The sequence below is a fragment of the Primulina tabacum genome, chromosome 9 (genome assembly GCF_025594145.1).
Source record: "Primulina tabacum isolate GXHZ01 chromosome 9, ASM2559414v2, whole genome shotgun sequence".
In the NCBI taxonomy this organism is placed as follows: Eukaryota; Viridiplantae; Streptophyta; class Magnoliopsida; order Lamiales; family Gesneriaceae; genus Primulina; species Primulina tabacum.
This window is the reverse complement of record NC_134558.1, coordinates 14,642,580-14,714,668: the sequence shown is the minus strand read 5'-3', so window position 1 is coordinate 14,714,668 and position 72,089 is coordinate 14,642,580. Positions and strand designations below refer to the sequence as shown.

Here is a 72,089-nt window from a genome sequence, read left to right as displayed (position 1 = left end):
CCAGCCAAACAGCAATCTTCTATCAAATTTGAAACACCAATCGTCGATAAGGATAAAGAACATACCTTTCGACTCATGCATCAGCTGCTGCATTGGATTTCCCGGATAGTACTTGATTTCACAATCAAAGTCTTTCAATAAATCAAGCCATCTTCGTTGCCTCATATTTAACTCTGACTGTGAAAAGAGATATTTCAAGCTTTTATGATCAGAATAAATCTCAAACTTCTCACCGTAGAGGTAATGTCGCCATATCTTCAATGCAAAGACGATGGCTGCCAATTCAAGATCATGAATTGGGTAGCGAGTCTCATGCGGCTTCAACTGTCTCGAGGCATAAGCGATAACATGGCCTCGCTGCATCAGAACACATCCCAACCCTCTGTGAGAAGTGTCACAATATACAACAAAATAACCAGTACCTGATGGAATCGTCAATATCGGTGCACTGGTCAGCCTTTTCTTTAATTCAAAGAAACTGGTCTCACATTCTTCAGACCAAATAAATGGAGAATTCTTCTGAGTCAACTGAGTAATAGGTTTAGCAATAGTCGAGAAATCTTTAATACATCAACGATAATAACCGACTAAACCAATAAAACTACGTATCTCTGGCACAGAGGTCGGTCTCGGCCAACTGATCACAGCCTCAACCTTACAAGGATCAACAGAAATCACATCTCCAGATATAATGTCCCCAGAAATACCATCTGTCTCAACCAAAACTCACATTTCGACAGTTTGGCATACAGTTTCTCAACCCTCAGAGTTCTCAACACAATTCTAAAATTCTCGGCATGATCAATCATATTCTTCGAATAAATCAAAATGTCATCAATAAAAATAATCACGAAATCATCGAGATATCTTTGAAATATGCGGTTCAGCGGACCCATAAACACAGCTGGAGCATTAGTCAAACCAAACGGCATGACAATAAACTAATAATGTCCATACCTGGTTCTGAATGCTGTCTTCGAGATATCAGAATCTCTGACTCTCAGCTGATGATATCCAGATCTTAAATCGATCTTGGAATAAACAGAAGAACCCTGCAACTGATCAAATAAATCATCAATACAAGGCAAAGGGTATTTGTTCTTTACCGTAGCCTTGTTCAGTTGCCGGTAGTCAATACAGAGTCTCATAGAACCGTCTTTCTTCCTCACAAACAATACCGGAGCACCCCAAGGCGAAAAACTCGGTCTGATGTAACCCTTGGCCAATAAATCTTCCAACTGCTCTTTCAACTCGTTCAACTCAATCGGTGCCATTCTGTACGGAGCTCTAGAAACCGAAACTGTACCTGGCATCAATTCAATGCTAAAGTATATCTCTCTAATCGGAGGCAAACCCGGAATCTCATATGGGAAGACATTAGCAAACTCGCAAACCACTGGCAATTCAGCCAATGCCGGACTCGATTTCAGTAAATCAACTGAATAGACAAAGAATCCCTCTGCTCCTTTCTGTAACAATCGAGTCATAGACAATACGGATATCAAAGGAATTCTAGATCTAGATCACTTACCGTAGAATTTCCATTCATCAGCCATATCTGGTATGAATCTCATAATCTTGTGGAAACAATCAACTGTAGCTCTGTACTTGGTCAGCATATCAATACCGATAATACAGCCAAAATCAGACAACCCAAGTACGATGCAATCTAGCTCAATCTCATGCCCGTCATACTGTAGTAAACAATGTTTCACAGAATTCACTGATATCAAACCTGTCCCCAAAGGAGAAGAGACAGACACTACAGATGATAATGACTCAACAGGCAATGCATGACTCAATGCAAATCTTTCAGAAATAAATGTATGAGAAGCACCCGTATCTATCAATACATAAGTAGGGTAACCACATAAAGAGCAGTTACCTGCAACAACATCGTCTGGTGCTTCCTGAGCCTGCTCCTCTGTCAAAGCAAATACTCTGGCTTGCTGTCTAGGAGGCTGGCTCACAGTCTGGCTACCTCCTAGCCTCTGCTATGACGGAGTAGTCGGTGGTGGCTGAAAGGAATGAACAGCTGATGATCGTCCACCTGTCTGAGCCACTGATCCAGATGACTCCGCTCCCTGAGATCTCTGGGAACCTCTCTGTGGACACACCCTAGCAAAGTGTCCCTGCTGTCTGCAGATGTTGCAACTACCAGTCATTCCCTGCCATTGCTCAGTCGGATGTCTTCCTCCGCAAGTTCTGCAATACACCCCAGTATAGCTCTGGCTCTGTCAGGCACCACCGGAGCTAGAAGAACTGCTCCCTGACTTCTTGAATTGCTTTCCTCTAGCTTTAAGGAAGTCCTTCTTTCCACCACTGCTGCTGCCACCCTCAAATCTGGGAGGTGGTTACTGTGGTCTCGGTGCTGGAGGAACAAAAGAAGCTCCTTTCTGTCTCATCATACCGGCTTCTGCTCCTTTGGCTCTGTTCAGGGCGTCAGTAAAGTTATTCGGTCGCCCTGTGTTCACCAATGTAAAAATCTCGGGGTTCAAGCCATTGATGAATTGATCAGGAGTAGCTTCCTCGCTTTCAGAAACATGTGGAGCAAATCGCAACAAAGTAGAGAACTTCGTCACATACTCTTTAATGTTCAATTGACCCTGTCTCAGATTGGCAAACTCTGCCCCCTTGTCTTTCCTGTACGACACTGGGAAAAATCTCTGATAAAACTCAGCTTTAAAGACATTCCAGGTAATAGTCGTACCTCGATGCTCCAATGCTCTCTTTGTCGTAATCAACAAGTTCTTTGCAACATCATGCAACTGGTGTCCAATCAATCGAACTCGTTGCTCATCTGTGTAATCCAGAAAATCAAACAGCATCTCTATGCCATCTAACCAGCTCTCACAATGACTGAAACCTTTTCAACAATGTTTCCATCGAAGTTGTTGTCACATCCATCGGATTTGCAGATGTACTACCCTGTTCAGGTACTCTTCGAGGAGGCATATCTGATTACCAAAAGGGTTAGAACCCAAATACCATAAGCCTGTTTCAGTCCTCCTCTGATCATCTTACTGCTGATCAAGAATCGGTTCTGATTCATTCTAAATAATACACGTTACCAAATCAAATCAGATAAACAGGTAAACATGCATTTCAAAGCAGCAAATCATGCTAGCAATCAAAAGCAAGGAAATAAAACTCATTCTACCCCGCTCACCAGCTCTTATCACAGGCTAAGGTAACCTACTGCTCTGATATCACCTGCTGTGGGGACCCGAACCTAATCCATCTTCTTAATCATTATTAGGATCATTTAATTAATTTGGGTCTAAATTTTTTTTTTAATACAAATGCGGAAACGTAAAGTAATCACTCTGATATAAATATCAACATAAGGTACAGATCATGTACAATATATGTTTATCGCAACAAGAGTTCAGCCACTACATCAAGTACTGAAAATCACCCTACTCTAAGTTCGGATCTCCACGCTAATCTTGAATCTCTCATTCTCTTCGTGACCCTGATCCTGTCCCACCTGTTTTCATGCACACATACAAACAAGACAACAGCCGGATAACTCCGGTGAGAAATACATCTAAGTATAAATAATGTAAACATGCAATCATATAAAATATATATAAAAGCATGAAACAGATATCAATAACATGTATCAATCTGAAAGATATGAATTGATATAAAACTGTAACTCAAACTCTAGACTCATCATTTCAGACTCGACTCATTTCTAATCTAGGGATCCCGATCTGAATAAGAACGCAATGTTCTCCTATCTACTTTACTTCAGCTAGATGGTGGTACGTTCTTAGTCCCAGACTTTGGCTGTCTATATCGAAGATCTGCAATAGGAGTTGGTCTTCTCCTCAGTATATCGATATATATCCAAAAGTCCAGTGACTTGGCTGTTCTGCCATGGCGATTCTGCCAAAGACTAGGCAGATCTGCCCAACTCTAACTCATGCTTTTCTATAGATCAATAAACTAAGCATATCAATATCAACAATTGCAATTATCAATGCAATAATCATTCAGTATGTGATTTTGGGAAACTCAAGTCAAATATAACTCGAGTTGTGCAATCCCGAATCAACATTGATTTATACCTTTCTTTCAGTCGATCTGCTGAAGTCACAATCTCTAATTCAAAGCTTGTCAATAATCAATCTGGCAATGACAATATCGAGGGTATCGTATCAATATAAAACTCAGATCAATACTGGATATAATCAGAACTCAATCAAATTTTCTTTCAACAGCACAACTGTACAATCCCAATATACCCAAAAATACAATTCAACAGACTTCAATTCCCACAACTCATAATCGATACAATACAAATCTGATATCAATCTCAATCAATTCAACTCTGAAAATCATAACAATTTCATACGGAATATGTTCTTCGATCCGGTTTCGATTATACGATGTCTAACATATCAGAACCATCATATATGAATCATATCTGATTCCTTCAATATCATAATATCATAAAAGGTTCAGAAATCAATGAAAATTACGTCCAGTTGAAGCTTGCGTCGATAGAAACTCAGTACTGAAGCCGGATTGAAAATCTAGCAGACGGATCGAAATATAAAGGCGTAAGGATTTTCATAGGATTTTCTCGAGCTTCCTCTTTCTTCGTTTCTGCCAAATTATGAAGGATATATGTATATAAATATCCTAATGCATGTCTAAGCTACGTGTCTTCTTTTCACATCATTCAGACGGCGCTCGGGCGGTCGAGAATTACCGCTTGGGCGCGGAATGTTCTGCCCAAATATTTCCGGATTGCGCAATGGCGCTCGGGCGGTCACAAACTACCGCCCGGGCGCCGCACCTTCTGCCCGAACACTTAACTTGTTATGCACTGGCGCTCGGGCAGTCAAAAACTACCGCTCGGGCGCAAGACTCTCTGTCCAAAATCCATTCTTGTGATGCATTGGCGCTCGGGCGGCCTTTTTCTACCGCTCGAGCGCCAATAGTTCTGTACAAAATATGCACCCTTCATATACTTTGGCCAATCTGTTCTCGGAATAGTCCGTCTATAATCATATCAATTCATAATCAATAATCTCATATTAACAGAATCAAAATCTCGGGCATTACAAATAGTTTCCTGTATGGTTATTTTTCATATGTTTTGATAGATACTAATGCATTCCCTACGATTATCTTTGAATGAATTGCATATCGATATTGATATGCTGACCAAGTACAGAGCGACCGTTGATTGTTTCTAGAAGATTGTGAGATTCTGACCTGACTGGGCTGAAGAATGGAAATTTTACGGTAAGGGTTCTAGATCGAGAATTCCTTTGATATCCGTATTGTCCATGACTCGATTATTATTATAGAAAGGAGAGGAGAGATTCCTTATCTATTCAGTTATCAGGTATAGTTTATATTTTTAAAATACTGGATAGATGGTACTGATTGAATGGAAAGAGCTGAAGTAACAGTCTGAATATTTACTGGCCAAGAGTTACATTAGATCAAATGTTTTCCTTGGGATATTCCAGTTATGTTAGAAGTTAATGAATCGCGTATTCAGAAGTATTTTTATGTTTTGTGATTATTCTATCGATGACATTTTGATATATTCGAAGAATATAACTGATTATACCGAACGCTTGAGATTTGTGTTGAGTACTTCGAGAATAGAGAAATTGCATGAAACACTGTCACAATGTGAGTTTTGACTGAGACAGATTGTATGTTTGGGGCACAATATATCCGAAAATGGTATAGCGGTGGATCTGAACAACGTTGAAACCGTGATCAGTTAACCAAGACCGACACTAGCGTCAAAAATTCGCAGTTTTATGAGTTTAACATATCCGTATTGATGATTGATGTTTCGAATCTGACCGAAGATTACTGTTGTTCTGAATCAGTGTTTGAAACAGATAGTAGACCGTGGATAATTTATATTGTGCAGGCCGAATGAGAACTAATTTTGAAAAATAAAGCGGTTCAGAAAGTTGATCAGAATGTTCAAAACTTGATATCGATATTCAGAGCTAAGCATCGATCAGAATATCAGGTTTGTGACAGTGTGTTATACGTGAATAATCGTATTGTTGTGCCAGATGTTTCGGATTTGAAATGACAGATGTTGTCAAAAGCACACAGCAGTCGATTCAGTATTCATCCTGGTGGCAGAAAAAATACAATGATCTGAAAAGACAGTTTTTGAGAAATACAGAGGAAATCAGATATTACAGAAGTTGTATCGAAATGTCTGATTTGCCAGCAGGTAAAAACAGAAAGACAGAAACCAGAGGGATTATTACAGAGCCTGTTTATTCCTGAATGGAAATGGGATCACATTTCCATGAATTTTGTAACAAAGCTACCGAGATCCTCCTGAAGTTGTAATGCGATTTGGGTCATGATTGACAGATTGACCGAATCCGCATGTTTTATCCGTACAAGATGACATACAGATATGAGAGATGGCAGAGATCTATGTCAGAAAGATGGTCAGATTACGTGGAGTGCCGAAGTCTATTTTTGCAGACCGTGATCCTCGTTTTACTTCGCACTTCTGGCAGAGTTTGCAGTAGGCTCTAGGTACGAAGTTATATCTGAGTACCTCATATCATCCACAGACTGACGGACAGTCAGAGTGGACTATCCAGATTTTGGAGGATATGCTCAGAACTATAGTGCTTGATTTTAGCACTAGTTGGCAAGATTCATTGCCACGTTGTGAGTTGTCATACAGCTATAGCTATCAGACGAGTATTGAGATGGCTTCGTTGAAGCGTTGTACAGTAAGAAATGCAGATCCCCTCTATATTGGGACGATATCTCTGAGGTTCCTGAAATTGGACCTGATATGATCAGAGATATGATAAAAAAAATGAAGCTGATTCAGAAGAAGATGAAGGCAGCTCAAGACAGACGGGCCAAATATGCCAATGTTCGATGTAGACCATTGTTATTTGAGACAGAAGACCGAGTCGTCATGGCATCGAAGAAGATACAAGGGAAACTGAATCAGATATGAGACAGAGGTTTCCAGAGTTATTTCATTGATGTGAGTCTTCTTATCTATCTTCTATTTTTCATTCCTTATTGTATCTGATTTATTATCTGAGTTGATTGCCTGTGATTTCGTGATTTCGGGGACGAAATCAAATCTTAGGGGGGGAGAATGTAATGATCGAGAATTTTTGTTATTATAATCGGAAATGATTTGTTGATAATTGAGGTGATTATAGATTGAACGGATCAGACCGGAAAAGCCGAAAAGAAGAATTGATGTATGTGAGAGGATGAGCCCTCGCGCATATGCGCGACCTCGCCGGGCGCATATGCGCGAGATAGGCAGAGCACCTCGCGCATATGCGCGACCTGGACCGGCGTATATGCGCGAGGGTGGCAAAGAGTTGTGAAGAACCTCGCGCATATGCGCTGAGTGAGGGCACACATATGCGCTAGCTACAGTCATGACACGCGTCGAGACTTAATGTCTCGCGCATATGCGACGAAGGAGGTCGCGCATATGCGCGAGACGTGCTGCACAAAGGAGTGAGCCACGTTTCTTGACATGCATGATATATATATATATATACTTGAAGTCATTTTCTTCATAATAGAGATAAGAAAAGGCCAAGAGCTTCTCCAGGGGAATTAGAAAACTTTGATACTAGAATTGGATTTGAAGAAAATTCGTCCGTCTGATTTTCGATCCGAGCTCAGTACTGTGTTTCTATCGATGAGAGCTTCAATTGGGCGTAATTTTTATTACGTTCTGATATGATTTGAAATTATGATGTTGCCAGAATTAGATATGATTGATATATGGTGTTCCTGACATAGTAGACATCGCATAATCAAAACCTGATTGAAGAACTGATACCGTATAGAATTGTTATGAATTTTCGGAGTTGATTTGATTGGGATTAGGCCGATTTGATATCAGAATTGTATTGTTATCGATTATGAGATGTTGGGATTGATATCTGATTGATACTGTATTGCGGGTATATTGATATTATTCAGATTTGGATCAGATGAGTTGCTGATTTGTATATACTGATATTGTATTGCCGGTATTTCGAGATTGTACATTTATGCCGTTGAAACAAAATTTGATTGAGTTCTGATTATATCAAGTATTGATTTCAGAATGTATATTGATATTGTGCCTATTCGATATTGTCATTACAAGATTGAGTATGGACAGAGTTGAATTCGAGACTTCGACTTCGTCAGACCGAGAAGAGAAAGATATAAATTAATGTTAATCAGGGATTGTACAACTCGAGTTTGATTTACCTTGAGTTTCCCAAAATCACATACTGAATTGTCATTACCTCGATATGTTGCAGTGTTCGAGATTGATACGCTTATTCTATTGATTTATCGTTAAGCATTTGTTATGTGAGAAGTCACGGGCTGATGTGCCTAGTCTTTGGCTGATGTGCCAGATAGTTTGGCAGGATATACCAAGTCTTTGACAGGATATGCCAAGACACCAGACGTTTGGTTATATTGATTTTGCTTAGAAGAAGAACGACTTCTATCGCCGAAATTCGATATAGACGGGATCGCCCATGGTCGTTACAGCCTTGACAAAGAAAAATGCCAAGTTTGTATGGGGACCCGAGTGTCAAGACACTTTTGACAAGTTGAAGCAAGCCCTAAATTCAGCGCTAATGTTATCTATGTCATCGGGGCAAGGAGAATATGTTCTTTACACCGACGCTTCTAAACTTGGTTTGGGCGCAGTTCTGATGCAAAGTGACCGAGTTATAGCCTATGCGTCGAGAGAGTTGAAAATTCATGAGAAAAACTAATCCAAAGTTAAGCGTGCTTGACTTTGGGAAATTTTGGGATGGGTGACCTCCTGGGAAATTTTCTAGGTGCGTGTGAGTGAGGACATAAGCACGCTGGAAAGACTCGTTTTTGTACAGTGAGGACAGTCATCGAATCTGGGGCGTTACAAATGCGGTCATGGTTACCGCTATAGATGAGAACCCCTGAATAAAATTGCGATAATAGCCAGCTAGTCCCATGAAACTGCGAATCTCGGTAACACTCTTTTGTACTGGCACTCTTTCACTGCCTCCACTTTACTCGGATCAACTTCAACGCCATCACTAGAAATGATGTGGCCTAAGAAAGCCACTCTATCAAGCAAAAACTCGCACTTGCTGAATTTTGCATATAGCTTCCTATCTTGCAGTACTTGCAGTGCTGTCCTCAAATGAAGACTATAATAAACTGATCCAGGTACGGTTGAAATATGCGATTCATGAGATCCATAAAGATCGATGGCTCATTGGTCAACCCAAATGGCATGACCATAAACTCATAGTGCCCATATTTAGTACGAAACGCCGTCTTGTGAACATATGACTCCTTTACTTTCAATTGATGGTATCCAGAACAAAGATCAATCTTTGAGAATATAGATGCTCCTTGTAACTGATCAAATAAATCTTCAATTCTTGGCAGTGGATACTTATTCTTGATGGTGACCCTATTAAGCTCTCGATAATCAATGCAAAGACGCATACTACCATATTTCTTCTTCACAAACAATATCGGTGCTCCCCATGGAGAATAACTAGGGCGAATAAAACCCTTGTCTAGCAACTCTTGGATTTTATCTTTTAATTATTTCATTTCAGCAGGTGCTAGACGATAAGGTTCTTTAGATATAGGAACAGTGCCCGGCATTAGATCAATAGAGAATTATACTTCACGATTGGGTGGAATACCAGAAACGTCCTCGGGAAAGACGCTAGGAAAATCTCTGACAATATCAACATCCTCCAATTTCTGACTGATACGAGCATGTGCGGTAGTGACACATGCTAGAAAAGCCTTGAATCCATGCTTAACAAGTTTCCTCGCACATAGAAAAGAGATAATGTGCGGCATTTTCTTGTTTCTTGCCGCCTCAACGACAAAAGATTTACCACTAGACGGTTGAATAGATACTGATCGCTGACGGAAATCAATTGAAGCTCCATTTACTGATAACCAATCCATACCAAGTATAATATCAAATTCGGGCATAGGAAGCACAATAAGATCTGCCCGCACCACATCTTTGCATAAACGAAGCTCCAGATTCTTGAAAATTTTAGAAGTGAGCATTTGATCACCGGAAAAAATAGAAACTTTGAAATCAAAACCCATATCTTGAGGAGTAATATTCAGTCTTTTGATGTAGGTTTCAGATATGAATGAATGTGTAGCCCTTGAATCTAGCAATGTCTAGGTAGCTACCCCCTGAATGTTAATCTTTATTGCGGCGAAAATGTCTTTTAAATCTTTTCGTGTTGAAGCTTAAAGAATTTATATTATTAATTTCCCAAAGTTACGTGAAGATTGCATGTTGGACTTAAGCATTTCTGGAAAATTGCATTTTTTCCCTAAGATTTTTCAAAATTTGCATTCTAGTCCCCAAAATTTTTGATAATTGCAATTTGGCCCTTATATTTTCAAGTATTTCATTTCATGGTCCTTAAGAATTCGGTAATTACATTAAATTCGCTTATCTTTTGGTTAATTGCAATTAGGTCCCTTGACATTCGAGAATTTCATTTAAGTCCTCAAAATTTTCGAAGTTTTCAATTAAGTCCCTCAATTTCGAAAATTTCCCATTCGACCCCTTAAAACTCAAAATTCTTATAAATCTCTAAATTATGATTTTTCTTTAATTTTGGCCATAAACTTTTTATTTGGAATTATTTTCATCCTTCACATAAAATAAGGCACAAAATAAGGCACAAAATCCAGTACCCATTTCTATGGTTTCTAAAATCATATCTTAAGTTCAACTAAGTAGAGCATGCAACCTAATTTCCACTAGGTTAAATATTTTTCCCAATTCAATTCTAATAATAAATTTAACATTTCATGCAATAATAAGCAATATAAAAATTTTAAATGACTAGGTTACCCGTGATAAGCGTAGTGTCTGCCTCCTCCTCATCTTCTTCATCATTCATAACATAAGCTCGTCCCACAGTAGGCGCTTTCCTCTTCGAGCAATCAATAGCTTTGTGCCCAACCTCCTTGCAGTAGAAACACTTGAATGTCCCCCATTCACATTTTCCAAGATGTAGGCGATTGCACTCCTTGCATGGTTGCGTCTCAGAAGGCTTTGGTGCTCCAGGATTCTGTGGCCTTTGCTGTCCTTGCTTCTTGTTTTGACCTTGGGGCTTTTGAGGCCCTTGAGGTCTAGGAGGTCCCGTATATTGTTTTTTATTTGGCTGATTGTTATTGTGGTGTTGTTTCCTCTTGCGCTGCAATTCAAACTCAATGTCCCTCAAAGCTTGCTCAGACCTGAATGCACAAGTGGTAGCAATAGCATAATCCAATGGATGCATCATCATAACAATATTTTATAAGGTAGGTCGTAGGCCATCCATTAAGTGTCTAAGATTCTGTGCAGGATCCCTCGCAATAATGGGTACAAAGTGACAGCCCCTATCAAATTTCTTCACAAACTCCGCAACAATCAAGTCTCCTTGACGGAGGCTCATAAACTCCCTCTTCAGTCGCCTTCTAACATCAGCACTAAAATATTTCTCATAGCAAATCTCCTTGAATTGAGGCCAAGTAATAATAGCAAGTTTAAAACCCTGCTCATCTCCTTCACACCATAAGGAAGCATCATTCTTAAACAGGTAAGTGGTACACCTCACGCGGTCAGCATCCCCCATATTCAGGTAGCAAAATTGTACCTCGAGTGAACAAATCCAGCTCTTAGCAGCAAAAGGATCGGTAGTGCCAGAATATTACTTTGGCCCTAGCCTCCGGAACTGATCGTAGATATCCTGTGGTGGCCTAGGTTCCTGTTGTAACTGCTGCTGCTGTAACTGCTGTAACCGCTGCTGCTATAACAGCTGCTGCTGTATTTGCTGCACGAAGAGACGAGCCATTCCCTCTAAAGAACGAGTAGCAGCATCCCTTGGAGGTGGTGGTGAGGGTGCATTTCCTTGATTGTTCACGCTGTTCTCGGCTTGATTCTCATTAACACGGGCACGTCTAGGAGGCATTTTATCTGAACGTTTTCCAAATTCTAACATAACCAACATGCATTTAAAATTCTAAGTTTATATTCATTTGACATATCCTTATTCATTTAGCAATTTAAGCATAGAAAAAATATATACTCAAAAAGCTAGTAAACATGTAATGTAAACATATTACTCATGTCGTCATGGAGGTAACATCATACTGAATCATATAAAGAATGTAAAAACTTAAAAATTTGAGGCTTGACGACTGATCTTTCCGGCGCTGATGGTGGCACAACCCTTTACAGGACCTTTGCTCTGATAACAACTGAAACGTCTGCCTTCCTTAATGTTAAAAAGTACTAGAAATTTTTTTTTTACATGCAACGGCCAAAACCTCAATACTCAATGTAAATATTTTTATAAAATATTCTGCACCATTTTAATTAAATAGCCAACTAGTATTTGAAAACCCAAAGGAAATTGTCAAAACAATAAATCGTCACTTGTTTTAACAAACCTAATAAGCAATAAACGTGAAAAATATCATCCTCTCAAAAACCACTCAAAAGAATAAATAAATAGTCTTAAAAATCTTTTAATGTAAATCGTAATCATAAATCATAATTGCGGAAAACTAGAAGCGCTGGTCCTCAGGTAGTGTACACCTTCAGCCCAGCCAGGTCAATCATCAAGACCTCCCTCAAATTCACCTGCATCCATCACACCTAGTGAGTCTAAAGACTCAACACACCATAATCTTGATAACAAGTAATACGTATAAAATCACATGCAACAGTGAAAGATATTTTTACGTAAAAATAACATTTTCATGACATGCATAACATAAACTTCAACCTTTTCCCTTTACCTCATTCATAACATGTATCCTTTTATCATGATCATAAACATTTTCCATCTTATTGAATTTAGATCGTTAATTGTGACTTTTCTCATCCTCAAATAGTCGATGGATCCATCTAAATGTAACCACAGTACTGGGCGGCAGGGACATCAGCGACGATTTCTCGTCCACTGAGCCTTGGCCTAGCCTCATCGAATGGAAATACGATCGTCGAGCTCTCTCTGTGGCCTTTTCCCATAAATGAGCTCCATCTGGGGCCTTTTCGCTCATGATATTCCCATTCTTACCTCAAATCCTCATATCCTCAATAGTCACAACTACTTCACTTCCTTCAACGTTTTACATTTTCATCACTTTACAAAAATCATGCATAACATATCATTTTTTTGTTTTTAAAACCAAGCATGCAACATATCTTTTAAATGTCATCCTTAAATCATCAAAATCCATAGACATTTAAAAATCATAATTTAACATGTTAAAATTCAAAAACATTTGAAATAATCAAATTAGCATATAAAATAGTATTCAGAGCACTGCCATGACGTTTACAAATTTTTAGGTGTAAAAAGACAGTTTTACCCCTAGACGTAAAATCCTTCGAATTTGACTTTTCTTGATTTCGTTGCCTCTAACATGTCCAAAATAATTATTTAAGCTTACATGAATTTTTTCATGAATTTATTTAGCTTAAAAAATAGACTTTTTAATTTAACTTTAATTAATCGTTTTGAAAGCGTTTTAATCCCGAAAATCCCAAACTTTAATATAAAATTCCTAAATTCAAAACTTAGACTTTTTATATTATTTTAGTCCTTATGAACCATGACTCGTCCCCCGTGAGCCGTGTTTCGATTTATTTTAACTTTTTAAAACCCTAGGACCTATGAACTAGTCACCCTCTAGCCTACTCCATATTTGCTCGAGCCATGCTCAAGCCATCATGAGCCAGCATCAAGCCAACCCTTGTCTAGACCCTACTGGACCACCAGGACCCTTAGGACTCAATTCACAACCTGAAACCGAAGCATGCCAACCCCAAAGAGCTGCAGTCGAGAACTCCCGAAATGCTTGGACTTTATGTTCACGTGCCCAGTTCTCTACCAGCGAGCCCAGCCCTTGAACCAACCCCTCACACACCTTCCTAGGACACATAAGACTCACCCTAGCCCAGCCCCTGAACCACAGATCGCAAGCCCCTGGAAGTCTGCACATACCTGCGCATATGATGCGCGATTCTCAGGTGGGAGTCCTAGCAAGCTAGGACTCCTTCCCTAGCCCTTAATTTGAGTTCTAGCATGGCTAGGACTCTTCCCTCGACTCAACCAAGTCCCAGGATAGCCCTGACCCCAAGCCAAGACCAAGCCAGCCACTAACCATGAAACCCGAACACCCAAAACCCATGACAGAAAAAACTCGATTCCCGCTTGTTTCTTTGTGATTGCCATGAGTTTGGTGTGTTCCTAGAGCCCTTAAAATTGTGTAAAAATATCCCTTGATCATAAGCTAACATCATGGCAGCCCTTGACACGTGAAGAACAAGATTTGGAACTTGATACCATTAGTTTATTACATGCATATGCAAAATCCGAAAACCATAATAAGAACACCATGTTTTCATACAACGTAATTAAAAACGATAGTACGATGTGATAGACGAGAAAATGAGATGTATGGAGTGCCTTTGCGTTTTAAATGCACGAATATTTGATGGCGATTGAGGAACGACGACGAGGGAAAAACCTAGGCTGAATCCTTGAAGCTCCCTTCGAAATTTTCTTCAAAATAAAATGTGTGTGATGTCGTGTGTTTTGGGAGAGAATTTCAGCTTGTAGGCGTGAGTTTTTGTGATGGTTTAGGGTAGGGTTTAACACTTTAAATTTAATAAAAATCAACTAACGAGGCTTAGGCCTAATAAGCACACAACTTAGGCCCATTAGTCTTTAATTTTATAATAAAATATATTTTGTTTAGGGTAGTTTGTGAATTTATTAGCCGGGTTGCCATTACGTTTGCATTTTTTTGTTGAAAAACCAACACCGATAAAATTACGTCCCGCGTATAAAATCACTTCAAAACTCTTTATTTTCAAAAATATGAAAAACCATCAACCATAATTTAAATAATTTAATAATAAAAACATTTTACGTTTTTCAGCCCTCGGTCTCCGTTCCTCGATCGCAACTTGAATAATCCTTAAAGACACAGTTTTATGCATAATGTAAACAAAAATCCTTTTTAACATATAATAATGTATGTCACATAGTCAATTAAGCAATTAAAATCAATTAATTAGCCATTTTTCATTTTTTCTAGATTTGCATGCAGTTGGATTATGTCGTCTTAATTTTGGACCTTACAGTTCCCCTGCTAAAAAATAAGTCGACAGAACCTGAAAAGAAGAATAGCTCCAAACTCCCCAAGGATATGCAGTACAGGTTTGACGTGTCAAAAACCGATGAAGTTTTTGATTTCCTCGTTAAAGAAAAATTCATCACTTTTCCACCTGATCACAGGGTGCCACCCAAGGAAGGGTTGAAAGGTCGATATTATTGTAAGTACCACAACTCTTACAATCATGCTTCTAAATCTTGTTGGGCTTTCAAAAAAATTTTGCATGACTGAATTAATAAGGAAGTCCTGAAATTCCATGGCAGTGGATGATGATCATTTTCCTCCAGTAGCTTCTGTTAATGTGAACGTGACAGATTTGAGGGATCTTCTCAATGAGAAATAAGCCAATCCTTTGCCGTGAGAAACCGAATAATTAAGAAATCCTGGGTCCCGAAGGGTCAACTGTATGAAGCCAATGGAAGGTATAGTGCTAATCGACTAAGAACATTTCAGCAGTGTTTAAACAGAAGTGTTGGTGAATCCGCGACCTCTAGGCCAAGGGGCCATCATTTCCTTGAGAGACCAGTTCTTGGGAATCAATGGTTTAGAGGGGAGTGATCTCGCAATCAACACCAAATATACTCGGATAAGAGATTTGCATATGAAGTCGAGTAATGAAGGATGGAAATCAAGAAAAGTCAGCTGACCAAGATAGAGAGCGACGTGTGGATTAAGCCTCAAAATGAAAAATTATGAGAGCAGGAGAGCAAAGCTCAGGTACGTCCTTCCAGCTAGATGCGAGTTTAGTGAGTCTTGGAGGGTGGTCCAACACAAAAGTTCCCTAGGTCACTAACTATGACTCAGAAGAGACGACTGTTGAGAGAAAGAGCTATTGCAATAACAGAAGAGTCCGCAAAGTTGCGAAATGAACCCACAATGGATATTTCAGTCACCAGGGATCAGGTGGGGAGTAAGTTCAAGTTTGGAAGATCGACTACTGAGGAAAAGTTAGTGGACGAAGATGATGATTTGTTAAGTGAGGAGGATGATCAAAAAAGAAAAACAATCAATTTTTGTGTTGGAGAGTTTCACATCACTATGGATTGTGTCACAAGAGTGGTTATACTACCAGATAAGTTTAAAATGATGGAAGATGATAATGGGTAGTTGATACCCAAAAAATCAGTGCAAAAGGAAGATCACACAAATAAACTCATTGAAGGGAGTTCAAAAGTGATTATTAAGGAGGATCACCCAGATAAGCCTAAATAAGTGATACTTGAGAAGCCTACACCGGCCATGACCAAGCACATAAAGCCGTTGTACATCAAGGCTCATGTGAATGGGAAGCCAGTGTCTAGGGTTTTGGTTGACAATGGGCCATCTGTGAATGTTCTTCCAGTAAGAATGTTAAAAAGTCTGGGCAAAGTTGAAGATGACTTGATTCCTAGAGAAGTTTCGGTTGCTGCATTTACAGGGGAAATTACCAAGACTGAAACATCTACTGTTAAAAAATACTACTAAATTTTATTTTATTTTATTTTTTTTGTAAACTTAATTTCGAAATTTAAAATCTTGCATGCATGCACAACTGCTGAAAAATACATATTTGACAAAGTAATCGTGGTAAATCAACAGATAAAACATTGCAGTTTAAAGTTTTCCAACTTGGCCCTCAACCGTGCATTAACATAATGAAACGAGTAAAATACTAAAAATCAACATCATATCACAATAACGTATAAAACCGATCATGTCTACACAAAGCTCATAAAAACGTGGGGTGCAGAAAAGTGTGGTCCTCGGGTCGTGAGCGCACATGCAACCCTGCCTATTCAGAGTTCATTGCTACTACTTAAATTATAATTCACCCAAGTGTAGGTTGCCTGCAAGTAATATATTTCGTGAGTACGAGATCGATCCACAGAGAGGTTATTTTTAGTTTTAATTTATTAATTTATAAATTACCAAATTCAACAATGAAGTTTACAAATTATAAATTTTGTCAAGGCTCAAGGATTTATTCTTAGTTTATGTAATATTGTTTAATTAAAAGTAAAACAAAGGAAACCACCATAAATAATGGTTCCAAGAAAAATTAAATAATTAAACACTCATATAATATAATATAGTTCGCACTATAGAAATATAGGATTTAATAAGTTAGTTGCAATAAAGTAAAATTTAGTTGCGGGAAAGTAAAATTTAAATGCAAAAAAGTAAAAGTTAGTTGCGATAAAGTAAAAGTTAGTTGCAGTAAAGTAAAAGTTAGATGCGAAAAATAAAAGTTAGTTGCGATAAAGTAAATGTTAGATTGTTAGATGTTAGTATTAAATCATAATATTGCATTTAGAACAATTGGCAGAGCCACGCTATCGTCTAAATGAAATATATGATATAATTATATAAATATATATATACATATATATATAATATAACAATAATAATAATTGATGAAATATTTATTGTATCAAAATTAAACAACAAATCAAGATAAACACTTCAATGGTATCAAGCATTTGATGTAAATTGATAACAACAAATAATTCATTTTTATACCTACAATAAAAAGAAATTAGCTAAATGAAATGAAATAAAGAAAGAATATACAAAATATAAACAATCTTACTTCACCAAGAATTCATCCTCTTCACCTTGACATAATAGATTAGCTTGCCATGAGCTTACTTTTGATCAACACTAAAATCATTACTCATAGTTAAGAAAATGAAAGAAAAAATATTGGAACTTAGAACTTTGACACACTCACACTATATTTTACAATGAGATAAAATGATTCACAAGCTAGCACAATGCCTCTATTTATAGGCCAAATGAGAGAAAGGGTCAAAAATTTTAATAATGCCATGTAATTGTAATAGTAGTTTTTGTCTCCTCAAACTTCAATTCCATGGCCATTCTTTCAATGCTATGTTCCACGACTTTTGTGAGGCCCATTTACTCTAACGACAATTAATGATCAAACAATAATGGTTTGATTTAAAACTGCAGCGGAAAAAGGTTTAAAATACTTTAAAACGGACCTCAGGGCCTAGAAAAATTTCGGCATGACCTCCCCGTAAGTAGGACATCTCGAAAACTCAAACAGCATTTTATATCAAAATATACTCCAACTAGAGTCATTAAAACAAAACCAAAGTCAACAACCTATAGCCGCACTGGCCAGGACTAAACATAATTTAAAACTTACCAAATACTTGCCATATCATTAAAATCACAGAGTCGCCTCAGAACATAACCAGAACAACCAAATATCAATACAGATACACGGGGCATCTCCCCGGCAAATAAACTACAATACAAGACTGAACAAACTCAAGACATACATATAGACCAACTGGGAGACTCCACTGAACAGAACCAAGCAATACAACCTCAATCCCAAGCTCCACTGGCGGAACCTCGGCCTGATGCTGTAAAACGACTCGGGAGATCTACCATGGTGCCCAATAGCAACCACAACAGCCCCCCAGTAAACAACTGAGGTTAGGATTCTGGTATAAAACAGTTCAACAATAACAACAATAAGCATAAATCATGCATAATCATATAATAAAATGTAATATGCAATGCATGAAAGGCTCAACGAATAACTGGGATAACAGGAGCCAACAAACGGTACGATAACAACTGGAATAATGCTCGAGCAACAACACAGGGGAGCTACATCCTCATGCAGCTAAACCGCCCTGCCAAGTATGCGAGGTATGCCAAGTTGTGCTGAATAACACCCCTGACTCGGCCTCCATACAGCTGATACGATATAACAGGATGTCACAACAAAACGAACTAGATGACACAATCCCAGCGCTCACCTCAAAAGGCTGCACTAACCACGGGATTGTTCAATCACATCTACGGTCTCATGTGTATAGGCCTATCAGCCACACAATGATCCCGAGATAAACAACAGTGCCAAATAACAACGGATATCAACAATGGGCTAACAAGAACGATAGGGCTCAACATGAATGTCTTAACAGTATGCCCGATGCTAAATGACAATAATATGTCACAATAATAAAAATAGATCACAACGAAAACATTTAACAATTTCCAATAGCCAACAAGTCATACAACCGATCAAAGTAACACAGAATGGCAATTAAACATAATTTATGTTTTACCGTCGTATGTTACCGAGCTGTAACATACCTATACCAACTTGAAACTCCAATATCAACTTCTCTTCAAGACTCTCGGCCTAAACAAAACCACAATAAGCCGATCATGAAAACTACATTCCACACCAATGTCCAATTTGGCACAAAAGAGCATAAAATTCATATCTCGCTTAATATTAACTCAAATCAATATCCGCCAATTGGAAATGAAAGACAACTCAATTATCTAAGTTTCTCCAGTTGAAACCATCTTCATAGTCTCAGTAGATTATTCTAATAATTTCCAAGAACACACTGCTACTTACGAATTCGCGGACAGAATCTCACACACTGAGCAGTTCCAGAAAAACAAGCATAACTTGCTCAATTCTTAATTGAATTTAACGAATCTTATATCATTACGAAGACAACACATAGCTCTACAACTTTCTTTTTAACCAAAAACCCAGAATCGGAGTGCAAACATGCCATAAACCCGAATTACTGTAGGTGTTGTACACAGCTCCTACACAAAATTCCATTTTGACACATTTTGGTAGAAAAATCATATCAAATCCGTTTCTTATCCAAATTCGATGATTATAGCGGCTATAGAAAGCTAACAAACAGAGCTACAAGTTCTATTTAGGTCATATCTACAAATTCAAACTACAAAAATCGCAGCAACCCAAAAACTCTCACCCAAAACTGAAAGAATTCGCGCAGAAACATAGCACTAGAACAGCAGCTTAGATCTACCCTAATCCTTGCTCAAACTTCGCGATTTCTGATTTGAATCAAAGCCTAGGATGTTAGGAAGACACCCCTTTATACCGATCGAGATTTGGACGCCAGACGGAGGAGTTATCGCGATTTTCCCGCAGCCGCTACACAAGTGACGGGAATGGAGTTGGGGAAAGCTTCTTTCTTCTATCTTTCCATCTCTTATTTGGTAAGTTGTGTTTATGTATATGTATTTTTATATATTGTGTATTTGGTTACTAAAATAATAACTCAAGCCCATTTATCCCGGTCTGTAATTATTTTGCTCTCGTGTGTTATTTAAACTCTATATGTATTTTATATCGTTAAATTCTCCGATATTCTAAAATATATATTTTTAACACACTTTTTGAATTTATTTGGCATAATTAATTATTTTAATTTACAACTCAATAATTATTCTAATTAAGCCAAAATTACCGGATAATTAATTACAGGGCCCTTCTCCACCCCTTAAAACAAATTTCGTCCTCGAAATTTCTGTTTATACACATACATCTTACACACGATACAAAACCTACAATACATTACTAAGAATCAAACAGATATGAATAAGATGCTCTCAAATTCTCTTCTATTTCCCATGTTGATTCTTCTACCCCATGCCTCGACCACTGAACACGTACAAGTGGTATAACTTTATTGCGTAAAACTTTGTCTTTACGATCCAAAATACAAACAGGATACTCAGTATACGATAGAGATGGATCAAGTTCAACCTCATCAGGCTGAATCACATGAGATGGATCGGGCTCATACTTTCGCAACATAGAAACATGGAAAACATCGTGGATGCTAGACAAAGACTGAGGCAAATCCAAACGATAAGCGCAAGTCCCAATACGCTCAACAATCTCGTAGGGACCAATGAAACGAGGTGACAACTTACCTCTCATACCAAAACGAACAACACCTCTAAACGGAGAGATTCTCAGAAACACAAAATCTCCAACTTGAAATTCTAGAGGTCGACGACGTCTGTTAGCATAACTAGCTTGACGATCTTGGGCAGCTTTCATTCTCTAACAAATCAACTGGACTTTATCATGCATTTCCTGAACAATGTCAGGTCCAGTCAACTGCTTCTCACCAAATTCATCCCAACAAAGAGGTGATCGACATCGTCTGCCATACAAAGCTTCAAAAGGAGCCATACCAATAGTCACCTGGAAACTGTTGTTATACGAAAATTCTACTAGTGGTAAAGCTTCCTTCCAACTGTCTTTAAAATCCATGACTACAGCTCAAAGCAGATCCTCGAGTGTCTGAATCGTACGCTCTGTCTGACCATCTGTCTGAGGATGGTACGCAGTACTCATCGCAAGTCGTGTACCCATTTATTTTTGGAAACTAGTCCAAAATTTTGATTTGAAACGAGGGTCACGATCTGAGACTATTGCTACTGGAACTCCATGAAGTCTCACAACATTTTCAATATACAGACGAGCCATTTTCTTGTACGAATATGTCCTCTCATACGGAATAAAGTGTGCTGATTTATATAACCTATCGACAATCACCCGAATGGCATCGAAATGACGAGAAGTATGTGGCAAATGCGTGACAAAATCCATAGCCACGTGCTCCCAGTTCCACTGAGGAACCTCAAGGCTATGCAGTAATCCTCCAGGTCTCATTCGTTCCGGTTTGACTTGCTGACAGATCATACAACGAGACACAAACTCAACCACATCCTTTTTCATATTCTTCCACCGAAAATGAGGCTGTAGAATATGATACATTTTCTTGCTTCCTGGGTGGATACTATATCGAGTACAATGAGCTTCTTTAAGGATGGCTGTACGCAATTCAGGAATATCGGGGACAACCAATCTACCATTCAACCGAAGAAAATCATCTAAGTGAATTGAGAAACCAGATTGGTGTCATTGAGATACTAACTCATAAGATTTCAGAACTCGAACATCAGTCTTCTGAGCTGACTTTACAATCTGAATCAACTCTAGCTCAACAGAAATCTGAGATACACAAACAGCATTACCTTGGATTTGAAAATCCAACCCAGAAGTGCAAATATCCTCTCGTAACTTAGAAACATGAATCGAGGATAAATTAATATCAACAACCTTACGAATCAAAGCATCAGCAATGACATTCACTTTTCCCGGTTGATACTGGATCTCACAATCAAAATCTTTCAAAAGATCCATCCAATGTCTCTGTCTCATATTCAGATCTGACTGAGAGAATAAATACTTCAAGCTTTTGTGATCAGAATAGATTACAAATTGCTCCCCAAACAAATAATGTCTCCAAATCTTGAGAGCAAAAATGATAGCAGCCAATTCCAAGTCATGAACAGGATACTTAGACTCATGCGGTTTCAACTGACGAGAACCACAGGCCACAACTCTGCCATGCTGCATCAGAACACAACCTAATCCTCTATTTGATTCGTCGGTACAAACAACGAATCCTGCAGAACCACTTGGAATGGTAAGAACTGGTGCAGAAGTCAATCTCTTCTTCAACTCGACAAAAATTGACTGACATTCATCAGACCAAATGAATCTCTGATTTTTCTTAGTCAGTTGAGTGATAGGTCTAGCAATCTTTGAGAAATTTTCAACAAATCTCCGGTAATAACCAGCTAAACCCATAAAACTACGAATCTCTGGCACATTGGTCGGCCGTGCCCAATTCAGAACTGCTCCCACTTTACTTGCATCGACAGAAATACCATGTTGAGATATGAAATGGCCCAGAAATACAACTTTATCCAACCAAAACTCACACTTGGATAGCTTGGCGTACAACTGTTTCTTTTGAAGAATTCGAAGAACTAATCTCAAGTGTTTGGCATGCTCTTCCTCGGACTTGGAATAAACCAGAATATCATCAATGAATACAATCACAAAAAGATCGAGATATTTACAAAATACTCGATTTATCAAGTCCATAAACACAGCAGGAGCATTGGTCAAACAAAAAGGCATAACCAAAAATTCAAAGTGTCTGTATCTCGTGCGAAAAGCTGTTTTCGGCACATCTTCTTGTCTAACTCTCACTTGATGTGTAAGGCCTGAGATTTATTAGTCTTCATTGATGCGATATTCAAAGATATGAGAATGCATGACATGTAATGAGAAGCAATAAATGAGATGGGGGAAGGAGAGACATGAAAAATTAGAATTTTGAATGAAGGGCAGACCGCACCCACTGTCCAAGAAAGATTGCACCCGCGGTTGATGGACAGAGAGTTGAAAATTATTTACAGAAATGACACCGCACCCGCGGTTCAAACGTAACCGCACCCGCACCATGAAAGATACCGCACCCGCGGTGCATGGACAGAAAATTGGTCATTTTTACAGTAGGTTCACCGCACCCGCGGTCTTATATGTAGCGCACCCGCGGTCGTCGATTTTGGAAAATGAATAGACTGCCGAAGCTTGAGCGCACCTGCGGTCTAGAGGGAGCGCACCCGCGATGATGTATACGAGAAAGCCACCTTTGTTTCTTATGATGACACATGGCATATATATATAGAATTGTGCTGAGTCTTCATTTTTTAACACTTCCACCAGCTGAGAAACGAAGGAGAAAAGGGTTCCAAGCTTTCTTCAATCTTTACTATTTGATTGTGTAAGATTTACTTATCCAAAAGTTAATCCAAGCTTAAATTCTTGTTCCTCACTTCAAAGGCTACAAGAGGATGTAAGTTTCATTCATTTCCTGCATGATTTGAGATATTGATGTTGGGGAAACTTGGATATGCTTGTAGATATATGTTTTTATGATTATAAGCAACGATTATTCGCAACAGGATCGAAGAAATGGTACCGTATGTAATTGTTATTAATTCCAGCATATGTATGATTTAACATGTTCAGATTATAGAGTTAATGTGTATTATGAAGAGAAAGGTGAATTGTTGATATTGATTACATTGTGTTGATTTATGAGTTGATCGGTATATCGACAATCCGCCGTGATGCCGTCGAATTGTATTCAGAGTGAAGATTGAGTCCTATATGTATTGATAGAATACACTTTGATCATGCCATTTCAGATTCTATTGGCAACTTTGATAGCGAGACTTCGACTATGACAGATTGTGCGACGAAAGGTATAATTTATGTTTTGTTTGGGGAAGACACAACTCAAATGAGATTCAATTTGAGTTTTATCAACCAAATCACATACTAGAATTGTTGTCTATCTTTTGATATGATTTTGATTTGTTTATAGAATTATATTTAAATCTCTTGATATGATGATGCCTTGTTTATAGAGTTATATTCAAGCATTTGAGATAGGAGAGTCATTGGCAGATTTGCCAAACTAGACGTTCGGTGGTATCGGCGCTTCGGATCAGATTTAATCCGATTGTAGACATTCGATACAGACAGTGCCAAAGTCTAGGAATAAGACGTACAGTTACCCCGATTGGGAGGGTAGGTGACAGACAGTGACATCTTATTTACACCGGGATCCCTAGAGTAGAGTCGAGTCGAGTCAGGACATGATTTGATTTGAATTGCATGCTCATATAGATTTGTTTCATAGACTATGGAACCCATTGTTATTGCTTTCATGCATGATTTATGATTATGTATTAGCATGCATACATGTTTTATACTGGGATTTGTTTTCACCGGAGTTTCCGGCTGTTGTTATGTCTGTATGTGTGCATAACAACAGGTGGGGCAGGATCTGGGTCACGACAGAGATGAGTTCGAGATAGCGTGGTGACTTCGGGCGCAGAAGATTACTAGTTGTTTCTTACTAGACTTGTACTACATGTGGTTGTAGTTTGTATTAAACACTGGTTTGTATGAATGTATTAGAACAAGACATGTAATTATGTTTATTGAAAAAAAATGAAGAACTATCTTGTGCTTGTTTGTATACATTTGAATTAATGTTAAAAAGCAAAAATTTTGACCCACATTTTTGAATAAAGATCCGATTAATCCCGAAAAGAATTGAGTTAGAGCCCGGGTTCCCACAACAGGTGGTATCAGAGCGAGGTTCCTTTAGATTGAGATAAGATATGATGAGCGGGGTAGATAGATCTTCTTCCTTGCTTTTGATGTGCTAGCATGATTTAATGATTTCCCTATTATATGTTATATTGTATCTGAGTTGATTTACATCACATAATTTTCGAGACTGAATCAGAACCGATTCTGGATCAATGGCATATGATCAGAGGAGGACTGAGACAGATTGTATAGACTGTGTACTAATCTGTTTGATAATTAGATTATGCCGCCTAGAAGGATACCACAACCAGCTGTAGGGCAAGTGCTAGAACAGGGTAGTACGTCAGGTACTCAGATGGATGTTATAGCTACACCTATGGAAACCTTATTGAAGAGATTTCAATCATTCCATCCTCCGACTTTAAAGGGCACGGAAAATGCAGTGGATTGTGAGAGCTGGTTAGACGATACAGAGATGTTGTTTGAATCTCTGGCTTATACAGACGAACGGAGAGTGAAGTTGATTGGGCATCAATTACATGAAGTGGCAAAAAGTTGGTGGCTTACAACGAAACGAGCCCTGGAGCATAGAGGTATCGATATTACTTGGAAAGTATTTAAAGATGAATTTTATCAACGTTTCTTTCCAGTCTCCTATCGAAAAGACAAAGGAGCCGAATTTGCCAACTTGAGACAGGGGCAGTGGAACATAGAAGAGTATGTTGCCAAGTTTTCTTCCTTGCTTCGATTTGCGCCACACGTGGCAGGAAATGATGAAGCGGTCGCCGATCAATTCATCAATGGTTTAAATCCTGACATTTTCACCTTGGTGAACACGGGACGACCCAATACCTTTTCTGAGGCAATGAACAGAGCGAAGGGAGCAGAGGCTGGCTTGATTAGGCAGCGAGGGGCTTCCTATAGTTCTCACAGTCAGAGACTGCCACAGCCCACCGCCCAGTTTCCACCACCTCCTCCTCGATTTGATAGTGGAAGCAGTAGTAGTGGCAAGAAAGATTTTCTGAAAGCAAAGGGCAGACAGTTTAAGAAGTCAGGGAGCAGTTCGTCGAGCTCCAGTGGGTCAAGACAGAGAGGTCCTGGCCAGAGTGCAGAGTATACTTGTGTTTATTGCAGTTCTTGTGGTGGTAGGCATGCCACTGAGCAGTGTCAGGGAGTGATGGGCAGATGTAACATATGCAGGCAGCAGGGACACTGCTAGAGTTTGTCCCCAGAGAGGTGCCCAGAGATTTCAGAGTGCAGGGTCATCTACATCAGTGACTCAGCCTGAGAGGCAAGCTTCGTCTGTCCATTCATTCCAGCCCACGCCTACACAATCCCAGCCTAGAGCCAGAGGTGGCCAGACAATGAGCCAACCTCCCAGACAACAGGCTCAGGTGTTTGCTTTGACGGAGGAACAAGCCCAAGATGCACCAGACGATGTGATTGCAGGTAACTGTTTTCTTTGTGGTTATCCTGCCTATGTATTGATAGATACATGTGCATCACATACATTTATATCATAACGTTTTGCATTGCTACATGCATTGCCTGTTGAGTCATTGTCTACTGTAGTGTCTATTTCTTCTCCGTTGGGAAGTGGTCTTGTATCTGTGACTACAGTTAGAAATTGTATATTACAATTCGAGGGTCATGAGATTGACTTGGATTGCATTGTTCTTGGTTTGGCTGATTTTGATTGTATTGTTGGGATTGATATCCTAACCAAGTACAGAGCCACAGTAGACTGTTTCCACAAGATCGTCCAATTCAGACCTGAAATGGCAGAGAAGTGGAAATTCTATGGGAAGGGTTCCAGATCTCGGATTCCCTTAGTGTCGGCATTGACTATGAGTAGATTGTTGCAGAAATGAGTAGAGGGATTCCTTATTTATTCTGTAGATCTACAGAAATCGAGCCCGGCATTGGCAGATTTGCCAGTAGTACGGGAGTTTGCAGATGTATTTCCTGACGAGATTCCAGGGTTACCTCAAGTACGAGAGGTTGATTTCAGTATAGATCTTATGCCAGGCACTATTCCTATATCTCGAGCCCCGTATAGGATGGCGCCGATAGAGTTGAAAGATTTAAAAGCACAATTAGAAGATCTTCTAACCAACTGTGGGGACCCGGACGCTAATCATGTTCTTAATCATAATTGGGACTAATTAATCAATTATAAAACAGGGTTTAAATTTTTTTTTTTAAAAAAATACGGAACGTAGTGAAATAAAACATATATACATCTCAGTATAAAAGTACAAGTCCTGTACTACATACACTTATTCAACTAAGGTTTAACAGCTAATATCAAGTGTCCAACCCTATCTCTAATCCAAGTCCGGAGCCTCCACTCTAATCACGATCTCTCTTCATCTTCTCAACCCTGAACCTGTCCCACCTGTTGTCATGCACACATACAAAACAAGACAACAGCCGGATAACTCCGGTGAGAATAAATCCCAGTATAAAAAATGTAAACATGCAATCATATAAAAACATTTACAAAAGCATTTAACAAATATCATTCACATGCAGCCAATCAATAAACATGAATGATATAAAACTGTAAATCAACTAGTCATCACAGACTCGACTCAAACCACGCGTCGTCTCAGACTCGACTCAACTCTAACCTAGGGATCCCAATGTCTGGATATTGATAATTATATCGAATCTCAGTCGATAGGAATGAATCAACCCTAAACGGCATCAATATAATTCATATATCCAGTGTCTGGGCGAAACAGCCACAGAATTGACGAATCAGTCAAGAATTAAGCGAATCAGCCAATAACTGGACGAATCAGCCAGTAATTAAGCAAATCAGCCAAAGTTTAGACGAATCAGTCGATAACTAGACGAATCAGCCAATAACCAGACGAATCAGTCGGTGACTTGGCGAATCAGCCAATGACTAGCGAATCAGCAGTCAATACATGCATACAGTAACTAGGCGAATCAGCCGATGACTAGCGTATCAGTAGTCAATACATGCAGTGGCTATAAATCAATAGATTACAAACATCAATCTCATCAATTACAAATATCAATGTAATAGCTAAGTATGTGATTTAGGGAGACTCGAGTCAAACCTCACTCGAGTTGTGCAATCCCAACTCAACATTAATTTATACTTTTCTTTCTGATACTCTGACTCTGTCGAAGTCTCGAACTCAAAGCCTGTCAATACTCAATCTGACAATACCAATATCGAGGGTACGGTATCAATACACCACTCAATCAATACTGGATAGAATCAGAATTCAATCAAATTCTGGTTCAACGGCATAACATCATAATCTCAATATATCCAGCCATACCATATCAGTCAGATATCAATTCTAACATCTTATACTCGATAATCACTCAATCTTGATATCAATTCTTACTCAACTTAACTCTAAAAATCATAACAATTTCATATGGTATTTGTTCTTCAGTCCGGTTTCGATTATACGATGTCTAACATGCCAAGAACATCATATATGAATTATATCAGATTCTGACAATACCATAATTCCAAAACATATCAAAACGTATCAAAATTTACGTCCAGTTGTAGTCTACGTCGATAGGAACATAGTACTGAAGTCGGATTCAAAATCGGATAGATGGATTTCTCCCAAAAGGCGTAAGGATTTTCGGAGCTTCTCTGAATCTTCTCTTTCTTCGTTTCTCCCTTCGTTTCTCTTGTCTGAAGAGGAATGTTATATATATATATATATATATCTCGTGCATGCAGCAAGGCAAATGGCACATTCTTCACGCAACACGTCTCGCGCATATGCGCGACATCAACCGGCGCATATGCGCGAGACCTTATGTCTCGGCGCGTGTCTTCCCGACTGCTGGCGCATATGCGTGACACATTTCCGCGCATATGCGCCCAACTCTCTGGACTCGGCATTCCTGAATACGCCTGCTCGCGCATATGCGCGTCATGTCTCGCGCATATGCGCGAGACTTGTTGTCTCGGCAATCACCCCACATACTTGCCTCGTGCATATGCGCGCCCCTTCTCGCGCATATGCGCGAGGTGTTCTGTCCTCGCGACGGATCTTTCGCTTGTACAGGCTCGCGCATATGCGCAAGGTCCTCTGCCCATGTCGCGCATATGCGCGCATCTGTGCCGCGCATATGCGCGAGGGCTACTGTTCCTCGCACATTTTCATGCATTATCTCGTCTTTCCCGGTCCGATCTTTTCCGTCTATAATCATATCAATTATCCCCAAATCATTTCAGATTAGTAGGATAAAACTCTCGGGCCTTACACCAAGGGATACATTAGATCGAGTGTGTCTCCTTGGGGCGCACCAGTGCTATTTGTACGGAAGAAAGACGGTTCTATGCAATTATGTATTGACTACCGGCAACTGAACAAGGCGACGGTAAAGAACAATTACCCATTGCCTCGCATCGATGATTTATTTGATCAGTTGCAGGGATCCTCTGTTTATTCCAAGATCGATTTGAGATCCGGATATCACCAATTGAGAGTTAGAGATGTTGACATACCGAAGACAGCATTCCGAACCAGGTATGGACATTATGAGTTTGTTGTCATGCCTTTTGGTTTAACGAATGCTCCAGCGGTGTTTATGGGATTGATGAACCGTGTCTTTCAGAGGTATTTGGATGAGTTTGTGATTGTTTTTATTGATGATATCTTGGTTTATTCTAAGAATCTGAATGAACATTCCAATCATTTGAGAATTGTGTTGCAAACATTGAGAAATGAAAGCTTATTTGCTAACTGTCAGAGTGTGAGTTTTGGCTGAGACACGTTGTCTCCTTGGGTCATATATCATATCTGGAGACGGTATTTCTGTAGATCCGAGTAAAGTTGAAGTTGTGGTCAGTTGGCCGAGACCGACTTCTGTGCCAGAGATACGCAGTTTCATGGGTCTGGCAGGTTACTATCGACGATTCATTAAAGATTTCTCCAGCGTTGCGAAGCCAATTACCCAGTTAACACAAAGAATGCGCCATTTGTGTGGTCTGCGGATTGTGAATCCAGCTTTCTAGAGTTGAAGAAAAGGCTGACCAGTGCACCTGTCTTGATGATTCCTTCAGGTACTGGTGATTTCGTTGTATATTGTGATGCATCTCACAGAGGGCTGGGATGTATTCTTATGCAACGAGGTCATGTGATCGCATACGCCTCTAGACAGCTGAAGCCACACGAGATTTGATATCCCATTCATGATCTTGAATTGGCGGCGATCGTATTTGCATTGAAGATTTGGCGTCATTATCTTTATGGCGAGAAATTTGAGATCTACTCTGATCACAAGAGCCTGAAGTATCTATTTTCTCAATCAGAATTGAATATGAGACAGTGTAGATGACTCGATTTATTGAAAGATTTTTATTGCGAGATCAAATATTACCCAGGGAAGTCAAATGCAGCAGCAGATGCCTTGAGTCGAAAGGTATGTGCCCTATCCTTATCGACGATAGGTGTTTCGAATTTAGTTGAGGATTGCTGTTTGTCTGGTTTAGCATTTGACACAGATAGTAGACCGCTGAGACTTGCTTCGATTCAAGTTGAGCCAGATTTGATTATGAGGATTAAAGAGGCACAAAGAACTGATCAGAATGTGCAGAAGTTGATTCAGATGGTCAGATCAGGACATTAGTCTGAATATCAGGTACATGATTTTGTTCTGTATGTGAATAACCGTATTGTAGTGCTAGATGTTCGAGAATTAAAACAACAGATTATGTCAGAAGCGCACTGTAGTCGGTTCAGTATTCATCCTTGTGGCAGGAAGATGTACAATGATCTAAAGACACAGTTCTGGTGGAAACAGATGAAGTCAGATATTGCAGAATTTGTGTCTAAGTGTTTAAATTTCCAACAGGTGAAGGCTGAGAGAAAGAAGCCCGGAGGTTTACTTCATAGTTTGTCTATTCCAGAATGGAAATAGGATCACATTTCCATGGATTTCGTGACAAAGTTACCTCGATCATCCCGGGGCTGTGACGCGATTTGGGACATTATTGACAGATTGACCAAATCGGCTTGTTTTATTCCATACAGAATGACATACAGACACGATCAGATGGCCGAGACCTATATCAGAGAAGTAGTCAGATTGCATGGTGTTCCGAAGTCTATCGTATCAGATCGTGATCCACGATTCACTTCACACTTTTGGCACAGTTTGCAGCAGGCCTTAGGTACGACATTACACCTGAGTACTGCTTATCAACCTCAGACAGACGGACAGTCAGAGCGGACTATCCAGACTTTAGAGGTCATGTTGAGAGCTGTAGTGCTAGATTTCGGCACTAGTTGGCAAGATTCACTACCATTGTGTGAATTCTCGTACAACAACAGCTATCAAACGAGCATAGAGATGGCACCGTTTGAAGCATTATATGGCAAGAAGTGCAGATCTCCTCTATACTGAGATGATATATCTGCGGTACCAGAACTTGGGCCTGATATGATTCGTGAAATGACTGAGAAAGTAAAGATAATTCAGAAGAGGATGAAGACAGCACAGGATAGGCAAGCCAAGTATGCCAATATCAGACGTAGACCGCTAGTATTTGAACAAGGAGACAAAGTGTTTTTGAAGATTTCTCCTTTCAGAGGCGTTGTCAGAATTGGCAAAAGCGGGAGGTTGTCTCCTAGATACATCGGTCCTTATGAGATACTTGAAAAGATTGGCGATCGAGCCTATCGACTAGTTCTTCCTCCTTCTCTATCTGGAATACATGACGTATTTCATGTATCAATGCTGCGTAGATACATGCGTGATGCTTCTCATGTCATTCAGCCTGACGAAGCTGAGCTTAATCAGACTTTGAGTTATACTGAGAAACCGATACAGATTCTTGATCGGAAAGAAAAACAGCTCAAAACGAAGACTATTCCGCTAGTGAAAGTCCAGTGGAGTCGTCATGGCACTGAAGAAGCGACTTGGGAGACAGAAGCAGATATGAGACAGAAATATCCCGAGTTGTTTACATGATGTGAGTATTTATTCAGCTTTTGATTATATTGTTTTTCATTTATGATATGATTGATGGCCTGCGATTTCGAGGACGAAATCATTTCTTAGAGGGGGAGAAATGTAAGGCCTGAGATTTATTAGTCTTCACTGATGCGATATTCAAAGATATGAGAATGCATGACATGTAATGAGAAACAATAAATGAGATGGGGGAAGGAGAGACATGAAAAATTAGAATTTTGAATGAAGGGCAGACCGCACCCGCGGTCCAAGAAAGAGTGCACCCGCGGTTGATGGACAGAGAGTTGAAAATTATTTACAGGAATGACACCGCACCCGCGGTTCAAACGTAACCGCACCCGCACCATGAAAGATACCGCACCCGCGGTGCATGGACAGAAATTGGTCATTTTTATAGTATGGTCACTGCACCCGTGGTCTAATATGTAGCGCACCCGCGGTCGTCGATTTTGGAAAATGAATAGACTGCCGAAGCTTGAGCGCACCTGCGGTCTAGAGGGAGCGCACCCGCGGTGCTGCATGCGAGAAAGCCACCTTTGTTTCTTATGATGACACATGGCATATATATATAGAATTGTGCTGAGTCTTCATTTTTTAACACTTCCATCAGCTGAGAAACGAAGGAGAAAAGGGTTCCAAGCTTTCTTCCATCTTTACTATTTGATTGTGTAAGATTTACTTATCCAAAAGTTAATCCAAGCTTAAATTCTTGTTCCTCACTTCAAAGGCTACAAGAGGATGTAAGTTTCATTCATTTCCTGCATGATTTGAGATATTGATGTTGGGGAAACTTGGATATGCTTGTAGATATATGTTTTTATGATTATAAGCAACGGTTATTCGCAACCGGATCGAAGAAATGGTACCGTATGTAATTGTTATGAATTCCAGCATATGTATGATTTAACATGTTCAGATTTGAGAGTTAATGTGTATTATGAAGAGAATGGTGAATTGTTGATATTGATTACATTGTGTGGATTTATAAATTGATCGGTATATCGAGAATCCGCCGTTATGCCGTCGAATTGTATTCAGATTGAAGATTGAGTCCTATTTGTATTGATAGAATACACTTTGATCATGCCATTTCAGATTCTATTGGAAACTTTGATAGCGAGACTTCGACTACGATAGATTGTGCGACGAAAGGTATAATTCATGTTTTGTTTGGGGAAGACACAACTCAAATGAGATTCAATTTGAGTTTCCCAACCAAATCACATACTAGAATTGTTGTCTATCTTTTGATATGATTTTGATTTGTTTATAGAATTATATTTAAATCTCTTGATATGATGATGCCTTGTTTATAGAGTTATATTCAAGCATTTGAGATAGGAGAGTCATTGGTAGACTTTCCAAACTAGACGTTCGGTGGTATCGACGCTTCAGATCAGATTCAATCCGATTGTAGACATTCGATACAAACATGGGCGAAATCTAGGAATAAGACGTACAGTTACCCCGATTGGGAGGGTAGGTGACAGACAGTGACGTCTTATTCACACCGGGATCCCTAGAGTAGAGTCGAGTCGAGTCAGGACATGATTTGATTTGAATTGCATGCTCATATAGATTTGTTTCATAGACTATGAAACCCATTGTTATTGCTTTCATGCATGATTTATGATTATGTATTAGCATGCATACATGTTTTACACTGGGATTTGTTCTCACCGGAGTTTTTGGCTGTTGTTATGTCTGTATGTGTGCATAACAATAGGTGGGGCAGGATCTGGGTCACGACAGAGATGAGTTCGAGATAGCGTGGTGACTTCGGGCGCAGAAGATTACTAGTTGTTTCTTACTAGACTTGTACTACTTGTGGTTGTAGTTTGTATTAAACACTGGTTTGTATGAATGTATTAGAACAAGACATGTAATTATGTTTATTGAAAAAAATGAAGAACTATCTTGTGCTTGTTTATATACATTTGAATTAATGTTAAAAAGCAAAAATTTTGACCCACATTTTTGAATAAAGATCTGATTAATCCCGAAAAGAATTGAGTTAGAGCCCGGGTCCCCACATGATGGTACCCAAAACGAAGATCAATCTTAGAATACACCGAAGTACCTTGCTACTGATCAAATAAGTCATCAATCCTAGGGAGTGGATATTTATTCTTGACAGTAAACTTATTCAGTTGTCGATAATCAATACACATCCGCATCGTACCATCTTTCTTCTTGAAAAATAGAATCGGTGCACCCCACGGTGAAGAACTCGGACGAATATAACCTTTACTTAACAAATCCTGCAATTGTTCTTTCAGTTCTTTCAGCTCAACAGGGGCTAAACGATATGGTGCTCGAGATATGGGTTCAGTTCCTGGCATTAATTCGATCCTGAACTCAACTTCTCGTTCTGGTGGAAAACCAGGAATCTCTTCTGGAAACACATCAGGAAACTCACAGACTACAGGAATATCAGAAATCCGTCGCTCATCTTGTGATAGGTCCACAGCATAAACTAGAAAACCTTCATGACCAGAATCTAACAATCGATTCATCTCAATGGCAGAAACTAGAGGAATCTTGGCTTGAAAACCACGACCATAGAAATTCCATTTAGGAGCAAAGCTAGGCCTGAAACGAACTATTCCTCGATAACAGTCAACAGTGGCACGATTTGCAGTCAAAACATCCATACCAACGATACAATCAAAGTCATGCATAGGTAGGACTATGAGATTCAGATACAGAACATTTTCATCGTGAAACAAAACCGCATTGAACACCACATTATCAGTGATAATAATTTTTCCCATCGGAGTAGCAACAGATAGATATGAATCCATACTAGTGGTGCGAAGATCATGCGAAACAACGAATGCATGAGAAACAAAGGAATGAGATGCTCCAGTATCAAATAACACTCGTGCTATAAAACCACATACATTACAGTTACCAGTAATGACAGTACCTGGAGCTGCCTGAGCCTCATCCTCAGTCAAGGCAAATACATGAACAGATGACTGATTCTGTTGACCACCTTGCCCTCTGCTCTGATGTGAAGGGCGAATAGGCTGATGGGAAGACTGGGACGCTGCTGGAATTCTATTAATTTGAGCTCCACTACCTGCCTGGGCTGATTTCCCCGTCTTACTAGGACATACTCTAGCAAAATGACCCGGCCAACCACAATTATTACAAACCCCTTGAACTCCAACACACTGATTACTGGAATGCTTGCCCCCACAGTGATCACAATAAGGTCCACTATAACGATATCCACCACGGTTCCCTGAACTCCCTGAACTCGAAGAACTAGAACCAGGCTTCTTAAATTGCTTCCCACGTGGACGAAGAGATGCAGAACCAGATGAACTGAATTGTTGCCTCCCCGAATGATGATGTTGGGTAGGAACTCGATTGCCACTCCTCTTAATACTAGCTTCAGCCCTTTTTGCTATTTCCACTGCTTCAAGATAATTCAGTGGCTTACCGGTAGAAACAAAAGGGTACAGATGATTGTTCAATCCTTCAATGAAACTCTCAACAACCGCAACCTGACTTGCAGCAACATGAGGAGCATATCTCAACATAGCATAAAAAGAATCTGCATACTCCGCAACTGACATATCGCCTTGTTTCAGGTTATGAAACTCAGAAGCCTTAGAACTGTAGAATGATGGAGGACAATAACTCTCATTAAACTTCAGCTTGAATATATCCCACGATGGAACAATCCTCTGAGCTTCTAAAGTCATTAATGTAGTAGATCATCACATTTTGGCACGATCTTTCAACTGATGCACAGCTAATCTCAATCGACACTCTGGAGGATACTCAATCAAATCAAACAATTCCTCAATCTCAGAAATCCATAACTCAGCTTTCTCAGTTCCCTCTGAACCACTGAATCGAGGAGGATGCATAGAATGGAAACGCGCAACTAACTCATCCATCCTAAGCTGCTCTAGATGATCAGCAGCTTCCTCAACAAAAGTATCATCAATAACACGGACACGAGGTCTACCACGTCCACGACCTCGACCTTGAGCTAAATCTCATCAGCAGGAATTTCTCCACCTCCCTCCATTCTATACGATAAAACATCAAAACAATTAGAATGGAAGCAAACAAATCATATATTTACATAAACCTGCTGTCAAGTAGCATACACAGGCGCAACAACCATTTTAGTGCCAATACTCGAGTGTCCTAGACTCTAGTTCGAGCGTATCCCAGTTTACGCTCTCATACCATGATGTGAGGCCCATTTACTCTAACGACAATTAATGATCAAACAATAATGGTCTGATTTAAAACTGCAGCGAAAAAGGTTTAAAATACTTTAAAACGGACCTCAGGGCCTAAAAAAATTTCGGCATGACCTCCCCGTAAGTAGGACATCCCGAAAACTCAAGCAGCATTCTATATCAAAATATACTTTAAAACAAAACCAAAGTCAACAACCTATAGCCGCACTGGCCAGGAATAACCAGAATTTAAAACTTACCAAATACTCGCCAGATCATTAAAATCACAGAGTCGCCTCAGAACATAACCAGAACAACCAAATATCAATAAAGATACACGGGGCATCTTCCCGACAAATAAACTACAATACAAGACTGAACAAACTCAAGACATACATATAGACCAACTGGGAGACTCCACTGAATAGAACCAAGCAATCCAACCTCAATCCCGAGCTCCACTGGCGGAACCTCGGCCTGATGCTGCAAAACGACTCGGGAGATCTACCATGGTGCCCAATAGCAACCACAGCAGCCCCCCAAGTAAACAACTGAGGTTAGGATTCTGGTATGTAACAGTTCAACAATAACAACAATAAACATTAATCATGCATAATCATATAATAAAATGTAATATGCAATGCATGAAAGGCTCAACGAATAACCGGGATAACAGGAGCCAACAAACGGTACGATAACAACTGTAATAATGCTCGAGCAACAACAAAGGGGAGCTACATCGTCATGCAGCTAAACCGCCCTGCCAAGTATGTGAGGTATGCCAAGCTGTGCTGAATAACACTCTTGACTCGGCCTCCATACAGCTGATACGATATAACAAGATGGCACAACAAAACAAACTAGATGACACAATCCCAGCGCTCACCTCAAAAGGCTGCACTAACCACGGGATTGTTCAATCACATCTACGGTCTCATGTGTATAGGCCTATCAGCCACACAATGATCCCGAGATAAACAACAGTGCCAGATAACAACGGATATCAACAATGGGCTAACAAGAACGATAGAGCTCAACATGAATGCCATAACAGTATGCCCGATGCTAAATGCCAATAATATGTCACAGTAATAAACATAGATCACAACGAAGCCATTTAACAATTTCCAACAGCCAACAAGTCATACACCCGATCAATGTAACACGGAATGGCAATTAAACATAATTTATGTTTTACCTTCGTATGTTACCGAGCTGTAACATACCTATACCGAATTGAAACTCCAATATCAACTTCTCTTCAAGACTCTCAGCCTAAACAAAACCACAATAAGCCGATAATGAAAACTACATTCCACACCAATGTCCGATTTGGCACAAAAGAGCATAAAATTCATATCTCGCTCAATATTAACTCAAATCAATATCCGCCAATTGGAAATGAAATATAACTCAATTATCTAAGTTTCTCCAGTTGAAACCATCATCATAATCTCAGTAGATTATTCTCAGAATTTCCAAGAACACACTGCGACTTACGAATTCGCGGACAGAATCTCACACACTGAGCAGTTCCAGAAAAACAGGCATAACTTGCTCAATTCTTAATGAAATTTAACGAATCTTATATCATTACGAACAAAACACATAGCTCTACAACTTTCTTTTTAACCAAAAACCCAGAATAGGAGTGCAAACATGCCATAAACCCGAATTACAGTAGGTGTTGTACACAGCTCCAACACAAAATTTCATTTTGACACGTATTGGTAGAAAAATCATATCAAATCCGTTTCTTATCCAAATTCGATGATTCTAGCGGTTATAGAAATCTAACAAACAGAGCTACAAGTTCTATTTAGGTCATTTCTACAAATTCAAATTACAAAAATCACAGCAACCCAAAAACTCTCACCCAAAACTGGAAGAATTCGCGCAGAAACATAGCACAAAAACAGCAGCTTCGATCTACCCGAATCCTTGCTCAAACTTCGCGATTTTTGACTTGAATCGATGCCTAGGATGTTAGGAAGACACCCCTTCAGACCAATCGAGATTTGGACGCCGGACAGAGGAGTGATTGCGATTTTTCCGCACCCGCTACACAAGTGACGGGAATGGAGTTGGAGAAAGCTTCTTTCTTCTATCTTTCCTTCTCTTATTTGGAAAGTTGTGTTTATGCATATGTATTTTTATATATTGTGTATTTGGTTACTAAAATAGTAACTCAAGCCCATTTATCCCGGTCTGTAATTATTTTGCTCTCGTGTGTTATTTAAACTCTATATGTATTTTATATCGTTAAATTCTCCGATATTCTAAAATACATATTTTTAACACACTTTTTGAATTTATTTTGCATAATTAATTATTTTAATTTACAACTCAATAATTATTCTAATTATGCCAAAATTATCGGATAATTAATTACGGTGCCTTACAACTTTAAGCACCGAATTTGACTTGGCTCAAAATAAAAAACATGTAGGGAATTGTCTGTAGATGAATTTGGCCATTTGGTTCACCTCATTTCGTTAAATATTAAATTATTTATGATTTTTTTACTATAAGCTGGTCATAGTAAAAGTAAATCTGTCCTTCTTTTGATATTTGCACAATTTGATCATCTTCACGAACTTTTTAGGCAATCATGTCTTCTTCAAAGTTGTCGATAATTTCTCAAGGATTGCAAACATATTTGAATCACCTCCATTTGAATTTTGTAGCTTGAGTTATCACTATTTTACCAACACGTAGAAAACCTGAAAATAAAACATATTTAGTAAGATATTTAAATATAAACAAACATTACTAAAATAACATAATTTTATAATTTTAATGAAACTTAAATTTTAAAATATAGGTTTTAACATATAATAAATTATTAATTTTAAGATTCATCACACCCTCACACTATCTTATTACTAGTCACTTAGTAATAAAATAAAATTTATCAGAAAATCACAACATATATTCTTTATTCTTTTTATATATTCAAATATACAAACATATTCATTTTAAAAACAAAATAATATAACGATTTATATATATATATTTTTTCGTTTAATATAATAATATATAATTTGATGTGTTTTTATTATTATTTTTATTTCCCATAATATATAAAGTAACAATATATATATAATTTTTAAATTTCTAAATTTTTTATAATAATATAGTCAAAAAGATAATTCACACCACCCACCATAACATGTATAATATCAAGAATATAATTGTAAAAGTCTCAACTCCATATATTCTTTCAGGTCAAAATATTTAATGAATAGTTAGTTTTCACTCATGAAGTTGGAATGAATATTAGCTCTCATTGAAAAAGACTAAGTATTAAAGCAGACAATTAAATAAAATAATATTGAAAATAAAATAGGAAAATTTACAAAGAATAAAATCCTCTTTCTTTTGTTTTTTTTTCTCTTCTTTTGTTTTTTTTTCTTTCTTTTGTTTTTTCTTAAATAACGTGACTGCAAAATTTTACAATAATATAAAATTTTTTATCCAAACATTCTACCATAAATATCTATATATATAAAAACATTATATAACGGATACATCCAACTACCTTTGAAACTAGCACAAACAAATCTTTTTGTTTGTTTGATTCTTTTTTTTTAAGATCATATTGATAGTTGTTTTTACAACACATTGATAGTATATCAATCAAATCTAGAAAAAAATAAATTACAATGAATAAAGTACTTTGCAGTCCGTTATTTATTTATTTCTTTTTTTCTTTTTTCTTTTTTTTTGAATAAATATTATTTTTTTTAGGGGAGTTATATTCTTGTAATTAACTATTTTTCAATAATCAATAAAATTTTATTAATTGTTTTCTCATTTCTCACCACTTACACACAAAAAATGTGTGAGTATATATTATACTTTTAAGAAAAAAAAATTCTTTCAATTATACATGTTAACAACTATACAAACCATATATTTTAACTATATTCTCATAAATATTTTAGAAATTATTTTATTTGAAAATACACACAATTATATATATAAATATATATAAATAAATAAACACATCTATTATACATTTTATATTAATTGATCAAAAAAATTATACATATATAAATTGGTACATATGAAAAACTAATTTTTGTTTTTAGTCTGTAATTTGAATATAATGAATATTAAAATCTAGTGTATTGTGATTTTTCAATAATTATTAACTAATGCGTCTCAGGTGCATTTTACTGACACCTTACTTGACATTGAACTAAAAATTATTAATATTATTACTATATATAAGTATATATTTTTATTTTAATAAAAAAAAAACTAAGAGGAGAAGAAGAAAACATTATTCGTACCTTAAAAAAGACATTAAAACATACCGTTGAATCACAAGTTTAGCATCACATGAATTTTCTTTTCTTACTCTTGGATGTTGGCCAATTAATTTGAGATAAGAATGGATCTGGTTCATGACTAAATCCTTGCAGTAAATCAATAAGTTCACCTTCACTTGTAGCAGAAACTAACATCCTTCGTGAAGTTAATGAGAGAAATCTCCGTTCAACAACATCATCAAGAAACGATAACAGTTTATCATAATAATTGTTAACATTTAACAAACCAATTGGCTTATTGTGGATATTTAATTGTGGCCAGCAAAGAGTATGAAATATTTCCTCCAAGTACCCAAACCTCCTGGCAAAGCAATGAAAGCGTCTGAATGTTCAATCATTTGAGTAATTCGTTCACACATGTTGTCCACTTTCATTTCTTCTCCTATTGTTGGTCCAGTAAGATTGGCTAAAGTAATCGAAACAATGCCTAAGACTTCACTTCCACCTGTATGCGCAGCTTTAGCAACTTTTCTCATGAGACCAACTTCACCACCACCATATACCAAATGAATCTTTTTTTCAGCAAGTGTTATTCCAAGCTTTTCTGCTACTTCTTCATAAATTGAATCTTTTCCTGCACTAGATCCACAAAATACACAAATATTTTTGATTTTATTTACCGTGGACGTTGACATGTTTAGAAATATGTTTTCTGTAATTGTTAGATCACATCATATGAATTTATAAGGGTACCATGCCAAAAGTCAATATTTGAACAAGAAATTATTATTAATAAAAAATAAAAATGACATAAAATTAAAAAACATATATACAGCATAGTTGTGATTGTGACTCACATCTTCCTCTGATTTTACGTTCAGTAACGGCTTCAACGCCTTCTATGAGTCGAGGATATGCTTCCCATCCAATTTTCTTATAAATTGGCAAACATGGTCTTTTAACGTCAGATTCCCAAGACAAAATTGTATATATATATATATATTTATATAAACTACTTATCATAATAGATATGTGTTACTACAGTAGGATCTTTGTAAGGCTGATTCCACCGTCCATATTGATATTCCTCCTGTTGAAATTGCCACCATAGTTTAAGAAGTTCATTTTGCACGTACCCACTAGAACGCGTATCAAGAACCTCTAGAAAATTATCCAAAGGCTCTTTACTCAGACCATTCTTAATGAATAAAATTTTATCTTCTCTGTTCATTGATGTCATTCCAACATTTTTTCATTTTCCCTTACAAGTCCACCTTGCACATCTATTACATCCACCTATACGTTTAGCTCTTCGCTTTTTGGCATATGTGCTTTTACCAAATCCTGGCATATGTCTTAATATTATTATTTCACTTGCTTCCCCAACCAATCGGACTTTTGCTTGAATTATCAAACGGACATCATTCGGTATGCCATAAGACATCATCAACCTTAGTCGTTCACATCTTGCTTTGTATATTTTTTTCAGCGCATTATCTGGTAAACAAGCAAAATATTTACGAAGATTCACAATACATGTATCCATTTTATTATTATTATTATATATTTTTCAATTATTATGGGAAAACTGAAGAAACCGACTTAGACAGTCACGGAGTACCGTTATCCGCCACTTAACCGGGAAATGAACTAGAATCTGCAAAAACAGAATATGAAAATATCAAACAACTATTATGGATCATATAAAGGCATAAACTCATCATTAAAAATTTCATTTTCTATAAAAGGCTTAAGTCTTTGCCCATTAACTTTAAACACATCATTATTTTTAGGATTTTCAATATCAACAGCACCATGAGGATAAACAAATTTAACTATAAACGGTCCTGACCATCTCGATCTTATTTTTCCTGGAAATAAATGCACACGAGAATTATAAAGTAAAACTTTTTTTCCAATTTCAAATGACTTTCTCATAATATTTTTATCATGAAAGGCTTTAGTTTTATCTTTATAAATCTTTGAATTTTCATATGCATCATTTCTTAATTCTTCAAGTTCATTTAATTGCAATTTTCTTAATTTATATGCATCATCTAAATTAATATTAAATGCTTTAATTGCCCAATAAGCTTTATGTTCAAGTTCAACCGGTAAATGAAAATTCTTACCAAAAACTAACCTATATGGTGACATCCCTAATGATGTTTTAAATGCAATTCTATATGCCCATAATGCATCAGTTAATCTTAAAGACCAATATTTTTGAGTTGGATTAACTGTTTTTTCTAAAATTTGTTTTATTTCTCTATTTGCAAGTTCAACTAGACCATTACTTTGAGGATGATATGGGGTAGATACTTTAGGTGTAATGCCATATTTTCTTAACAAAGAAGAAAATGATTTATTTATAAAATGACTTCCCCTATCACTAATTATTGCTCTAGGTATTCCAAATCGGCTAAAAATAATTTCTTTTAAAAATTTTATAACAACTTTATGATCATTAGTTCCACATGCAATTGATTCTATCCATTTTGAAACATAATCAACAGCGACTAAAATGTAGGTAAATCCAAAAGATAATGGAAATGGACCCATAAAATCTATCCCCAACTATCAAATATTTCAATAATTATGATTGGATTTAAAGGCATGAAATTGATCCTATCTTCTGACAGTTTTCACAAGATTTGCAAAATAAATGCGTATCTTTTGAATAAAGACGGCCAATAAAATCCACATTGTAAGATTTTTGTAGCAGTTTTATTGAATGAAAAATGACCTCCACATGCTTCAGAATGACAAAATTTAATAACATTACTTACTTCATTGTCGGGTATGCATCGTCGAAAAATTTGGTCAGGACAATACTTAAACAAGTAAGGATCATCCCAATAAAATTTTTTAACTTCTATCAAGAATTTATTCTTATCATGTGAATTACAATGAGAAGGCATTTTATTTGTCAAAAGAAAATTTACAATGTTAGCAAACCATGGCATAATAGTAGCATAAAACAACTGATCATCTGGAAAATTTTCATTTATTGGTATTTCATTATGAGATGATTCAGTCATTATTCTAGATAAATAATCGGCTACGATATTTTCTTTTCCTTTTTTATCTTTAATTATAATATCAAATTCTTGTAACAATATCCACCGTATTAATCTTGGTTTAGCATCTTGTTTATTTGATAAATATTTTAGGACAGAATGATCAGTGTAAACAATAGTAGTAGAACCAATTAAATAAGATCGAAATTTATCTAATGCAAATACTACTGAAAGTAATTCTTTTTCAGTAGTTGAATAATTTATTTGAGCACTATTTAAGGTTCTACTAGCATAATAGATTGCATAAGGTTTTCCTTCTTTTCTTTGTCTTAACACAGCTCCTATAGCATAATCACTTGCATCAGACATTAATTCAAATGGCAAAGACCAATCTGGAGGTTGTAAAATAGGTGATGTAATTAAAAGATAAATTATTTTTTTAAAAGCATTTTCACATTTCTGAGTCCATTCAAATTGTGTATCTTTTGTTAAAAGATTTGAAATTGGTTTAGATATTACACTGAAATTTTTTATAAATCTTCTATAAAATCCTACATGATCTAAGAATGATCGAACTTCTTTAACCGTTTTTGGTGATGTTAAATTAGCAATAACATCAACTTTGGCTTTATCAACTTCAATTCCTTTTTCAGATATCACATGTCCTAAAACAATCCCAGATTTAACCATATAATGACATTTTTCCCAATTTAAAACAAGATTTTTTCCTTCACATCTTTTTAATACTTCTTCTAGGTTTCTAAGACAATTTTCAAATGAGTTTCCAAAAACAGTTATATCATCCATAAAAACTTCTACAAATTCTTCAATCATATCACTTAAAATACTTAACATGCATCTTTGAAAAGTAGCCGGAGCATTACATAAACCAAATGACATTTTTTTAAATGCAAAAGTTCCAAAAGGACAAGTGAAAGTAGTTTTTTCTTGATCTTCTAATGATATAGGTATTTGATAATACCTTGAATACCCATCAAGAAAACAGTAATAAGAATTTCTGCTACTTTTTCTAGAATTTGATCTAAAAATGGTAGTGGAAAATGATATTTTCTAGTTGCATCATTTAATTTTCTATAATCAATACACATACGCCAACTAGATGGATCCTAGCTTGTAATAACTCTCCCTTTTCATTTTTTATAACAGTGATGCCTGAATTTTTAGGTACTACTTGTGTTGGACTTACCCATTTACTATCTGAGATTGGATAAATAATTCTAGCATCTAATAATTTTAATACTTCATTCTTAACAACTTCCTTCATATGTGGATTTAACCTTCTTTGTGGTTGTTGATATGTTTTAGCATTTTCTTTCGAGTGAATTCTATGTGTGCAAATTAAAGGATTTATACCTTTTATATCTTTCAAAGTCCATTGAAATGCATTTTTATATTTTTTAAGTAAGAAAATTAAATCTTCTTCTTGATTTGGTAAAAGAGTGGAAGAAATTACAACAGGGCATGTTTTATTTTCACCAAGAAATACATATTTCAATTCTAATGGTAAAACTTTTAATTCAAGTTTTGTATTATCATCTTCTTTAAAATTATTTTCAGACTCAAAACTTTCAATTGAAAAAACTTCAGATTTTTGATTTTCTTCTTGTATATTTTCTTCCACAGTTGTTTCTATTTCATTATCACATTCATTTTCATTTATACTTGGTTGTTTACATAAATTGAACACATTAAGTACTAGAGTCATATTTCCAAAAGACAATTTCATTATTCCATTTCGACAATTAATTAAAGCATTTGAAGTTGCTAGAAATGGTCGTCCCAATATTACTGGAATTTCATTATGTACTTCTATTGGTTGTGTATCCAAGACAATAAAATCTACAGGATATATGAATTTATCAACTTGAACCAACACATCTTCTACAATACCTCTAGGTATTTTGATTGACCTATCCGCCAGTAAGAGAGTAACAGAAGTGGGTTTTAATTCACCTAAATTAAGTTTTTTATAAACTGAATGAGGAAGTAAATTCACACTTGCTCTCAAATCTAACAAATCTTTTTTAATTTTATTTTCTCCAATAATACATGAAATTGTTGGACAACCAGGATCTTTGTATTTTAAACTTGAATTATTTTGTAGAATAGAACTTACTTGTTCAGCGAAGAATTCTTTCTTTTTCACATGCAATTTTCTCTTCACAGTACATAAGTCTTTTAAAAATTTTGCATAGGAAGGTACTTGTTTAATAGCATCTAATAATGGAATATTTATCTTTACTTGTTTAAAAACTTCATAGATATCAGAATCACTTTTTTTTTTTATGATTTGTTAATGCATGAGGAAATGGTGGAGGTTTATTTGACTCATTTACTATTTCAGATGATTTATCATTCACCATATTATTCTTAGAATTTAAGGTATCATCATTTTCAAAAGTATCAGGATTATCATCCTTACTCTTTGATTTTAAATGATCCTTGTTTTCATTACTATATGGATCATTAACTATTTTACCACTTCTAAGGGTAATAACAGATTTTATTTGATCATTTTTTCATTTTTTAGTTCTTGATTTTGATTTTTAGGATTAGGTTGAGGTTGAGATGAAAATTTTTCTTTTTCATGAATATTAAGTGCAGATGCAAATTTTGCAAGAGTTTCTTTCAAATCACTCATAGATTGACTGTTTTGAATATTGATAGACTCTTGCTTTTGGATAAATGCATGAATTACATCTTCAAAGTTTTTTATTGGAGATATAACATAAGGAATATAACCTTGATGATTTTGGTTATTTTGAAAATATTGTTGTGAGGGTTGTGCATTATTATCATTCCTCCAACTAAAATTTGGATGATTTTTCCATCCAAGATTATATGATTGTGAAAAAGGATCTAATATTGGGTTTTTATAATTGTTAACATAATTTGCTTGTTCATGGAGACATTCTTTAAATGAAGGTAATGTTGGAAAATCTTTTGTAGAATGATCATGTGTATCACATATATGACAAATAATTTCTTGAATACTTTTTAATTGACCACTCTTTTTCATTTCTAATGACTCAATTTTTCTTGCTAAATATGCAAGTTTAGCTTGAATATCTGTATCGTCTTTAAGATTATAGATACCACCCCCATTTGTTGAATTATTGATTTTAGTTGTTGGTGGTTCTATTGTGCCTATATTATCCCAATTTTGAGCATTTTCGGCTAATGAATCCAAATACTCCATAGCTTCATTTGGGTTTTTATCTTCAAAAGTTCCATTACACATGAATTCTATCATTTGCCTATCTTTAGGTATAAGACCTTCATAAAAGTGAGAAACTATTCTCCATGTTTCAAAACCATGATGTGGGCATATATTAAGTAATTCTTTATATCTATCACAACATTGATAAAATGTTTCTCCTTGTTTTTGAGAAAAACTTGTAATTTGTCTTTTGAAAGAGTTTGTTCTATGGGAAGGGAAAAACTTTTTGAGAAATTGTTGTTGCATTTCTTCCCATGATCTTATTGAACTTGATCTTAAATTTTGTAGCCATGTTTTAGCTTTATCTTTTAAAGAAAAAGGGAAAAGCTTTAATCGAACTATATCCATGCTACAATTTTGATCATTATAAGTGTTACAAACTTCCTCAAATTCTCTTAGATGTAAATATGGATTTTCAGAATCTAAGCCATGAAAATTTGGTAAAAGTTGAATAATTTGAGGTTTAAAGTGGAAAGTATATGCATCATGAGGAAAAACTAAACAAGATGAGGCACTAGTTCTAATAGGATTCATATGGTGCCTAAGTGTTCTTAATTGATCATGTTCTTGATTATTATTATTATTATTATTATTATTATTATTATTATTATTATTATTATTATTATCTTGATTATTTGAATTATCATCCATGTTTAAATTATTTTCAGATACTCGAATAAGTCTACCATTTTTTTTTTTACTCCAAATACTCATACAAGTAAAAACAACACAATACTTATAAATAAAACATAAATAACAGATATAAACTTAATTTATACCTCCCCGGCAACGGCGCCAAAAACTTGCTACTACTTAAATTATAATTCACCCAAGTGTAGGTTGTCTGCAAGTAATATATTTCGTGAGTACGAGATCGATCCACAGAGAGGTTATTTTTAGTTTAAATTTATTAATTTATAAATTACCAAATTCAAGAATGAAGTTTACAAATTATAAATTTTGTCAAGGCTCAAGGATTTATTCTTGGTTTATGTAATATTGTTTAACTAAAAGTAAAACAAAGGAAACCACCATAAATAATGGTTCCAAGAAAAATTAAATAATTAAACACAGCATATAATATAATATAGTTCCCACTATAGAAAATACCGAATTAACCGATATTTTATATATGGTACCTATGATTATATATATAATTATATAAATATATAATTGCATAAATTAAATGTTAAATTAAATCATTATATTTCATGTAGAACAAACGGCAGAGCCACGCTATTGCCTAAATGAAACATAGGATTTAATAAATTAGTTGCGATAAAGTAAAAGTTAGTTGCGGGAAAGTAAAAGTTAAATGGAAAAAAGTAAAAGTTAGTTGCGATAACGTAAAAGTTAATTGCAGTAAAGTAAAAGTTAGATGCGAAAAATAAAAGTTAGTTGCGATAAAGTAAATGTGAGATTGTTAGATGTTAGTATTAAATCATAATATTGCATTTAGAACAACCGGCAGAGCCACGCTATCGTTTAAATGAAATATATGATATAAATATATAAATATATATATATATATACATATATATATAATATAACAATAATAATAATTGATGAAATATTTATTGTATCAAAATTAAACAAAAAATCAAGATAACCACTTCAATGGTATCAAGCATTTGATGTAAATTGATGATAACAACAAATAATTCATTTTTATACCTACAATAAAAAGAAATTAGCTAAATGAAATGAAATAAAGAATGAATATACAAAATATAAACAATTTTACTTCACCAAGAATTCATCCTCTTCACCTTGACCTAATAGATTAGCTTGCCATGAGCTTACTTTTGATCAACACTAAATTCATCACTCATAGTTAAGAAAATGAAAGAAAAAATATTGGAACTTAGAACTTTGATACACACTCACACTATATTTTACAATGAGATAGAATGATTCTCAAGCTAGCACAATGCCTCTATTTATAGGCCAAATGAGAGAAAGGATCAAAAATTTTAATAATGCCATGTAGTTGTAATAGTAGTTTTTGTCTCCTCAAACTTCAATTCCATGGCCCTTCTTTCAATGCTATGTTCCACGACTTTAAGCACCGAATTTGACTTGGCTCAAAATAAAAAACATGTAGAGAATTGTCTGTAGATGAATTTGGCCACTTGGTTCACCTCATTTGGTTAAATATTGAATTATTTATGATTTTTTTACTATAAGCTGGTCATAGTAAAAGTAAATATGTCCTCCTTTTGATATTTGCACAATTTGATCACCTCATGAACTTTTTAGGCAATCATGTCTTCTGCAAAATTGTAGATAATTTCTCAAGGATTCCAAATATATTTGAATCACCTCCATTTGAATTTTGTAGCTTGAGTTATCATTATTTTACAAACACGTAAAAAACATGAAAATAAAACATATTTAGCAAGGCACTTAAATATAAACAAACAATACTAAAATAACATAATTTTATAATTTTAATGAAACTTAAATTTTAAAATATAGGTTTTAACATATAATAAATTATTAATTTTAAGTTTCATCATTCATCACCTCCAGTCTCCTCCTCAAAATGCTCACTTGCATCACACACGCCTAATGAGTCTAAAGAATCAACACACCTGTACTGTTAATGGCATATATATATAGATAACATGCGATAGGGAAAAATACTGTAACAAGATAAGTTTCATGAACTTAAAAGCACAAACGTAAACATGTCATGAGAAATCATATCGAGTCAAAACAGCTTATCGTATAATCATATACATAAACATTTACTTTAATTGAATTCAGTTCATTAGTTCTGACTTTTGTATGATCTTTATCATATCAGATCTATTTCATGGATCCATCTACGTATAACCGTGGCACCCGGCGACTGTCGGACAACAGCGACAATATTACCCATCCACTGTGCCTAGGCCTCATCATCATCGTATACATATATCGTTAGTCACAACCCATTCACATCCAAAAAAAAACATCATCATTTTCATCCCAAATTTTTACTTAAAACCAAGCTTGCAACGTATTTTCATAATTTCATAAAAACCATATACATAATAAAAATTGTTTAAAACATGTAAAATCGTGCATAGGCGTTGCCAGGACCGCTAACTCTACCTGAAAATTACCAATCTTAAACCATAATTTCAAGATTCCTATTCGAGCTTCGTATAAGCTGATCTAACCCTCACTAAGCTTGGTCATAACGACGTATTGGTCCTTAAACGAAACAATTGTACCTAAACTAGAAGGTCCTCAATCCTTTTACTAGAGCCTAGGCGCGGACGGTGTGGCACAGGGTTAGCGCCTAGGCTCCCAAAATCAGCCCTACGGCGCTCCTAATTAGAAGTACAAGCGCTGCGGTGCCTAAAGGGCAGTGCCGCGGCGCTAACCCTGCGGCTGAAAGGCATCTCAAGCACCTCAAAGCCAACTTCTACCCTTCTCTCAACCAAACCGAACCATCGTCGAACCAAGACTTCCTAGACCACATTGGGACCCTCCAATCTAACCAAGACTTGCAGCCTCCACACACAGTCCCATACCCGTGCACCCGAAGGACGCCCAACACACAAAAGCTGCGGTTATGCCTACCCTTTGATCAGTTGGCTTCGAGACCAGCTCCAGCCGTGTTCAAGCCATCTTGGACCGTGATTTCAACCAACCGTGGTCTGGTTCATGGCTAGGAATGGCCCTTGGACAGCCGGCTCAGCCTCTCCGCAAAACCTTAGCAAAAAAGAGCCAACCCTCCCAATACAATCCCCTCGGCTTTTATCATGTCACACTACCCTCGACTCCCACCTTATGACAAACATTTACCATCAAGCACAGCTCCTTTTCCTCGACAAGACGACAACCCCCTGCACAAGATTCGTGAAAACGTGAGTTATGCACAAAATGAAATCATTTTCATGCACCTTCAAAGCAAAAACGTAAACAAGCATGCATGGATTAGAAAGCCTTCATGAACGACACACATAGCAGCAACTATATAGCATGAATGATGCAAAAATAAAGTTACATGGCGTGCCTTGATGTGCAGATTCTCAAAAACTCGAAGAAACGAGCGTCGGGGAAGCACCAAAGGAGCGAGGAGAAGACTTGCTTGGAAGAAAAAATGGAGGAAACATTTTGCTGCTGGTTTTTTCACGTGAATGGGGTGGTGATGGAGAGGGGAGGGCGGCTGCTAGGCTAGAGGATGCTTAGGGTTAAATAAAATAGGTTTAGGTTAAGTTAATGACACCCTAATGGGACCCTAATACAATTTTAAAAGGATTAATAGGTTTTGGGCCCATTAAACATTAAAACCAACCCAACAAGCCTAATATCACTCTCGAAAAATATTTTGTTTAGATAAGTTTTTGAAAATATTGCCCAAGCCCTCAAAAAATCCTCCAAATCGTTAAAATTTTCGTACCGGTTAAAAATATAGTCTGTCGGGTAAAAAAACCCAGCAAACGCCCATTTTCGAAAATCATACTTAAAACACCTCCTATAAAATAATTAAAAATAATTATTCAATAAAAATATTTTCCTTAATATCCCCGGTCTCCGTTCCTCAATCAAGCGCGACATGCAACTTAAACCTTAATGCATGAAACTTTAAAAAAAAATCCGTGAAATAAATCATAACCATGCAATAATTATGCATTAAATGCATAAAATCATTAAACACATAATTTAAATAAAAACTCAAGATTGCATGCATTCAGGTTACGTCGTTTAAATTTCCTGGACCTTACAACTCTCCACCCTGAAAATAAAATTTCGTCCTCAAAATTTAAAACATACCGAATAACTCTGGGTAGCGACTCCTCATCTCGGCCCCAGTCTCCCAAGTAGTCTCCTCCTCGGAATGATTCAGCCACTTGACTTTGACCATATGAATTACCTTGTTCCGGAGTCTCCTTTCCTGCCTGTCCAAAATCTGAGTGGATTTCTCCTCAAAAGACAGGTTCGGTGTCAGCTGTAATGGCTCATAGTTCAATACATGTGAAGGATTCGACATTTACTTCCGTAGCATGTGTTCATTATGAACTCCCGCCAGATTTGGCGGTAATGAAACTCTGTATGCAAGTGTCCCAACATCTCTCCGGAATCTCAAACGGCCCTATGTATCACGGACTGAGCTTGCCTGAAACGTCTGCTATTCGTTTTCTTAAAAAGTATTAGAAATTTTTTTCTCCTTAATCTCCATAATTCAAAATATACAAATATATACTTTAAAAATACCTTGTACCATTTTAAAAATAAAAAATCAACTAACATTTAAAATTCAAAGGAAAATAGTCAAAACATAAAATCGTCATATTTTTTATCAAACCTAAAAAAACAATAAATTTTGAAAAGCATAGCCAATACTAAATCTGTCAAAAATCTCTCAAAAAGCATAAATAAATAGTCGTAAAAATCTTTAACATAACTTAAAATCATTAATCATAACTAATGCGGAAAACTAGCATCGGTCCTCGGGTTATGTGCAACTTCAGTCCTGTCAGATCAACCATCATGACCTCCATTATCATTATCATCAAACTCACCTGCATCAATCACACCTAATGAGTCTAAAGACTAATCACCCCATAATCTTGATAACAAGTAATACATATAAAGATCACATGCAACTGTGAAAAATACTTGTACTTAAAATAACATTTTTCATGAAGATGCATAAACTTTAAACATAACCATTTTCATAAACATTTTCATGATGCATAAACTTTACACAAAAATATTTTTATAAACTTTTCATAAACATTTTCATAGACCTTTTCGTTAACATTTTCATATCTCATAAACATATTCATATGAACATGCCAAACTTAAACCTCAACCTTTTCCTTTTCCTCATTTCATTACATATATCCTTTCATCATGAGCATATACATTTTTCCTTTTTATTAAAATCAGATCGTTAATTTGGACTTTCCTCATCCTCAAAAAGTCGATGGATCCATCTACATGTAACCACATTATTGGGTGGCGGGGACATCAGCGACACTTTCTCGTCAACTGAGCCTTTGCCTATCCTCATCGAATGGAAATACGATCGTCGGACTCTCTCTGGGGCCTTCTCCCATAAATGGGCTCCCTTAGGGGCCTTTTCCTTCACGATATCCCCATTCTTATCCTTATATCCTCATAGTCACAATTACTTCAATTGCTTCTACGTTTTACATTTTCATCAATTTATAAAAATCATGCATTTAATATCATTTTTCCTTTCAAAACAAGCATGCAACATATCCTTTTAACTTTATAGTTTTATCATAAAATCCATAATCGTTTTAAATAAACATTTGAACATATTAAAAATCCACAATCATTTAAAATGACATTTTAACATCAAAACATTTAAAATAACATTTTGACGTATAAAATCATAACATATAAAATTCCATAAACATTTAAAATAATCATTTTAACATATAAAATTCTATAAACATCCATAACCATTAAAAATAATCATATTAGCACATAAAACAATATTCAAGGCACTGTCATGACGTTTACTAATTTTCGAGTGTAAAATTACCTTTTTACCCCTTGAAGTAAAATTTCATGTTTTTGACATTTTCTTAATTCAATTGACTCTAACATATCCCAAATAATCATTTAAGCCTACATGAATTTTCCCATATTTTTATTTTGCTTAAATCGATGACTTTTAAATTAATCTTTAAATATAACGTATTAATGCGTTTTAATCCCGAATTAAACCAAACTTTAATATAAAATTTCCACATTAAAAACTTAGACTTTTAATAATTATTTAGGCTTAAATATAATTTTTCATAATTTTATTAATCTTAAATCTAGGCGTTTCCGGATTCGTTTTTAAACTTAGACGTACTTCCCGGTTTTGACCCGTATGGACTCGAAACTTTTCCAAACCTTACCAAAATTTAACCAAAGCTTCTTAACACATAACTAAGCCTTATTGAACTCCATTCAAACCCACAAAAGCCCTGTAACCCGCCCTTAAAGCTGCTGGTTTTTCTGCATGGGTGTTCTAGTCCTAATAGGACTCTAACTCCTCTTATTTCGGTTCCAGCCCCTAACCGCTTGGTCCAGGACCTGGTCGACCCTCCTAGGATGTAGACCGTATCCTCATCAAGCAGCAGGACCAGGCCCCACATCCCAAACAAACCCAGCCCTGCAACCTGTCCACCATAACCATGCGCACCCCCCCCCCCCCCCCCCATGCTCACGCGATCCCTAGCCCATTCTAGCCTATCATCGTGCTGCCTCCCTTGAACCCTCCTACAGCCCCTTAAGACCTCTGGACAAGCCCCTAACAGCCTGCTAGCAGCCTCAAACTCCTTAAACCAAAAAAACACAGCCCTAGTTGGTAGAGTAGGTGCCGTCGAGCCAAGGGTTCACGTTGAAACTCTATTTATAAACAATCTTTATTTTGATAATACTTGAAATTATTGTTTTGACGTATTTTTATCTGTATACCCATGCTAGTTGCATAGATAAAGTCCTTCAATATACAAATAGTAGAAAGAATATGAGATGCTCATATGATGAGTATCATGAAACTAATATTTGGAATACTTTATATTCTAAACAGTTTTTAGTCGATTCAGCCGCCGCCAAGAAGGATAAAGGCCGCTCGAGCTTGAGACTAGTATCTGCGATGTGAGTACCATGTTTCATTGGTAGGGGACATTGTGATGTTCGAGCATGCTGATAGGTGCTCCTTGCAGAGTGCAATGAAAAACCCTCCATAAAAGACTTTCCAAGTTGTTCTCACTTATCGAGTGGAAACGTCCTAGTTTATGGTTGTACACCACTAGTCCTTATGACCCGTGACAACATTGAGACTCTATATGCTAGCATTGCACTTTGACTTGTTTACCGACTCATATGGGGTCATCCGGTGGCAAGGTTGGGTGTTTTGTCGAAACATATAGGAGTCGATGCATTGTAGTCGGGGATTCACCGCTTACCTTCGGGTATGGATATCCTATGTGTATGTAATATGAAATCTTTGATCAGATTATGATGGTAATTAAGAAAGGGGTTTATTAGATTACACCATCGATGCAACTACGACATGAGACATATTATCGATACATTGGCAACTCACGATATACAAAAAGTTGTCGAATCGATCGGGATATATGATTTGAAGGGACTGTACTGTACGCTAACCATAATTGAATGGTTCTTACAGGAACTATCATTTGATACATAGGGAATCATGTAAGCGATGCTGCTAGGCGTTTAACATGATTAGTTGGGTATTATCAGACTTGAGTTCTAACGTTCTTATTATCAAGGAGTTGATAAGTAATAATGGGCAATTGGGGTATCCTCATATAAGGACATGTTAAGTCCCGAATCACATAGAGATGTGAATTCACTGCTAGTTGTATCAATGAACCATTGAGGTTCACACAAGTGCTAACTTTTTAGATCTCGTTGAGAAGTAAAATTAGTTCAATGTATTGAACGGCTTATTAAGGAGTTTATAAGCTCAAGGAAAGTTAGAAGTATGACTTCTATAAGGGGAATGTGACTTTTAATTTGTGGAAGTGTTCCTAAATTAAAAGTTGGCCAAATAAATAATGTATTTGAAAATTGTGATTTTCATAAACATTTTTATGAACTAAATTAAATTAATTCAAGTGTTGAATTAATTAAACACTAGCGGACCTAGTAGAGTTCAAATAATTAAATTAATTCAAGTGTTGAATTAATTAAATAACATTAGGTTTTGTAGAGCCCAGTAAGAAATAATTATTCAACTAGTGGGCTTGAGTAAATTCAAGTATAGTTTAATTGGTCTCAAATTTGTTTGGGACATTTAAATAAAAGTCCATGTGCTTTGTAATTGTTACAAGCCCAAATAATATGCATTGGGAAGGTGAAGAGTTTGGAGACAACTTTTTCAATAAACAAGACATGTGTCTCACATGCACTTTAACTTTTTCAAGCATCAAGAAAATTTAATCTCCCTCTTTTCTCCCTCATGTTGGCCGAATATTGCTTCCATTCTTCCTCCAATTTTATTCTTCATTTTTGGTTGAGGAATAATATACTCTTCTCAAAGAAAGATGCTCTAATTTTTCTAGTGCAAAATTGGAGTAGATCTACCTTGTTGGTCGTGGACCTAATTTGAAGGAAATATTAAGGAATTTGAGCAAGGAGTGCTCAAGAAAGCTTGTGGATTGTCTACCTTCAAGAGCCAAGTTGTTTACAACTTGGTTGGAGCCAATAATCAATCCTTGTCATTGATAGGTACATTTCTAAACACACTATGAATGTCATTTTTGTGTTTTTTGTATTTTCTACACAAAATATGTTGGGGTGCTCGGTTTTCTTCTTGTAAAATTTGATTTTTGAAAATTCCGTTTCGCATCCGGGCGCCGTAACCGATCACTTTTCAAGTGGTATCAGAGCTATGGTTACTATTTTATGTGGCAAATACATGATATTATATTGAGCTCAATTTCTAACCGCATTAGATAATCTGTCGCAAAAAAATCGAGGACATTTTTTTGGGGAATTTCGGGCAGCATGTTGCTGCCCGAGGCAGCTTGAGTGGCTGCTTGAACCCCCCTTTTTAAAAATTTTTTGTTGGCCGGAATCCGACAACGGAGCTCCGGCAACGGCGATGACGACTAGGCTTTCCAAAAGTGTTTGGAATATCATAGTGTCATGGGCCTTGAGTTGTTGGGCCATTGGATGGTCAACATAATTGATGAAAAATGTCTTATTGGGCCCTTAAGTCTAAATCTACAAATGTTGTACATATTTTCTTATAAAATAAATATTTGAAGTTGGACTTTAATTATTTATAGTAAATGGTGATTTACAAGAAATTCGGTTATAAATAAATTAATAACAAAGTAGACAAAGGAGTTTGTTTACTTTGTTGATTTATTTTATAATCATGGCGGTTAGTGATTGGATCAAGATATATAATATTGGATCAATTGATTATTGTGATAATTAATTGATGGTGTATGATATGTGATCTTAAGCATGAAGGATGATCAAAAGCCCAAGCCCAATTTGCTAGGTGTATGCTATGATATTTTGTGTTGAATGATTGTAATAATTATCAATTTATAAATGGGCTTGGTTTATGGCCCGTTCCTACCTCATGAGATGTATCCCTATTTGCCATGGATATTTATTTGTAAATATTAGTATAGTGGAAATCAAGATTGAAAGATGGTGGCCTTGATGATTATGAATATCGAAGACTAGGGATGTAAATGAACCAAACTGTTTGTTAGCTATTCGAATCTCGATTCGATAAAAGCTCGTTTGAGCTCGTTTAATGAGACTCGTTAAGATAAACGAACCAAGTTCAAACTCTACAATATTCGGCTCGTTATCTTGTGAATATGTTCGTTAGTAAATTCATAAGTAATATCTTAGATGAAAAATAATAATTTTGATATTTAATTTATTGATTTAACACATTAATTATGAAATATATAGAAAAATCTATTAAATTTATTTATTATAATAAATTGAAAAATTTTAATAAGAATATTATATTTTTTTCTAAATGTATAATTTATTTTTTAATGAATTTAATGAATATTTAAATGTACAATTCATATTTATTGAGCTCGTTTAGGTTCGGTAAATGCTTAAATAAGCTCGTGAGCCATGAATATATTCAATAAATAAAGCTCGAGCTCGGCTCGATTGTAAACAAACCAAGCTCAAACATTCAAGAGTTTGGCTTGGCTCGATTCGATTACATCCCTATCGAACACATGTAAATATTGAACGCTTATGTAAAAGTTGCATTTGCATCCCATGCATTTCCCTAGGATTGGGCCTATGCCCATGCTTAGCTCACACGGGCCATTAGTATTGGGGCAATTGATCATCCTTGTTTTGTTTACTGTTTATAATATATTCATGATATGTTGTAAATAATGAGTATGTGCGTTATTATTATGATCATAACAAAGTTGCATGAATCCGGCAAACATACGGTCAAACATGACGAGATTTTAAACAAAATTAATGATGAGACCTTTCAAAATTTAAAACCCTCATTTTGAATAAGATTCAAAATAAATATCAAACCCGAAAAGGGGAATTATAAAGGTGTTTATAATTTCCATGTTTTCCACCGACAATGGGTGCATGATGAACGCTACCCGTGCTCGGGGCTCGGCTCATTTTATTGGGGGAGACCTGGAGACCGGAAAGCTGTGACATCTATTGACATGGTGATGTGAACTACGTGGAACTCCCATGATTTCGGCTCATATTAGTTAGGGAACTCATGGCGACCGTCCATTAAGGTTCAACATCGATGGGTAAGTCTTGACACGTAAAGATGAACGACGTCATATTATTGGGTCCTAATCAAATGTGAGATAAAAGTTTACGTAGAGGGTTGCATGGAGATGCAATTGGAAACTACCTTTTAGGAATTATGATTGGCTGATATTATTCGGGATCATAATTTGCTAATTGGACCTTATGTACCTACTGAGGAAAGGAGTTTCCCGTTTTCACTAGAGGGGAGTGAAAGATGTCAAAACAGTGTGAGCGAAAATTTATGAAGTAAAAGTCCATACTTTATATCTTACTAAATATTTTAAAATAATCACTAACATTTATCTGTTTTACTTTTCAGTACAAATTTTGACAATGCCTTCGATTCGCAATCCGCTATCTGCAATACTCAACAAACACGTTTTAACTGGACCTAATTATCTCAATTGGCTAAGAAATCTAAAGATCGTTTTGAATTCGGAAAGGATATCATATACACTTACTGAGTCTCCCCCTGTTGAGGCTCCGACTAGCTGCACTCCTGAGGAATTGCAGACTTATAAGGATTGGTGTGACCATGACTTTCGAGCTAAGTGTTATATGCAGGCTTCTATGAATGATGAGCTGCAAAGGCGTTTTGAGGATGCAAAGAGTGCTGCTGACATTAAATTTGCATCTCAAGGAGCTTTTTGGTGAGCAAACACGGCTTCTTAGGAATGCTAGTGTCAAGGAGCTAATCATTTTACACATGCGAGATTGAGCCTTAGTCCATGAGCATGGACTAAAGATGATTGGGCTTGTGGATAAGCTTGTTGGCATGGATCTCATGCTTCCATCAGAGTTGACCACTGATGTGTTGCTCTTGTCACTACCGAGCTCATTTGATCCTTTTGTTGTGAATTTCAACATGAACAAGCTAGAGCCTACCCTTGAGGACTTGGTGAATATGCTTGTTACGTTTGAAGCCACCATCAAGAAAGAGAAGTCGGTTCTTTATGTGGGTTCTTCATCTGGTACAAAGATTGATCCACATGGGAAGGGAAAAAAGTGTTCTTTCCAACGTCCCAAGAAGAACGTGCCCTTGAAGAGGCAATCTCCGAGTCCCGTTGTGGCAGTCATACCAGTGAAGGCTGACAAGACTGTTGATGTATGTCATCACTGCAAGAAGCCTGGATATTGGAGGCGTAACTGCAGAGAATATATTGATAAAGATATTCTATGCTTGATAAAGATGAATATTCTTGTTTATTTAGAAAAGGTGTTTGCAACATTTACAAGAATGAATTTTTGATTGGTACTGGAGAACTTGAAAACAATCTCTATAATTTAAAATTGAAAGATATTTCACTAAAAAATGTCCAAGCAATAACAACAACAAACAAGCGAAAACAAGATACTCTAAATTCGGCACAATTATGGCATCCTTGATTAGGACATATTTCCCTAAGAATGATGAAGAAGCTAGTGGGAGTGGGCATGTGATATGTCTGATATTAATTCTATCCCAACTTGTGAATCCTGTCTAAAAGGAAAGATGACCAAAATTCCCTTTAAGGGCCATGTGGAGCGAGCCAAAGGGTTATTGGATTTGATCCATACCGATGTGTGCAGTCTTCTTAGCATCACCACTAAGCATGGACATGCCTACTTCATCACCTTTACCGATGATTTTTCGAGGTATGTATATTTGATGAAATACAAATCTAAATCCTTTGAAAGGTTCAAAGAATTCCGACTTGATGTAGAGAAACAGTTGGGACGAAGCATCAAGTCACTTCGATCGGATCGAGGTGGTGAGTATTTGAGTGCCGAGTTCCAAGAGTATCTTAGGGAGATTGTGATTCTCTCGTAGTGGACTCCGCTTGCTACACCACAATTGAATGGTGTTTCGGAGTGTCGTAACCGGAATTTGATGGATATGGTTCGATCTATTATGGGGTTCACGGAGTTGCCGCCATCCTTTTGGGGATATGCACTTGAGACAGCGGAATTGTTGTTGAACAATGTCCATTCAAAGGCAGTTGATAAGACACCATATGAGATATGGATGGATAAGCCTCCCAAATATTTTTATATTAGAATATGGGGATGCCCTGCTTATGTGAAGCAGACAGTAAGAGATAAATTAGATAGTCGATCCATTTTATGTTACTTTGCGGGATATCCAAGGAATTCAGTTGGATATTATTTCTATCATCCCCAAGAAACAAAGGTGTTTGTTTCTAGGAATGCAACCTTTTTGGAAAAAGAATTGCTATTGGATAGAAAAGGGGAGATGATAGAACTCGAAGAGGTTCGAGAGACACCCACAATTGAAGAACCCACACCCTAAGAGCCAAGAGAGGAGATACAAGCTCCTAGAAGATCCAAGAGAGTCTCGAGACCACCTATGAGGTATGGTCTGCTTCTTTAAGAGAGCCATGATGAGCCTAACCATGGATGTGATCCATTAATCTGAGATGAATTCTGATATGAATTCAATGCATTTGAACCAAGTGTGGAATCTTGTGGATCAACTCGAGAGAACTGTTTCCATAAGGTGTAAATGGATTTACAAGAGGAAACTTGGGGCGGATGGGAAGATATTGACCTTCAAGGCGTGATTGGCAGCAAAAGGGTATACTCAAAGACAAAGAGTTGACTTTGAACAAATCTTTTCTCCCGTTGCAATGTTCAAATGTATAAGGATATTGGTAGCCATAGTTGCATGGTATGACTATGAGATATGGCGATGGATGTCAAGATAGCCTTTCTTAATGATATTAAGGAAGAGATTTACATGTCTCAACCTGAAGGGTTTACATATGTCGGAAGTGAGAATATGGTATGAAAAATTCAGAGATTTATTTATGGTCTAAAGGAGGCATCTAGGAGTTGGAACCTCAGATTCGATAGTACAATCAAAGAGTTTTGTTTTACTAAGAATCTTGAGGAACCCTGTGTGTATAAGAAGGTCAGTAAGAGTGCTGTAAAAATCCTGGTGCTATGTTGATGAAATTATACGCATTGGAAATGATGTAAGGATGTTGCAATCAACTATAATATGGTTAGCGAGTAAGTTCTCAATGAAGGACTTGGGTGAAGCATCTTTTGTATTGGGAATACAGATCTATAGAGATAGATCGAAAAGATTGCTTGGTCTCACCCAGTGCACATACATTGATACCATCGTTAAGCGGTTCTCGATGGATGATTCCAAGAGAGGACCTCTACCAATGTGTCATGATGTGTCCCTATCCAAGTCTATGTCTCCCAAGACTGATGCAGAGATAGTGGCGATGACACGCATTCCGTATGCATCCGAAATTGGTAGTATCATGTATGTGATGATATCTACACGTCTTGACGTGGCTTATGTGTAACGCCCCAGATTCGATGACTGTCCTCACTGTATAAAGACTGGTCTTTCCAGCGTGCTTATGTCCTCACTCACACGCACCCTGGGAACTTCCCACGAGGTCACCCATCCCAAAATTGCCCCAAGTCAGGCACGCTTAACTTTGGAGTTCTTATGTGATGAGCTGCCAAAAAGAAGATGCACCTTCGTGATATGAGTAGTACAAATCAAATCTTTTAAGCCCTCTTCAACTGTATAGTCCATTACATTGAACAGTCTCAGAATCCCTCTCATTCCCGTGTGGGTCGGGTAATTCATGTTCCCTCCACCTAGAAGCCTGCCAGGAGCCGCTCATTGTCCGTGCAACTGATGGCACCGGCGATCACCCCCCGCCCTCTTCGGCCCCGGGCCTCACATGCCCACCAGTTTCCGCTTGGTTCGTCCCCGAACCACACCGTACTAAGAGAGGTCGGCTCTGATACCAACTGTAACGCCCCAGATTCGATGACTGTCCTCACTGTATCAAGACTGGTCTTTCCAGCGTGCTTATGTCCTCACTCACACGCACCCTGGGAAACTTTCCAGGAGGTCACCTATCCCAAAATTGCCCCAAGTCAAGCACGCTTAACTTTGGAGTTCTTATGTGATGAGCTACCTAAAAGAAGATGCACCTTCTTGATATGAGTAGTACAAATCAAATCTTTTAAGCCCTCTTCAACTGTACAGTCCATTACATTGAACAGTCTCGGAATCCCTCTCATTCCCGTGTGGGTTGGTTCATTCATGTTCCCTCCACCTAGAAGCCTGCCAGAAGCCGCTCATTGTCCGTGCAACTGATGGCACCGGCGATCACCCCCCGCCCTCTTCGGCCCCGGGCCTCACATTATGCACTAAGTGTAATGAGTAGATATCAATCAAACCCTGGTCTTCCACACTATAAAGCTATGAAAGACATCCTCAAGTATTTGAGAAGGACCAATAAGTTGTTCTTGGTCTATGATGGTGGAAAACTGAAATTGGAGACTCTAGCATCAAAAGCGACATGATGACTCGAAGTCAACCTTTGGGTTCATATTCATGCTCAATGGTGCTGCTGTCTCTTGGAAAAGTTCCAAGCAAGACAGTACTGCGGATTCCACCACTGAGACCGAATACATTGCTGCATCAGCTGAAGCAAAGGAGGCTGTTTGGATAAGGAATTTTTTCCAAGAGTTGGGCGTCATTCCTAAGGAGTTACTCCTGTCCCGGTGTTTTATGACAACACGGGAGCTATAGCTCAAGCGAAGGAGCCAAGGTCTCATCAGAAATCCAAACATGTATTGAGCAAGTACCACATCCTCCGAAAGATTGTGGAAAGAGGAGAAGCGTCGATTGACAAAGTCGGCTCCGCAGATAATGTTACTGATCTGCTAACTAAGCCTTTACCTCGACCATTATTCGAGAAGCATCGCGAATCAATGTGTTTGAAGCATATTGTAGAGTAGGTGCCGTCGAGCCAAGTGTTGGCCAAGGGTTCACGTTGAAACTCTGTTTTTTAAACAATCTTTATTTTAATAATATTTGAAATTATTGTTTTGGCACATTTTTATCTGTATACCCATTCTAGTTGCATAGGTAAAGTCCTTGAATATACAAATAGTAGAAAGAATATGAGATGCTCATATGATGAGTATCATGAAACTCATATTTGAAATACTGTATATTCTAAATAGTTCCTATTCGATTCAGCCGCCGCTAAGAAGGATAAAGGCCGCTCGAGCTTGAGACTAGTATCTGCGATGTGAGTACCATGTTTTATTGGTAGGGGATATTGTGATGTCCGAGCATGCAGATAGGTGCTCCTTGTAGGTGCACTGAACAACCATCCATAAAGAACTTTCCAAGTGCTTCTCATTTATCGAGTGGAACCGTCCTAGTTTATGGTTGTACACCACTAGTCCTTATGACCCGGGACAACATTGAGACTCTATATGCTACCATTGCACTTTGACTTGTTTACCGACTTATATGGGATCATCGGTGGCAAGGTTGGGTTTTTTGTCGAAAAATATAGGAGTCGATGCATTGTAGTCGGGGATTCACCGCTTACCTTCGGGTATGGATATCCTATGTGTATGTAGTATGAAATCTCTGATCAGAGTATGGTGGTAATTAAGAAATGGATTTCTTAGATTACACCATCGATGCAACTACGACATGACACATAGTATTGATTCATTGACAACTCAGGAACTATAATTTGATACCTAGGGAATCATGTAAGCGATGCTGCTAGTCTTTTAACATGATTGGTTTGGTACTATCAGACTTGAGTTCTGACGTTCTTATTATCAAAGAGTTGATAAGCAAGAACGGAGCAATTGCGATATGCTCATATAAAACATGTTTAGTCACGAATCACATAGAGATGTGAACCCACTGCTAGTTGTATCAATGAACCTTTGAGAGTCACACAAGTGCTAACTTTTTAGATCTCGTTGAGAAGTAAAATTAGTTCAATTTGTTGAACAGCTTATAAAGGATTTTATAAGCACAAGAAAAATTAGAAGTATGACTTCTATGAGGTGAATGTGACTTTTAATTTGTGGAAGTGTTTCTAAATTAAAAGTTGGCCAAATAAATAATGTATTTGAAAATTGTTATTTTCATAAACATTATTGTGGACTAAATTAAATTAATTCAAGTGTTGAATTAATTAAACACTAGTGGACCTAGTAGAGTTCAAATAATTAAATTAATTCAAGTGTTGAATTAATTAAATAACATCGGGTCTTGTAGAACCCAATTAGAAATAATTATTCAATTAGTGGGCTTGAGTAAATTCAAATAAATTTTAATTGGTATCAAATTTATTTGGGACATTTAAATAAAAGTCCATGGGCTTTGTAATTGTTACAAGCCCAAATAATATGCATGGGAAAGGTGAAGAGTTGGGAGAAAACCTTTTTCAATAAACAAGGCATGTGTATCACATGCACTTTAACTTTTTCAAACACCAAGAAAATTTAATCTCCCTCTTTTCTCCCTCATGTTGGCCGAAATATTGCTTTCATTCTCCCTCAAATTTTATTCTTCATTTTTGGTTGAGAAAAATATATTCTTCTCAAAGAAAAATGCTCTAATTTTTCTAGAGCAAAATTAGAGTGGATCTACCTTATTAGTGGTGGACCTAATTTGAAGGAAAGAAGGAATTTGAGCAATGAGTGTTCAAGATAGCTTGTAGATTGTCTACCTTCAAGAGCCAAGTTGTTTACAACTTGGTTGGAGCCAACAATCAATATTGATAGGTACATTTCTAAACACACTATGAATGTCATTTTTGTGTTTTTCGTATTTTCTATACACAATATGTTGGGGTGCTCGGTTTTATTCTTGTAAAATTTGATTTTTGAAACTTTCGTTGCGCATCCGGCATCGTAACAGATCCCCTTTCACTAGCCCCATAATATGCAGTTTTCATTCAACCTACTCACCCTACTGTCCAGTTCTTAAATCTTCATCCATGGGTCCTTAAACCTTCTGGAAAACGTCCCTTGTGATGCCCCTACCATGGCAGCCCCTTTATGAAAAGTTATCACAAGTTTTGGATCACAAAAACATGTTTTAAACCCATGTATATGTATAAAAACGAAAATAATAAAAGATATACTTGGTTTTCATGCCAATCATAATTAAATACATATTAGGGTGTAATTGATGAGAAAAGAAAGAATTATGGCGTGCTTTTGCGTGTTTAACGCACGATTATTCATTGACAATTGGGAGAACGACGACGAGGGGACGTTGGCTTGAATACCTTGCAACTTTTGAAAACTTCCTTGATGAACTTGTGTGTGTGCCGTGTGGGGACCCGGACGCTTATTCATTCTTTTCAATAATCATTAGGAGTAAATGGATCAATTAATTAAACTTGGGTCATAATTTTTTTTTAAATGTTGAACACTATATAAATAAGTGTACAATTTTCTATAACAAAGTAGGCCCATCTTATTCAAATCACAAGATCAAGTTCATATCTACAACATGATCCAAAAGTACAAGTCTTGTACTAAAGAAAATCATAACAAACTAATGTTCATTCACTATGTATCAAGTGATGAAAGTCAACTCTACTTCTGGGTCCGAATCTCCACTCTATTCTCAATCTCTCATCATCTTCTCGACACTGATCCTGTCCCACCTGTTGTCATGCACACATACAAACACAACAATAGCCAGATAACTCCAGTGAGAAATATATTCCCAGTATAAACAAGGTATACATGCAATCATATAAACAGATATAAAAGCATGAAACAGTTATCAATAACATGTATCATAATCTGAAAGACATGAATCGATATAAAACTGTAAATCAAACTCTTTGACTTTTAATCTCTGACTCGACTCGTATCTAGGGATCCCGGTTCTCGGACTTTGGTACATCATATCGAATCTCTACAATAGGAGTCGATCTACTCCTAAGCAACATCGATATAAACCAAATGTCAAGTGACTTGGCACCTCTGCCATAGACTCAATACATTTTTTGCTATAAATCAATAGACTAAGCATATTAATCTAATGAATTGCAAACATCAATGCAATACAACAAAGTATGTGGTTTTGGAAAACTCGAGTCGAATCTAACTCGAGTCGTATCTTCCCGGTTTAACATTGATTTATACCTTTCTTTTGTCGATCTGACGAAGTCGAAGTCTTGAATTCGAAGCATTCAATACTCAATCTGGCGATGACATTCGAAATATATAATATCACTATACAACTCAAATCAATACTGGATATGATCAGAATTCAATCTAATTCTGTTTCGACTGGCATAACGACACAATCTAGATATACCCAGTAACACAATATCACCAGATACAAATCATAACTCATAATCGATCGATAAACACAATTCAAATACCAAATCTGTATATTCTCAATCAAATCAAATATGGAAAATGATAACAATTTCATACGGTATCCATTCTTCAATCCGGTTTCAATTATACGGTTACAACAATCTCAGGAACACATAAGAATAATCTTATCATAATTTCTTCAATATCATATTTTCAAATCATAACAAAACATAAGAAAACTTACATCATTTTGATGTCTTTGACAAGAGAAATACAGTACCAAACTCGGATCGAAATTATAACGATCGGATCTTGCTCAAATCACAAATCTATGATTTAAAGGAAAACTTGAAAGATTTCAATGGCTTCCTCGATTTTTAGTTGCTGAAGTTTAAATTCTGAAGGAATATATATATTTAATTGCATGGCAATTACATGTGGCTTACTCTTTGCACTGCACGTCTCGCGCATATGCGCGACCATCACCGGCGCATATCCATGAGACCTACTGTCTCGTCGCATAACATTCTATCCGCTCGCGCATATGCGCGCACCATCTTCGCGCATATGCGCGAGACCTACTATCTCGGCACCTCTTCTCTTCACATGCTCGCGCATATGTGTGCCCTCTTCTCGCCCATATGCGCGAGGTCTTCTGCCTTGCTCGCTCATATGCGCGGCTCGTGTCGCATATGCGCGAGACCTTCTGTCCTCGCACAACTCAATATTACACGCTTTACCAAATTTGGTCTCGGAGTGATCCTTCTATAATTACATCAATTCATAATCAATAATCTCAGATTAAAAGAATAAAATCTCGGGCATTACAATTCTCCCCATCTAAGATCTGATTTCGTCCCCGAAATCACAGGTAATCAAATCACATACAAGAAGGAGATATACAGAAACTAAATAAGAAAACTCACATTAATGAAATAACTCTGGAAATTTCTATCTCATATCTGATTCGGTTTCCCAATTAGCTTTTTCAATGCCATGACAACTCCACTGAACTTTCACAAGCGGAATAGTCTTCGTTCTGAGCTGTTTTTCTTTACGATCTAGAATCTGAATCGGTTTCTCAAAATGACTCAGAGTTTCATCAAGTTTTGCCTCGTCTGACTGAAGAACGTGAGAAGCATCAGGAAGATACTTCCGCAGCATAGATACATTAAAGACATCATGTATACCATATAAAGAAGGCGGAATAGCAAGTCGATAGGCACGAGTACCTATCTTCTCTAGAATCTCATATGGCCCAATATAGCGAGGAGATAATTTCCCTTTCTTGCCAAATCTGACGATGCCTCTGAAAGGAGAAATCTTCAAAAATACTCTGTCTCCTTTCTCAAATTCTAACGGTTGACGTCGAATATCTGCATATTTGGCCTGTCTGTCCTGAGCTGTCTTCATTCTCTACTGAATCAGCTTCACTTTTTCAGTCATATCTCGAATCATATCAGGCCCAAGTTCAGGTACCTTAGATATCTCATCTCAATAGAGAGGGGATCTGCACTTCTTGCCGTACAACGCTTCAAACGAAGCCATCTTTATACTTGTTTGATAGCTGTTGTTGTACGAAAATTCACAAAGCGGCAAAGAATCTTGCCAACTAGTGCCAAAATCTAGCACTACAGCTCTAAGCATATCCTCCAATGTATGGATAGTCCACTCTGATTGTCCGTCTGTCTGAGGATGATATGCAGTACTCAAATGTAATTTCGTACCTAGAGCTTGTTGCAAACTGTGCCAAAAGTGTGAAGTAAATCGAGGATCACGATCTGAGACGATAGACTTAGGCACACCATGCAATCTGACCATTTCTCTGACACAAATCTTTGCCATCTGGTCATGTCTGTACATCATCTTGTACGGAATAAAGTATGCTGATTTGGTCAATCTGTCAATAACAACCCAAATTGCATCGCAACCTCGGGAGGATCGTGGTAGCTTCGTCACAAAATCCATAGAAATGTGATCTCATTTCCATTCAGGAATAGATAAGCTATGCAACAGACCTCTGAGTTTCTTTCTTTCTGCTTTTACCTGTTGGCAATTCAAACATCTAGATACAAATTCTGCAATGTCTGCTTTCATCTGTTTCCACCAAAACTGTTTCTTTAGTTCATTGTACATCTATCTGCCACCAGGATGAATACTTAAACGACTATAGTGTGCCTCTGCCAAAATCTGGTGTCTCAAATCTGAAACATCTGGCACAACAAGACGATTATTCACATACAGTACATTATCACGAACCTGATATTCTGATTGATACCCTGATCTGACCTTCAAAATCGAGTTCTGAATGTTCTGATCAACTTTCTCTGCTTCTTTAATTCGAAAAATCAACCCTGGTTCAACTTGAATGGAATACAATCTTAGAGTTTGACAATCTGTCTCAAGTACCAATCCAGAAAGACATCAATCTTCAATCAAATTCGAAACACCAATCGTCGATAAGGATAAAAATATACCTTTCAACTCAGTGCATCAGCTGCTGCATTTGATTTTCCCGGATAATATTTGATTTCACAATCAAAATCTTTCAATAAATCAAGCCATCTTCGTTGCCTCATATTCAATTCTGACTGTGAAAATAGATACTTCAGACTCTTGTGATCAGAATAAATCTCAAATTTCTCACCATATAGGTAGTGACGCCAAATCTTCAATGCAAATACGATAGCAGCCAATTCAAGATCATGAATCGGGTAACGAGTCTCATGTGGTTTCAATTGTCTGGAGGCATAAGCAATAACATGTCCTCGCTGCATCAAAACACAACCCAATTCTCTGTGAGAAGCATCACAATAAACAACAAAATCACCAGTACCTGACGGAATAGTCAACACAGGAGCACTAGTCAATCTCATTTCAGCTCTAGAAAACTAGATTCACACGCTTCTGACCAAACAAATGGGGCATTCTTCTGAGTCAACTGAGTAATCGGCTTAGCAATGCTTGAGAAATCTTTAATGAATCGACGATAGTAGCCTGCTAAACCCATAAAACTGCGTATCTCTGGCACTGAAGTTGGTCTAGGCCAACTGATCACTGCCTCAACTTTGCTAGGATCTACAGAAACACCATCTCCAGATATAATGTGTCCCAAAAATACAACTTGTTTCAGCCAGAATTCACATTTAGACAGTTTTGCAAAAAATTTCTCAATTCTCAGAATCTTCAATACAGTTCTCAAATGCTCAGCATGATCATTCAAATTCTTCGAATAAATCAGAATATCATCAATAAAGATAATCACAAAATCATCAAGATACTTCTGAAATATGCGGTTCATCAAACCCATAAATACAACTGGAGCATTCGTTAAACCAAACGACATGACTATAAACTCATAGTGGCCATACCTGGTTCTGAAAGTTGTCTTCGATATATCAGAATCTCTGACTCTCAGTTGATGATATCCTGAATCTCAGATCGATCTCATAATAAACAGAAGAACCTTGCAACTGATCAAATAAATCATCGATACGAGGCAAAGGATATTTGTTTTTCATCATAGCCTTGTTCAGTTGCCGATAGTCAATGCAGAGTCTCATTGAACCATCCTTCTTTCTAACAAATAATACTGGAGCATCCCAAGGGGAAAACACTCGGTCTGATGTAACCCTTGGCCAGTAAATCTTCTAACTGCTCTTTCAACTCTTTCAATTCAATCTGTGCCATTCTGTATGGACTTTTAGAAATAGGAACTGTACCTGGTATCAATTCAATACTGAAGTCTATCTCTCGGATTGGAGGCAAACCCGAAATCTCATCTGGAAAGACATCAGCAAACTCACATACCACTGGCAAATCTGCCAATGATGGGTTCGATTTCAGTACATCTACTGAATACACAAGGAATCCCTCTGCTCTATTCTGTAATAATCGAGTCATAGAAAACACAGATATCAAAGGAATTCTAGCTCTAGAACCCTTATCGTAGAATTTCCATTCATCAGCCATTTCAGGTCTGAATCTCACAATCTTCTGGAAACAATCTACGGTAGCTTTGTACTTGGTCAGCATATCAATACCGATAATGCAGTTAAAATCAGATAAACCGAGTACAATACAATCTAACACAATCTCATTCCCATCATACTGCAGTATACAACGTTTAACAGATTTCACTGATATAAGACGTCTCTCTTAAAGGTGAAGAGACAGATACTACAACAGATAATGACTCAACAGGCAAATCATGAATCAATGCAAATCGCTAAGATATAAAAGTATGGGATGCACCCGTATCAATCAATACATAAGCAGAGTAATTGCAAAGAGAACAATTACCTGCAACCACATCATCAGATGCTTCCTGGGCCTGTTCTTCAGTCAATGCAAACACCCTGTGTAGAACCCGAAAAATCAGATTACGTATAAGTCATGCATAATTGCTACATTTAAATTAAAAATGAATATTATATATATATGAAGTGTTTTATTTATTTTAAAAGTAGATGTTTAGTTTTATCTTTTCAGGATAAATACGCGAGGTCGGACCGGAGTTTTGAGATTTGAGATTTGAGATAAGATTAATAATAAGAAAATATTCTTATATTTAATTTAAGTCAAGGAATAATTTAATTTAAAGAAAAAGAATGTTTTAGGATTTATTAAATTAATTAGAGCTAAGTTATTAAATAAGTTCTTTAGGTTAATATTTAATTAAAGCTTAAATAAAAATATGTAATAAATGGGGATGAATTAATCTAGGTATAATATATATTCAAGAAACTAAACATAGTATTTAAATACTTAAAGTTGAATCCATGCAAAATCATGCAAGAGTTTAATCTAAATTAATGTGTTAATTCACTAAAATGTATAATGAGTATTTAAAATCTAAAGAATTTAAAATACAAGGTTTAAATAATAATATATCATGCAAATGAGTAATAAATTTGGTTAAGACAATTCAAAAGAGTAATAAATTCATTTTAGTCACCTCAATGGCCTTTAAAAATGAATACCATTACTCACCTTTAATTCAATAAGTTATTGGTAAATTCAAATACTATAATACACCTTATTTCTAATCAAACCATTTCCATAACAAATCAACGTGCAGGTAGGAATAGAAAGGTAAGAAGCTTCGACAGTAGGGAAGGAAGATCATTTCAAAACCCATTCAAAAATTCCTTCACTTGTAACCTCCCACCCTAATGCATATTATGACACTTTAACACCCCTTATAACACTCACCTTCATTGTCTAACAAACCAACACTCTCACCTTTGAAAAAAATATCAGAAATGGACTACTGAAAACATGAATAACAGCAAGAATAAGAGCAAGGGATCGGCAGCAAAGGGAATCATAATGTATTTCAAAATCCATTCCACTTCTTGACTTGTAACTCCTAACTAAATGCATATTATGACCCTTAACACCTCATATATCATACACCTTCTTCCCTAACATCATCTACACCCATATGCTCGAAAAACATCAGAAAGAATAGCAGCTTAGATCGTGAAAACAACAGCAAACAAAGGAAGAAATCCAACTCGGTTCCGTCAGCGTCGTATTGTCGTTTTGATTTGTTTTTGTCAAAAAAAATTCCAGGCATGTATATATGGTTTCTCGTCTCTTCAATCAAGTCATATTAGATATTTTAAACCATTATATATTCATGTGATAAGCAGCAACTCGAAATTTTGACAGCAAACTTTCTGAAATTATGCACAGCCTTCTCGGCCCTTTATGTTCAGCTTTACGGTTGGATTGTTTTTACTGAATCCAGGTGGTTGCTCGGTTCCAGGCTCACATGGCTGCTGCTATGCATGAATTAGAATTTGTTAGGGTGTTTTTGGTTCAATGGTTCAAGTCCACACACGTACACACAAAGAAATGACAGCAAGTTTGTTTTTAGCAGCAAAATGAGTCACGGTTTTGGTCCCTTGA

General features: G+C 36.9%; 1 protein-coding gene and 1 non-coding gene across 2 annotated transcripts; one reads left to right on the top strand and one right to left on the bottom strand.

Annotated features, from left to right (window-relative positions):
* Nucleotides 1-21,088: 21,088 nt before the first annotated feature.
* On the bottom strand, nucleotides 21,089-35,718 carry LOC142556935 (uncharacterized). Its single transcript, XM_075668423.1, has 5 exons — nucleotides 34,248-35,718; nucleotides 22,313-22,503; nucleotides 21,969-22,201; nucleotides 21,573-21,899; nucleotides 21,089-21,191 (listed from the first exon to the last, which is right to left on the bottom strand). Exons 1-5 carry the CDS (start codon nucleotides 35,716-35,718, stop codon nucleotides 21,089-21,091), a joined length of 2,325 nt encoding a protein of 774 aa, XP_075524538.1.
* An 11,121-nt stretch (nucleotides 35,719-46,839) lies between these two features.
* On the top strand, nucleotides 46,840-46,948 carry LOC142504665 (small nucleolar RNA R71). The gene has a single exon (XR_012804290.1). It is a non-coding gene; the product is annotated as a small nucleolar RNA R71 (small nucleolar RNA).
* The last annotated feature ends 25,141 nt before the right edge of the window (nucleotides 46,949-72,089 follow it).

Bases quoted from the DNA above. Each gene is read 5' to 3' on its own strand.
- LOC142556935 (XM_075668423.1), bottom strand. From the start codon at position 35,718: ATGACTTTAGAAGCTCAGAGGATTGTTCCATCGTGGGATATATTCAAG. The intron at 22,202-22,312 runs GTAATCTATTCT...TGTGAGATCCAG, and splicing joins ATTTGTTTGGGGAGCAATTT to TATCAACCGGGAAAAGTGAA. The intron at 21,192-21,572 runs GTTATATAAATC...TTTGTATGGCAG, and splicing joins ATTCGGGTGATTGTCGATAG to ACGATGTCGATCACCTCTTT.